The 72,089-nt window shown below is 38.4% G+C and overlaps 1 protein-coding gene and 1 long non-coding RNA gene across 2 annotated transcripts; both read right to left on the bottom strand.

Moving 5' to 3' along the window:
* Nucleotides 1-3,108: 3,108 nt before the first annotated feature.
* On the bottom strand, nucleotides 3,109-9,646 carry TDRD15 (tudor domain containing 15). The gene is given in 17 exon segments (XM_060027623.1): nucleotides 3,109-3,589; nucleotides 3,591-3,869; nucleotides 3,871-3,941; nucleotides 3,943-4,145; nucleotides 4,148-4,343; nucleotides 4,345-4,940; nucleotides 4,943-5,011; nucleotides 5,014-5,220; nucleotides 5,223-6,667; nucleotides 6,669-6,815; nucleotides 7,043-7,170; nucleotides 7,173-7,624; nucleotides 7,627-8,418; nucleotides 8,421-8,568; nucleotides 8,570-8,865; nucleotides 8,868-8,969; nucleotides 8,972-9,646. Coding segments are annotated over 17 exon segments (6,000 nt in total). The 5' UTR covers nucleotides 9,528-9,646; the 3' UTR covers nucleotides 3,109-3,276.
* An 18,566-nt stretch (nucleotides 9,647-28,212) lies between these two features.
* LOC132435092 (uncharacterized) lies at nucleotides 28,213-56,282 on the bottom strand. The gene is made up of 4 exons (XR_009521485.1): nucleotides 56,044-56,282; nucleotides 46,341-46,409; nucleotides 35,210-35,242; nucleotides 28,213-33,544 (listed from the first exon to the last, which is right to left on the bottom strand). It is a non-coding gene; the product is annotated as an uncharacterized lncRNA (long non-coding RNA).
* Between the last annotated feature and the right edge of the window lie 15,807 nt (nucleotides 56,283-72,089).

Below are 72,089 nucleotides of genomic sequence, written 5' to 3' on the forward strand. Positions count from 1 at the left end.
AAAAACAAATACCATACGCTAACACATATAAACGGAATCAAAAAAAAAAAGGTTCTGGTGAACCTAGGGGCAGGACAGGAATAAAGACGCAGACGTAGAGAATGGACTTGAGGACAGGGGAAGGGGAAGCTGGGACGAAGTGAGAGAGTGGCATGGACATATATACACTATCAAATGTAAAATAGATAGCTAGTGGGAAGCAGCCGCATAGCACAGGGAGATCAGCTCAGTGCTTTGTGACCACCTAGAGGGGTGGGATAGGGAGGATGGGAGGGAGACGCAAGAGGAAGGAGATATGGGGATGTATGTATATGTATAGCTGATTCACTTTGGTATAAAGCAGAAACACACCACTGTAAAAGCAATTATACTCCAATAAAGATGTTAAAAAAATTACCTTGAATGTTTAAATACTGATATGTTACAGTAGGCTGAATCTATGAGAAATTTAAGCCAATTTTCTAAATATAAGAGGCAGCAACTTCTATAACTAAAATAATGCTGCTAGGCCATTTCTAACACAACGTCTTTTACTCTGAATTAAGTTTAGCAGAGGATTACTGTGACTCATTATGTATAGTCTGGATTCCAAATACAGAAAGGGACAGTTTCTAAAAGTTTTCACACATAAAATCCAGAATTACTATTTTCACTCACGAAATAATTCAGGAAGTTATCCATAATACTTTCTAGAATAGTGGTTCTCAACCTTGGCTCTACACTAGAATCACCTGGGGAACTTTAAAATCCTAATGGCAAGGCCATAGCCTGACCAATTAAAACAATCTCTAAAAGTGAGACCCAGGCATCAGAGTTTTAAAAAACATCCTTTCTTAATGCCAATGCAAAGCCTAGGTTGAAAACCACTGCTGTTAGAGCCCCTCTGGTAACATTTTTAATAGGCGAGAGAGTTTCTCAAGCACAATATTTATTGATTATCTTCAAACAAGAACTACTAGAACCATTTTCCTCTAGACTCAGAGAGCCCGCAGGCAATAACAGCAGCAAACAGCAGTGGTTACTACTGCCCTTGGACAAGTAATACAGGTGGAAGGAGCTCGGATGGTACTCAAGACAAATAAATCAGTGTATGTTGTTTTCTTTTGTTTTGTTTTAAAACTATAATTATAGCAAACTTATCAGTCTATTCTTAGTCCGTAAAACCATATTTCTTTTATTTGTCTCACTGAAGTTATGATTTTTCCTTAAACGGGACCTCAAATTTTTTAAGAAGTATAATTTGTTTGATTCCCTGACTCCTTTTATAACTGCTACTTTCACACTTTAATTCACTTTTTGATTCACCGTGTGCTAAGGAATGCAGGAAGTGAGATAGAAATGGGGACCAAAAGTGGAATCTTAAAGAATCTGATAGGAAAAACAAAGAAGGCAGAAACATACACAGGTAAAGGAACAATAAAAGATATGTAAGTGCCAAAATATATGGACTGATCATCAAGAGTTTTATAGAAAAACTCTTCCTCAAATAAACTATTTTTTAAGTATAAATAATGAATAAAAGTAGACTTTGGAATTGGAGAAATCTGAGTTTAAATTTTCAGTTCCTTACTTACCAGCTTTATATGCACGGGAAATTTACTTAATTTCCCTGAGCCTTATCCATAAAATAGTGATAATAACTTTGGGGGAGAGGGGTACTGCTTCCCATTCCCGATCTTCCTTCCATGTCAAAGTATTCATGACTGAGGCACACTCCTAGCATAACAATTCTCTGGTCTCTTTCCTCCCTTATACACAAGGAGTAGAGGCAATCTGACTGGTCCATTTACAATGAGAAAGATCTATGTTGGATTAGCCTCTTCCTCCTCCCTCTCTCCCTTTATAGAGATAACTACCTCAAGCTGTAAGGTTTACATGGGTAAGCCCCCATATGGAGAAACACTCCTCTGTGGCTATGTGGTAAGTCTAGTTTACTGATTCAATATTGGTAAACCCATTTGCCCATGGATATAAGCCACATTCATCATTTTTTTTCTTTAATAAATGTGGTATGTTGCTCATCAATTGTCTTTCTCCTTGTCTCTCTGTAAAGTGGTTTTGAATTCAGGCAAAGAATCAGGATACTAGTTATTAGAGTCCATTTTAAACCTTAATATCAACCTACTTTATAGAATTGTGGTAAGCTTTAAATGAGCTAATACACATAAATCACCACACAGTACCTGGAACACAGTAAATAAGCACTCTACTATGATAAAAGAGTGATAAAAGAGTGATTCAAAAATAAGAAAAAAGGGCCAATTTTAAGGCATTGATCAATTCACTATAAAACATCTAATATGAATTCAAATGAAATCCTCTTTCTAAAATACATCAACAAAAACAAGACACCTCCATTCATTCACAGAATGTAACCGGCTATGATACTAGTTATAATATGGAATAATATACCAATTTACAGGCAGAACAAACATTCATTAAGCAGAGAACATTCTTTATAGCCTACAAAATCCTCACTAATCCATACAGAAAACGAAATACAATATGCATAAGCCAAATTGACAATACTCTAGCATGTAAAAATATTAAAATTTTAACAGTATTTTAGAATCAATTTGATGTCTAAAAATTTTCAGATGAAATGTGCTGGAGTCAGCTTATTCTGTAAGTTCAACTGCATTATCATTATGCTGAGAATCACACTCAAAAAACCTGAAGATATATTTAATCTAATAAGAAACATAATAGAAAACTGATTCTTCAAAATGAGCCCAGGAAGCTCTCTAACAGTAGCAAGATCAACCTGAGATCTATGGACCTTCAGGAGTTTTGTGAAATCCCTGAAATGTGTAAAATGTCATGCATGTCTGCACGCATATGTGGTTCAAACCCTCTACTTTCATTACATTATCAAGGGTTACCATTCAAAAAAGGTAAAAATAGCGAAGCATCATTTTATAATTCAAGTGATCACTTCTAGTTATCCATTTATTCAAATTTTTTAGTAAAATCTTGCAGGATATTTTCAACTTGAATAATTTTAGTAAATAACAAACTTCTAAAGAATCAAAAATCTACAAAAGTTACAGAAAATCTTTTTTTTTAAATGGCTACTTACCTTTCAAATGTTCTGATATATTTTTTTTTATTAACGTGCAATGCTTTTTCTGGTGTTCTCAAGTCCATTGTATTATTTTCCTGTACTCCACTTGGTAGTTTTTCAGAAATGTTTTCAATGCAATTGGTGTTATCATTCAAACCATTAGGTAGTTCCCAAAATGAAGCTGCTGCACATGTATCAAATGCAGTGGTACTTCAGGGATTATGTTTTCCACTACCAACCTTCTTCCTCAGTGTTAAATTTCTAGAATGTAATCTTTTACTAATATGGCTTCTCTTTAAGAGGTTCTTACAGACATCTTTCCTCTTTATAGTTTTCTGCCTTTTCAGCTTTTGCTTCTCAGTGCACATACAATTCATACTTTCTCTTTTGTAATAACTTTGATCTAACAATTGGCAAACAGGCTTACTCTTTGATTTATATTGGATTTTAGTAGATCCAGTAGCAGTAACTGCATTGAGATGATCTGAATCTTTAGAATAAATTGCAAGACCAGAGTCAACTAACATCTGCCAAAGTATTTTTCTCATGAATGATATCTACCTTCAGTTTTGTTTCAAAACTGTATTCCCTAAACTAAAAAACTAAGCCTGGTTTACTCAGGAAATCTTGAAAAAAACTTTTGGCTTCTTCATTCCAATGCTTCCCTTTAGCAGGTAAGATACCATATAAGATGCAAGGATAACTTAGCCTCAGCAAATTCAGAAGTTCCTCAGGAACAACTTTAAGATTTTTTATATCTGAATAAAGTATGTAAACAGAAAATCCATAGTCAATCAATACAAGAAGACTGATCAGAGACTTAAGAAATTTCTACCCTATTCCACTGATCTTCCAATTCATATTTGAACAAACAACTTAGAATCTGGAATTACGTGCTCTTGAGGCACTGTTTCTAAGTCTTCTGGTAGATCAGAAAGCAACATAAAGAGAGATTTCATTATGTCAAAGAAATCTTCTAACTGAACAAAGAAGTCTGATGGATCAGAAAGAGCAGTGGCAATACCAGAATATTGCCCACCATTTTGGAGTTCTGACCAAGTAAATGATCTTATTGTACATGTGATACAGGAGTCTTAGATTCGACGTTGAAAATAACTTCTGAAGATCTAAATTTGTTTTCTTCAACATGAACTGTATTTAAATTTAAATATTCCAAAAGTAACAGGCCATCTATCAAAATTTCTACTTCCCAGGCAGAGTCTAAATATTTCAGAAAAAGGATGTTTATTTCCAAATGAGCAACTAAGCACACAATGGACTCAAATAGCAATGTTCCTAAAATGTTCAAACCAAATTCATTTACAAGGCACAGCTTGTCTAGGAATATTTCTGCTTTCATTAATAAACACCTTGGTATTACATAAGGGCACTATTTCATACCTACCATGATCTACTAAAAAAACAAGCACTTTCTTATCAACACACTTTTTTCCTACTTTTGATTGATATCACTTCAAAGTTTTTTTAGATTTTACCAAGCATTCTAAGCCTTTTTCAATATTTTCCATTGATAAAAAAGAGGGTTTTTTTACTCCTTTAGTAATTAATACTGTTAAATCTGATAAAATCTTTTTATTTTTAGATAACTTCACATAAAATATCCCACATTTTGCAACATAAAGTATTTCAGCCTTTTCAAGCTGTCCAGGTTTTAACTCTTCAAAAGGAATATTAACCAGTTGTTGGTAGGATGGTTGAAGGATCATAGAACCTTCATACTCATTTGATGGTCCTTCCTTCCTTTCTTTATCAATAGGGCTCACCTTTTGAGAGACAACCTTAGGGATTTGCAATACTGTTTTCTGTAGTTTTGAACATGCTGTCCATTTCAGGAGTTCATTAATGACACATTTTCATCACAAATTATATTTACTTCCCATTTCTGTTCATGCTTTTTCAAATACTCACAAGAAACTGTTTCATTACTCTTGAATCAAAATAATCCACAGTTTTGCTGTACCATATTTCATCAGGCTCATTCTACTTTACTCCACTAAGGAAAGAATGAACTCCTAGCTGAGGAATAGTTAAGAATTCCTTCTTAATTTCATAAATTTTTGATGTGTTTACTACTCCAATGTTACCATAGTCAATAAATTCCACTTCAAAAGAATTTCCTAGTAAAATTTTCTTAAAATGGCATTGTCACCCGAGTATTCTGCAACTACAAGATCTCCCACCACAAGTTTGACTGATTTTCTCTCTTTCACTGTATTGGCTCTTCTTGCATTTAGAGCATCCGCTAGGCTCATGATTACATTTTCAGTCTTGGCAAGCTGAATATGGAAACTTGCTGGATTACTTATATTAGAAACATATTCTTTAACTTTGGCATTCAAGTAAATTTTGGGTTGAGGAAGGTCTTTAATCTGTGGTCTAGCATGATTATATGTGTTTTGTGAGGCTGCCTGATTTAATTCTCTGATAAAAGACTGTGATACAACCCTTACTGATTTCTGGTCCCCATCACTTTCATCAAGAATATGTGCAGACCCAGGGGCAATTTTTACACCTTTATTTTTAAATCCATCATTCAAAGACTTCTTCACCTTGTTTTTTGACACAAGTTCAACTTTATAACAAACTGATGGTTTCAAACGCCTGCCATATATACTTTTGGGATTCATTAACTGATCTATTTTGCTTTCAGAATATGTTATTAGACTAGTTTTACTTATTGTACTATGGTGATAATTGTTTTCTACTTTGCCTTTCAAGGAAACAGCAAGTTTCTCATTTGTTTTAGGACGCTTTTCCACACTTTGTGCTTGGTCACAATGTTTTTCTCCATAAGCATGAATCAACATTTTAATTTTCTGATTTATATGTTGATATCCATCATATAAGTCTACACCAAGCTGGCCATCTGGCTCCTTGGACAATATTATTGCCCTTAATGGTTTTCCCAAAAAATTATCTTCAAACCAGCTATTGATTTCTGCTGGAATATCTACATCTCTAAGATCTGACAAAAAACATTTAATAGCTTGCATAGGTGTAAACAGCAACTCTGATAACTCATCTGAAACATCCCTCAACATACTTTCTTCTACTAATTGCTTATTTCCAAAGTCCACAAAATATACCAGGAAGTCAGATAATGAACCTGTCGGCATCGCTAAAGCTCTATAAGGGAGACCATCCTCTACATACTTAGATATACACAATCTCATTTTACTAAAATCAGATTTGTGGCACTGACTGAGGTTACTAATCTCTGTGATTTTTGTTTCTGTCATCTCTAGGTCTTTATTATTTCTACTAAGTTGGCAATAAAACTTTTTGGGACTATATATGTGAGATATATATATTTCTTCCTCACTTCCAATTTTTATATTGAAGGAAGAATAACTGTAAAGACTAACTGAAGATGGAAATGGCTTTGATACTACTGTACTATACTGTGCAGAGCCATGATTAAGAAATTCTCTTGCACTAGCAAATGGAGATTGTAAATCCACCAAATTACATAAACAGTTTGGATATATAAGAACTAAGGCATAGATGACACAAGTCAATAACCCTCTAAATGAAGAAATAAAATTCCCAAGGTCTCTGCATGCTTCTCTCGTCCAATTGAATACAACTAATGGGTTCAACTAAATGGTTAAGACTGCATCTGAAGGCCTGACCTTCTAAAACAAGGAAACATGGTTTAAAAGCAGAAAAATCTTTAATTAAAACTCTTTCCTGGTAACCATAATCAACAAGTACCACATCAAATTCTTTTTTTTTTTTTTTTTTGCGGTATGCGGGCCTCTCACTGTTGTGGCCTCTCCCGTTGCGGAGCACAGGCTCCGGATGCGCAGGCTCAGCGGCCATGGCTCACGGGCCCAGCAACTCCGCGGCACGTGGGATCTTCCCAGACCGGGGCACGAACCCGTGTCCCCTGCATCGGCAGGCAGACTCCCAACCACTGCGCCACCCGGGAAGCCCCCAACATCAAATTCCTTTCTTGATACTTGAGTCAAAATAGCAGCTCTATACCACTTCCCATCTTTAGAATACTTAGCAACACAAGCAATCTGCCCAATCTGATAAAGATCAGAATGAACACTATAATGATCCTGAAGTTGTTCCAATAATTCAGTAATTTTAAGTCTTCTAACTTACATTGCAGCTGGCATGAGAAGTCACCTGGGCCATAATAGTAAGAACACTTAACTTCAAGGACTGTTCCTGGTTTAAATACATATTCTTTATAAGGCCATGGTGACTCACGTCTCACAGACAAGGTGAAAGGGTTTTTTAAATCTAGGAAGTTAACAGCTGGGGACTTTAACAAAGAAAAGTTACTTCCTTTTATCTTATCTGAACGGTACTTTTCAGGTTTAGGTCCTTCAAGAAGGGCAGATATAACTTTCTTAATATTTACTTTGTTTTTAGATTTTAAATTTAACACTGAATATTCACTTACAGATTTTGTACAACATTCTGGTTCTACTTCCCAATATTCTGCATATCCAGCTTGTAACGTAAGAGAGACAACATCAATATTTTCTGAGGCTTCAATATTCTGAATATTTACAGTATACTTCTTTGAAGCAAAATTGCTTTGTTCAAGACAATTTTTTAAAAATAATCAACTGCTACCTTCATCCATAAATCTTCAACGGGAAATATATATGCAAGTGAACAACACATGGCTAAGGCAGGCAACTCACAAAACTCTGGAAGCAAAATTTTTACATCAAAAAATGGTATGGAATCAGTATTTCCGTAATCCAAGAAATAAACATTAATTTTATAACCATTAATTTCAGTAATGACAGCTCTATAAAAACGTCTGTCCTTGCTGTATCTAGCACAACAAAATAATCCAGGTTCTGGAATTCTTAGAATCAGTTCATCATTTTCACACAAATCATAAAATTTGTTTATATTTTTCATTATATCTTGAAATTCATTTTGATGTTCATTAGTACATATCCAGAAATTTGATGGGTTTAATACATATGCTACAAAAGCTATGTAGATAGCTTCTATCTCCATTTCTACAGTTTTAATAGGAAAATCTACTTTCAAAGTGTCTTTTTTATTTAGAGAATCTATTGATCATTCAGTATTTGCAATAAAACTCTCAACTGCAAAGCCGTTTACATCTGAGGCACTAGTCTCCCTCAACATATTTGAGATTTTTGAATCAGACACTGGACAAAGTACTTGGATGCCTACGGTCTTTAGCAGACACTTAGAAGTAATTGTAGACTCTTGAGTTTGTAATGTTACATAATACAAATGCTCATCCTTACTGAACCAATCAAGGCGTGCATATACTATTTGTCCTAACAAGGCTTGTTTAAATACACTTAGCTGAAATTTTCTTGCATCTCTGGACTGTGTAAATATGTCAGAGAACACGGAAATGAAAATAATGGTACTAAAATAAAATCCTGTTTAAGTTTCTTTACGTGAATTGAGGGTATAGCCTCACTACTGCCATAATCCATAAACCAAATTTTCACTTGATTATTGGGCAAGAAGAATTGCTGAAGAATTGGGCAAGAAGAATTGCTGAAGAATTCCTCTATGCCACTGTCCATTTCTCCTTTTGGCAACACAAAGTACTCCAAAATTATCACATGTGGGACTACCTTCTTGACTGATAATATCATAATGCAAAGTCAAACACACTGTCAAGTTTTCTAACTCGGGAATCCATTTAATTAGTTGGCAATAAAATTTACTTGGGCTCACGGCAGATGATACTTTTACACTTTCAATGCTGCCTACTGACAAAGATGGTTGCAAATTATCCAGAACACGTTGAATATCAAGTAAGTATTATTACTTAATGATAATTCAGGTCTTTTATGTTGTAATGAATCTGGCATTTGTTTGGGGAATTCTTTTACCATTTCCACAATAAGACAAAATGAATCTCATCAGTAAGTCTCCCTAATTGTAATTCAAGAACCTGGGATATAATTTTTGGCACTTCAAGAAGAATCATCTGAAGAGGCAAAATAGCTCGTACACAACCTTTCACTTGTAGTCCTACCAATGACTTGAAGTAATTCAAAGCCTTAGGAGACCATTTTCCCCCAGTTGGTAATATGTTGGCAAAAATGCCAAACATTACCCATGGTGGTAGATCAAATAAGTTGCCACAGGCTGAAGCAACCTGCGTACTGTCAACTCTCAGTTCTTCTCCGCGATCTATGAGGAGCACAGTATACAGATCATTTTTCTTTTCCACAACTCTTCCTCTCTGCCATTCTCCTGATATTCTTTCTTCTACCAAACAAAATTCATCAATGTCCACATTATTTTTTACTTTTGGAATATGCTGTATTTCCCTCTGTAATATGTGGTAGTCAAACTCACATTCACTATTATTTCTGCCTTGAAATTTCACCAGAACGTCCTTGGGAAAACATTCTATATGTGATATTGTCAGATCCACATCTAAAAATGTTGGTAACAGAGATGTAGCATCCATTTTCTAAAAAGCAAATAATAAGTACCTATTAGCTTCTGGACAGACAGCTGTCAAAATTAAATGAAATTAGCCTTATATGTATATAAACACAAATCTTAAAAATAATTCTTTGCCTGCATTTACCAAACTGAACATGTTGGTAAAAGTTATATACACTGGACAAGATGAAGAGAAACAAAATGCATTTAACTGTTCACTGCCTTCCACACTTTCAAAAAATTCCATTGAAACAACCAAAAGAACATAAAAAATAGGGAGAATATATATAATCACTGGAAAACAGAAAAAAGCAATATTTTTCAGAGACTAACAAATTTCTACTAGATAATGGATTGATATGGTATAATAAAAGGAAGCCAAATAAAAACTACTGGAAAAACTCCTCCCCTCCTGTAAGAAAACTACTTTCCCTCATTCAGACCTCTTCCAACAACCCCTAATTAAAGGGGTGAGTGCTAGAAGCAAGGTTGGATGGTGAACCAACAGGGGACACACTGTTCACACTCCCCACTCTGTGTCAATTAGCAATATTTGGGACCCTATCAGCATCATTATACAACTCCAGGATTCTTCTCTGAGGGCAACTGGCTGAGTCCCGGACACCAGTAAGGAAAGACAGGCATGGAAAGACCCTGAGGCAGGTTAAGTACATCCAGGCCTTGTCACTGACATGGGTACCCACAAAAAGTATGGAGGGAGGGGGAGAGGAAAAGAAATCTTTAGCACAGAGGCAAAGCTCTCTACTATAACTATGGCTCCAGCTAATTTTCTCTAGATTGCTGGGATCCTAAAAACTGTAATGCAAATATTCAAGAAGTATAAAATAGTCCCCAAATTCAGGTAAGAACCAACACAGTCCAACTCCCTCTAGACTCTGAGTTAATAGTTGACAATTTCTTTCTATGAGGATGAGAGAGAGAAAGTACTAGAGCTAAACAAATGAGGGAACCACTTAAAAGAAACCAAGGAAATGCTCCCCTCAGGAATAAGTGTATTGAAGGAAACAGCAAAAAAAATTGTTTTTCAAAAGTCTGATTCCTGTTTTTAAAAAGCCCAAAAGAGAATAATGCATTTTTATATGACTAAGTAGTCATTAAGATGCAACAACCGAAATTAGGAAAAACTACACACACGTAAGATTCAAAACTGCAAAGGGGAAAGCCAACACAAAATAAAAATAAATAGACTACAAGAATATTTTGAGAGAATACCCAAAAACTCAGAAAAGGATAAAAAGATGGAAGAGAAGCATGAAGGACAGGAATATAAAACCTTATCAAAGTATAAATGTTGTTATCTCAGAGATAAAATAACAGAAGCCATTTCTGAGACTTAAGACCCAAGTCCACAAAGTGAAACAGGCCACTGGAAAGCTAGAGAAAAAGGTACGACTTAGGGTTTTCTGGGTACTGAGTATCATTTTTATTTCCTCCTAGATAATTAATTTGGTGTGATAATCAGCATGGTTTGATCTATACAGATTCCAGACAATACTCACTTGACCCTGGAGTCCTTAAGAATAAAAATCAATGAGCTATATACACTAAAGATTCAGATCAGAATAAGCCGCCATTATTTAAAGTCACAGGTCTCTACTCAATTCCCAGACTTTAGTCAGTTTATAGACCTACAATACCTTACATGAAGGGAAGACCAAGTACTGTTAAGAAAGGATCCTGTGCTTGAATGTACTTGAATATACCAAGAACATTCTTCCTGGCATTTACGCAAAGGGTCTTGTGACTATTCACCTGAGTAAACAGGAAAAAAGAAAAAAATACATAAGTCTTTCAGGAACAATACACTCTTTAGGTATAAAAAGCAAATGTTGCCAAAAGGACTCCTTTATTAAACGAATAGGGTATTTACCAAATAAGCCAAAGAAAGCCCAAAGGAATACGCGTGGTCAGGTTACTCAAACTACCAGAAGCCTGCTCCTCCACACTGCTATCCCTCCCTCAAACAATATAAATGGCCTCATGGGGAGTTTCACAGAGGAAGGCGGTAAAAAAATCTGAGCCTGATTTGCACATGCTCTGGAAATCTGGAAGTTAGTGGCATTAACTTCCAGAAACAGACTGCTGAAGCACTGCATTCCAGGAAATATTCACAGTTGACAGGACTACCAATACATCTATTTTGCCTGAAAAAGAAACTGCTTCAGTTAAGAACTTATGCATATTAGTAGGCAATAATTAATAATTTCTGCAGGATGATTAGTAATTCTGAAGGAGCAAGACTGGAGGATTTGTTAACAAAACAAGTCTAAAGAAGAGGCATGTGGATTAGCCTCTCAGAATTGGCACATGAAGAAAATCTGTAGGTCTCATGTGATGTACACCAAAGGGCTCACTATGGAAAAGATTCTTAATCAGGTAGACAGAATAACCTATTCTGTCAATGTCAGTCAGCTTTCTTCACCTGCCTCTCCAACGCTTGCTCAATAGAATTATGAAGAAGGTTCCCTGGGTCATGGATAAAGCTCCTCCCCTTGTGTATCTGAAGATCAAACTATAACAACTCAGAGAAAATTAGGGGAAAAAAATAAACAGGAAATTTAAAACCAAACCAATTATTTTATACAAGGGACAATTATTTAAAGATATAACTTAAATAAAGACGTTCTAGAGCCAAACTCTATTCAATATTATACTCCTTAAAATATTAACATATTCACAGAAAGTACTTACTCTGTGTACACAAGAGTAGGACATCAGAAAACTTGAGTTTTACTTAAGACTCAATTAATAGTATGAAATGTGGGGAACTGTTTTTGCTTAGAATCAGATTCTAAATCTGTAAAATGAGAGGGTTGAATTAATTTAGGGTTTTTCTAACCTTTTTATTTTTTTTTGCAATAGGAGAAATCCTTCTTAACCTAACCTAAGGTGCAAAAAGTTAACAGAAAACATAAAACATCTATAAATTAGATTCACAAGTGGTGTTCTAATAATTTCATAAATTTATACAATTTAATTACAAAGCCAGTAAATAGAATAATGAAACCATTCTGATGAACACAGTCCTATAGCAGCTCCATCATATAATCTGCCTTAATATTGTGTTAGATAACAGTATTGGGGAAAAAATCAGGCTCAGACATATATAATAGTTCTACAATTATACATGATCAGATACAGATAAGTTCAAATATAGTAGAGCCACAACTTAACAAATTAATCTGATGGCACTAACTAGTGCTCATCGCTGCTTTTAAGTTTAGTATATATTTAAATGTTTTATTTCTTCTTAAAAAAGCATACTATTTTTAAAAGTTAAATTCAAAATTCACAAACTCATGAATTAAATTTACGTCAAAAATCCACAGCATCACAGTTCCCCTAAGGTTTGCAAAAATACAATCTATAAACACTATTAAAATTGATATGGAAAGCCCTTCCTATACTAAAATTCCCTGATTCTATAGAATACATATTATAGATGATGTCACTCTTACTGTTTTGGGATTTGTTTTCTATGAATTCACATCTAATAAGTCTAGACCAGTGGGGGGGGGGGGTGTCCAAGAGAAATATAGTTGAGCCATATAAATAATTTAAAATTTTAAATTTGTAAATTTTCTAAAAGGAATTTGGATATCTTTCCTTATATTAAGAGCTCCTTATAATGCTTTACATTTTTTAAAAAGTTTCCAGTACATTAGTTTAACTGATCTTTTCAATAAGATTTTCATTTTTCAGATCAAAAAAGTGAAGATAAAGGAAATTTAGGAGTCTGAACTTATGTTTTCTGATTCAGTCCAGTTCTCCATGTACATTACTCCCACTGTTTCACACTGCTCTTTCAACTAACCCATGTAACCATGGACAAGAAATAAAAGGTGAAAGATTGAAATCCAAAACCAAAAATACAAACAAAAACAGGTAAAGCACCCTTATGGGAAAGAATGAGCTTATTCTTCCTTTTTCAAAATTTAAGATAATTCTGGTCAAACTCTGACTAGTATTGTGGCAAGGTTACCATGTTCCAAAAGAATGGCTCAAGTTAAGCATCTGTGCCGTGGTTTTCCTCCTCCTATCTCCTCCATACATTCTAAATGGTTTCTAGATTCAGGTCTTTGATATTCTATCCTGAATATCAATATTCAGGATATTGATGCAGGAGAAATAAAACAGCATAGAGAACTTTTCAAATTATGTATTTCAAAATCAGGGCTTCAATTTTTTTAAAAAAACATTCTTTATTGAAGTAGTTCCTTAACCAGGGACAACAGTGTCCCACAGGGAATATTTGACGATGTCTGGAGATATATTCCCTTGTCATAACTGGGCCTGGGTCAGGGCAGGCGTTCCCACAGGCATATAGTAGGTATATGCCAGAGATGTTGCTAAATATCCTACAATGCACAGAAGAACCTCCCACAAAAAAACAATTATCCACACCAAAGTGACAATATTGCAGAGGTTGAGAAAATGTTTAACCAAAAGCAAAAACAAATCCCAAACAGATAAAGAACTAATTTTTTAAAACCATCTAAGAGAATTAGTAGAAAATAATCTAATCTTACATTAAAGCTTTCTTCAAGAGATAAAACCTAGAGGCTACAAAAAAAATTAAAATTTTAGAAAATCACAGACAAAAAAATGAAGGTATAACAAAGTTGACATCAATTAAAAGTCAATATAATCTACCACATAAAAAAGATTTGCCCAGGCCAAATATCTTCAATCACCCTTGACTCCACTTCTTTGCATCCCACACACAATCCATCAGGAAATCCTATTAGGTTCATCTTCACAGCACAGAAAAATTCTGACACTTTCTTCCATCTCTGCTGCTACAACCTTGGCCCAAACTACCTTCCTGTCATCTGTAATACTGCATTCCTAACTTGTCTTCCTGCTTCTATCCTTAACTCTACCCTACCCCCATTCATGACTATTCTCAACATTGTAACCAGAATGATCTTTTTTTAAAATATAAGACCACAACATGCACTACTGGGCTCAAGAAATTCGGTAGCTCCTAAAAACTAAAACCATCACAATGGCTTATGAAGTCCTCTCCTTATGAGATCTAACGGCTATCACCACCACCAGGACCTCCCACGTTTTCTCTTACCTTATTGCTATTACACTCATCACACTGCAGCTACAGTATCTTGCCAATCCTTGAACTTCTTGCCTCTGGGTTCTGAGCCTCTTGTTCCCAAAGCACAGCTTGCTCCCTCACCTCCTTCAAGTTTTTGGTCAGAAACGTTTCCTTCCAGGTGAAGCATTCCCTGACCACTATTTAAAACAGCAAGCTTCCTCTAATTTAGTTGTCTCTAGCCACCCCCCAACTCCTCTTTCTCTAGCACCAAAAAAAGTTCCATTAAACCAGTGGTTCTCAAATATTTGGCCTCAGGACCCTTTTATACACCTAAAAGTTAACGAGGACCCTGTTATGGACTGAGGTTGTGTGTCCTCTCTCCCCAAATTCATATGTTGAAACTCTATCTCCCAATGTGAGGGGATAAGATGATGTTATGAGGATTGAGCCTTCCTGAATGTAATCAGTGTCCTTCACTAATTAGTGATTAGTGATAAGAATCACAAGAGCTTGCTTCTCTCTGCTCTCTGCTGTGTGAGCATACAATGAAAACACAGGCATCTATAAACTAGGAAGCAGGCTCTCACCAGACATCAGATCTGCTAGCTCCTTGATGTTGGACTTCCCAGCCTGCAGAACTGTGAGAAATAGGTTTCTCTTGTTCATAGGCCATTCAGTTTAAGGTATTTTGTTACAGCAACCCCAGCTAGGACATAACCCAAAGAGCATTTATCTGGCTTCTGTCAACATTCACCACATTAGAAATAACAGAAAATTTTAAAATATTTAGGAACTTGGGCTTCCCTGGTGGCGCAGTGTTTGAGCATCTGCCTGCTAGTGCAGGGGACACGGGTTTGAGCCCTGGTCTGGGAGGATCCCACCTGCCGCGGAGCAACTGGGCCCGTGAGCCACAACTACTGAGCCTGCGCGTTTGGAGCCTGTGCTCCACAACAAGAGCGGTCACGGCAGTGGGAGGCCCGCGCACCGCGATGAAGAGTGGCCCCCGCTTGCCACAACTAGAGAAAGCCCTTGCACAGAAACGAAGATCCAACACAGCCAAAAATAAAAATAAATAAATTAAAAGAAGGCTCAACATTTTAAAAATAAATAAATAAAATATTTAGGAACTCACTTTCAAATAACAATAAACCCATTAAATGTTAATATTTTCATGAAATATTTTTTTCAGAACCAAAAAAATTTAACGAGTAATATGGCTTTACAATTTTTGAAAATCTCAATGTCTGCTTAATAGAAAGTAGCTGTATTCTCACAGCTGCTTCTGCATTCAGTATGTTGCAATAGGTTGCTCTGGGTAAAGTATGTGAATAAAAGCTGGCCACACACAGATAATGTATTGGGTTGGCCAAAAAGTTTGTTCAGGTTTTCATCTTACAGGAAAACCCAAACAAACTTTTTGGCCAACTCAAAGAAGGGAGGAACGCTTTAACAGCTTTTTTATATAACTGAGGATAGTCTTTTTTTTGATTTTCACGAAAACTCTATAAGTGGTCATTTCTTAAAAATTATTTACAACATGAAATATTAAACCATATAAATAAACTTTTTGTACTGTTACCTTAAACTCCCTTAGTCTATCATGCATTTTGAATGGAATTTTTAAACATGAATGATTTTAAAAGATATTACATTGATTCATTTGAAAATACTGGTTCAGTTATACAGAACTTCCATATACTGACATAGCACATTACCCAACATCTTAAATCAAATTAATATCACCACCAACCTCATTAATAAAACTCAAATACTGGGAAGTCGTCAAAGCTTGCGGTGACAGGCACAAGTTTTCCACCTTTCCAATTCGGGCTTTAAAGCCTGAATTTTATCATTGACAAACACCATCAGCTGTTTCCTTAAAGTGTCAAGCTCACTCTACTCATTTTCAAGAAAATGTCTGCAAAATATCCAAATCTGAATGACCAGTTTGTTCCTGAAGTAAAAATGGAACCATACGACTGTACGCCACACAATGGAAACTAATCAGCAATAAAAAGGAACAAAGTATTGATACACAACACAACACAGATGGATCTCAAAAGTAATTATTCTGAGTGAAAGAAAGCTAAGGGAATATACACTGTATTCCATTTATGTAAAATTTCTAGAAAATGCAAACTAATCTATAGTGAGGGGGGCAGAAGAAACTCTTGGGGGTGATGGATATATTTATTATCTCGATTATAATAGTTTCAGGGGCATATACATTTGTCATATGTCAAATTGTACACTTCACGTGCAGTTTGTTGTACATCACTTATACTTCAGTAAAGCTGAACACAACCTAAAGTTTATTAATGATGGAAGAGTAAAATAAATTTTACTCACACACACAACCTAAAGTTTATTAACGGTGGAAGAGTAAAATAAATTACGGAGCATCTCATTCTTTGGGTTACTACTGAAAAGCGCTAAATTACATCTATTTTTATTGGCTCTGATGAACAGGTCTTAGGAATCCTGTTAAGTTGCGGGGGGTGGGGCCTGAGTAAGGTTCAGAAAATAAAAATTATATCCTACATATGTACAGGAATATGTGTCTCTCTGCAAACAGATGAAGGGATGAAGGATAAATCACGAGTTGGAATTGGCGAAACGGGAGGGGGGGGATGAACTTCACCTTCTGTTTAGCTGCTATACTGCAAAGGGCTGGCACGTTTTTCCCTAAATTCTAAAAGGTAGAAAGTTATTCTTCAATTGTATTAAAGTATTACATCAATCAAGTGACTCAGCAAAACTCAGTTTCTTCTGAAGAGCACCTCCACACTCTGACTTGATGCCTTTTGACCTCCACAGTAAAAGCCCCCGGGCAACACTATCAGCCATCACTGAGCCGACCCTGGGGGATACACCCTCTCTGAAAACGGCATTTTTCATGTCAACGATACCCGGCACCCACAGGGAGCCGACTAACAAACGCCGATATGAGGCAGGGAGGTCGCGGAGCTGACAGGATCCTACAACAGACCGAGGGCTGAGGGCCGGCCCCGCTCCTGAGGCCAAAGTCACGACGGCTCAAGGAACAAAGGGGTAGAGGGGCTGCAGACCGGACACCATAGAAAACAATACTGCCTACAGCAGGCTGACCATTAAAAAGTAAAGCACGGACTTACAGAGAGCGGCCAGCGCAGGTCACGCAGTTCTGTGCGCAGGTCACGCAGTTCTGTCCGCAGCACCCGGGAGACAACCACAGCCCAAGATGGCGGCACATTTAAAGCGTGTTCTCGGCCCTCGTTCGCCGCGGGGCGCATGCGCAGGGCGTGAAGGCCGCGGGCACAGCGGGAGGCTCGCAGCTGCGCCTAGTTCCTCCAGCCCGAAGACAATAGCTGCCCGGGTCCCGGGCAGGGCGGTTCCCAATCTGAGCTTCTAGCTCCAGGTGAGCATCGTCACAGCCTTGTCTCTCAGGGCCCGGCTAAGTCCTGGGTTAGAGCCTTGTGGAAGGTCTCTGGGCTGGGGGGGGGTGGGTAAAGGGTGTAGATTGTCGCGTGGATGTGGCACGGGGCGGGGCGGTCACCCCACTTCTCTGGTTGTGCGAAGACTGCAGAGCACGCAGACCTCCGCGGTGGCTGCGCAAGAAAGAAGCCCAGGAGCCCCCAGTGAATTTACGGACTGGTGAAAGTAAAGGCCATTTATTGAGCACCTGTGAATCAGGTATTTATGTATGTTATTGCGTTTAGTTCTATTTCTCTATTTTGTAGAAACTGGAATTGGATCTATGAAATAGATAGTAGTCATTTATGATGTTAACTTCCTGATCTCACAGGGTGTTTGGGGATTATGTAAGAAAAAGCCCTTGCTTGTAGAAAATAGATACTGAAGTACTGGGAGTGATTGGGTATGATGTCAGCAGTTTACTTTCAAATTTGGGGGGTTTGCGGGGGAGGGGTATGTTCTTTCTACTCTTGTATCTTTCCTGTATGTTTGAAGTTATTTCAAAAGAAAAAGAAAAATTAATTTAAAAAAATTACACTAACCTAAAAAGAGCTGTGTGCCACAGTCACTGTTTTTCTGTATTAGGTAGAAATTTATATTACAAATTAATTCACAGTTCCTTGAAAAAAAGAACAGCCACGAAGTCATCTAGGTGTGGGTGTTTTGGGGAAGACAGAAATCTGTGACTCCCATATAAATTCTTTCATGCCCACAGGTCTAGTGACGTTTTCTATTCCTCGAATGAATTTTGTCATCTTTTTTTCTCTATAAGTGTATCCATTTCCCCTAGGTTTTCAACTTTATTAATGTATGGTTTTAATAATACAAGCATATTATTTTAAAGTCTGTGCCTGACCATTTCCTCCTTTATTCTGTACTTTGTTCATTTATGTCTTCTCAGTTTTTTCTTGACAAATCTTATTAATTTTTTCGATTGGTTTTTCTTGTTCTAATTGTTGTTCTCTTTTGTATTTCTTTCCTTATTTGTATTCTTTCCTTTTTAAAAACATATTTTAGTTTATCCTACTAATTTTCAACTTCTTCTGTTGAGTGTTGACTGTCTTTATTTTTAACCTCTCCTTTCCTAAAAAGTGCAAGCTATGAATCTTCCTGTACTGCTTTAGATGTATCCTTTAGGTTTTTGTGGCATACTTTCATTATCATTCAGCTTTAAATTTTTCTAATTCCTATTGAGAGTTCTTTTGTAGTCTATGGGTCAAAGACAATTTTTCTTAATTTCCAGATATGTGGAAGCTTTTTGATATTCATCTATAACTTACTTGCATTAATTAACCACATTATGGTCAGAGAACTTGGTCTGTATAATATCAATCACTTAAAATGTCTTCAGATTTCCTTCATACCCTAGTATCTGATCATGTTGTAAACATTAGATCAAGTAGTTAATTGTGTTCAAGTGTTCTATATCCTTACTGATGTTCTTGTCAGCTGTATCAGGTAAAGAAAGTGATTTCTGTCAGCTTCTGTTAAGGCTGCCAATTTTCCCTTTCTATATTTAGAATCCATGTTTATAAAGCATGTAAAGGTTTAAAATTTCTTCCTGGTGATTTTCTCATTTTAACAATTTGTAATCACCTTTTTCAAGTCCAGAAAATTTTTGTCTTGAAGTCTGTTTTTCCTGATATTGATTTAGCCATGCCAACTTTCATTTAGTTGGTATTTGCCTTGGCTTATCTTTCTCTATGTTTCACCTAGGAACCTCTGTGTCCTTATGTTTTAAGTGTGTTTCTTGTAAACAACATGTAGCTCAGGGTTTGCTTGCTTTTTGTGTGTTTATTTGATGTTTATTTATGCAGCATTAGAAGCATTTTTTTTGGTTCATTGACATTGATTGTGCTTTCTGGTATTTTGTGCTTCATTTCTACTACTTTAAGCTTTTGTTGCGTTTTCTAGGTTTCTCCATTGATGCTTTCTTTGAAGTTGAATTTTCACTGAACGTGTCCTTCCCTGCCTCACCCCCACTCCCACGTGCCATTTTCTTCTCTACTACGTGGGAAGTTACTCACTCTGGTACTATCTTTTGGTGGTCACCCTACAATTTATAACACATTTAATTGAACAAATTCTGAAGTTAATAAATATCTTTACCCTCCTCATGAACAATATAAGGACCTTGGGACATTTTAACTTCAATTATCACCTTACCCTTTCTAACTTATATGATTTTTCCGGAGATCTGCTGGGAGGAGTTTCTGTGAACATCTGATACACCATCTGCTCCCTGTACTTAATTTACTCCTACTCACCCTTCATTTCTCAGCTTAAATGACACCTCCTCTGAGAAGACTTTCCTAGGCTCTGGGTGAGCAGTCATCAAACTGGATTACCATATACTTAGAAATGCCCAAAGATTTCCCAAGGGGGCACAGACATAATAGCTTTAAAGGAGTTAATTTCCAGAGCCTCACCTTTTATGTGCACCCTTTCCTAATATTGAGAACCAAGCCACCCACAAGCCGAAGTAGGTGATTGATTCTCCTTTTCTCCTTCCCTTTCACTATTGCCCTGTTCTCACTTTGTAAAATAAAAGTATGTCTCTAGTATCTGTATTTATTATTATGCTTTCCCCTGGAGTGTAAATTCCTCTCGAAGACCAAACAAATAGGCAGCAGTTCAAAATATTAGTTTAGCATCAGTGAAACTTCCCTGTGTGTCTTTCCCTATATTATTCATATTTCTCTGACAGGCAAAGCATTAAAAATGGAGTATTTTGGTGCATGTTGGTTTGTTAATAGACATAATGTGAGTCAAACCGGTAGGGTTGCCACATTTAGCAAGTAAAAATACAGAAACCCAGTTAAATTTGAATTTCAGATAACAAAAAAATGTTTGAATACAGGATGCCTCAGATATACTAAAACACTGAAAAATTATTAGTTTCTGAAATTCAAATGTAGCTGGGCATTCAGTGTTTTATCTGGCAACCCTAGCAAAGTTAAGAACAGATTTCTTTTTTTTTTCCCCCATTTCTGACGTTTTTAAAAAATACAGTGTTCCGAAGAGAAAGTTCTATTAGATCAAACCCCAAAATGTAGGTAAGGCATTTTAAAGCAGAAGTACTTCATTTCATCCAGGCTACAAACTCACAGCAAGGGTCCTTTCCTTATTTACCAATCTATCTTCGAATTAGAATTCAGAAATAAGATGATCATCATAGAGATGCTTAACTAAAACGTTGATTTGAAATGAAAGTCAGAATTGATCTGAGAGAAAACAAGGTAGATTTGGCTAAATGATTTGAAAATAGAACTCACTTTGGCAATTAGGTTACATGCAGAAACTTTTTAGAAATTGAATTCACCAAATCTTCAACTCCAGGATTTATTGCTACCAGTGTCTTTATGTTAAAAGTTGACTGATCTGTACGCTTAAGACAAGTATACTTTATGTTATACCTCAATGTAAAAAGAGAAAAACAAGCTTTGAAAAAAAATTGTGGAAATTAACTATTTTTTCTGAGTATATCTGCTAAGTCAGTCACATCTAAGTGAAAGAATAACACATGTAATTTGATCATTTTTGATAAGGCCTTTTAATGAAACTTCCCAGAGGCTAAGAAAGATGATTCAAGCCAAGTAGTCTCTAATTTTAGCACTTAAAAAAAAAAAATGAAGATTGAAGAATCTAGTCAAGTCCTCAATCAATCATTCAGTCATTAGAGACATGGGCGCATTAATGGTATGACAGCAAAAAAGTTGAAGAACCACTGAACTACTAAATTATATTTTCTCACAGCAACCTGGACTTTTTCCCTTACTAACTATAATCTGTAAATACATATTTATTTGTATGACTACTGATGTCTGTTTCTCCTACAACATCAAGTCTCATAGAAATAATACTGAATGTATTGTGTTTCCTCAGTGAATCTTTAAGTGAAAGGTTGAATGAACAAATACATTACTGTGCAGGTGGTATTTGCAGTCCTGGGAGTAGATGAGATTACCTGGAACACGTAAGCAGAGCAGAAAATGGAACTCTAGAAAACAGCAGTGGATTAACAGCTCCTATTAGGGCCACAACTGTGTCATTTGTTGTTGCACCTCTTTCCCTTTTCCTTTCCTCTTTTGTCCTTAATAGGGAGCACAGTGTTTTGGACATAGGAAGCATACAAAAGTAAAAATAACCCAGCTTCACTAAACCAGTCTAAGATCCAGAGTACATAGCTACTATTAAGAGTGTTCTTTTCAGTGAAACAATTACTCTAGAAGACTGTGAACTGGGCAAGTCTCTTAAATTTTTGTGCCTCATTGCCTTCACCATCTTGTAGGAAAAGCAGATATAAAATCTATAAAATATAGTCGTTTCCATCACCCCCTTCATGGAAGCTTCACGTGATCCCTCCTCAGAACACGCCATTTGAACATTAATTTTCTTTTGTTATCATTAAGTTTAGTAAATCATCTCTGAGTATATCATGCATGTCATGCCATGTGCTATACTGTGGGTAAGAATATTTTTCCCCTAGTTTTTCCCATATCCTCCTGTATCCTAAAGTCAGGTCCATTTTTTCTGTGTTTCTGCTACCCACTTTCTAGAACTTCAGCGTTAAATAAATTAACTCTTGACAACTTGTTCAGATAGTCTCCTTTCAGGTTAACTGGGTTTTCTGTCATGCTGGTTTCTTAGGTGCCACCAGGAGGCAGCACAAACTTGTTTGTGATCTCACTCTCGGTGCCTGTACAGCTGCAGTCATTCTGTCGCTTCCTAAGGTAAGATATCTTTTCTACTTAAGATGCAATTAAACCTGACCTCTTTTTTTTTCAAATACACAGTGTTAGTGAGCAGGTACTGTCATATACTTGTGGTAGAAGTGTTAACTGGAGCAATTCAAAAACTACATATCCAAAGCTTTAAAAGTGTTTATATCCTTTGCCCTGGCATTCCCCTTTCCCAGAACCACTCTCCCACCCCTAGTCATGTCTCTTAAAAAAATTATTGTGGCTATGAGCAAAAATCTAGCTGCAGGGACATTCCATACGGCTTTGCTTATAATAATGTGAACTAGAAACAACGTAAAGGTTCAACAGTAAGGAGTTCAGATCATACAGCGGATTACTTTGTGGCTGTTAAACACGATATTGTTGAAATGTTTTCCCAAAATGGTATATGTATCACAAGCTACGTTACACTAGACAATTTTAAGTACTAAATAGAAGAGCACCATTTGCTCCCATTTCCTTATATCTGCTCTCAGGTCCCAGAAACACGATCCTGGTTCAGCGTGGCATCCTCCTGGGCAACTAGAAGGCTAAGACTTCCCACATAAGCCCACATTCTTCTTCTCCCCAACCTCCTTCGGAGCTCCCTGTCCTCTTCCTTCTCCAAAACCCAGGCTTCATCCTGCCATCACAGCCCTAGCTTCCTTTCCTTTCCACCCGGCCCTTTGCCATTTGCCAGCACAGCTCTCCTTCATTCTGGCATCCAGCTCCATCCTCATAGCCTTCAAGTCCCTTTTCATCATATTTCCTGAAAACTCCAATTCTTTTTCTCCTCCTAAACTCCAGGAGGTGACACTGAATTAAGACTTTAAGGATGAGGAGGAGTTGGCCAGGCGGAGACAGAGGACATGGTGGCATGTCAGGATAATATAGACCAAGGCAAAGAAGAGAAAAATAACATGAAATGCACAGAGAACTCAAATCAGTGATATGTGGTGGTAAATTGAGAAGCGTGTTCAGAGACACAGCCTAAGGGCAGCAGGGACGTGATTACAGAGGACAGAGCATGATGTTTTGTTTGTTTGTTTGTTTTAACATCTTTATTGGGGTAAAAAATTGCTTTACAATGGTGTGTTAGTTTCTGCTTTATAAAAAAGTGAATCAGTTATACATATACATATGTTCCCATATCTCTTCCCTCTTGCGTCTCCCTCCCTCCCTCCCATCCTCCCTATCCCACCCCTCCAGGCGGTCACAAAGCACCGAGCTGATCTCCCTGTGCTATGCGGCTGCTTCCCACTAGCTATCTACCTTACGTTTGGTAGTGTATATATGTCCATGCCTCTCTCTCACTTTGTCACAGCTCACCCTTCCCCCTCCCCATATCCTCAAGTCCGTTCTCTAGTAGGTCTGTGTCTTTATTCCTGTCTTACCCCTACGTTCTTCATGACATTTTTTTTTCTTAAATTCCATATATATGTGTTAGCATACGGTATTTGTCTTTCTCTTTCTGACTTACTTCACTCTGTAGGACAGACTCTAGGTCTATCCACCTCATTACAAATAGCTCAATTTCGTTTCTTTTTATGGCTGAGTAATATTCCATTGTATATATGTGCCACATCTTGAGCTAAGATGACATTACTGTATATGTAGCAAACTCACTTCTAAGGCACCATCAATTTTAAGACACACTATTGATTTCATTGATTTTCTGAGGGTGGGTAGGTACCAAAAGGGTTAAAATGCAAAATGACTCTGCAGATCTTACAACTGAATGGAGGAGTTTATTTCCCTTCCCTTTAAATTTGGGCTGGCCTTATGGTTTGATTTGCTTTAGCCAACAGAATTTGTGATCAGAAGAATGAGAAGGAAACGAATCTCTTCTAATTAAGCAATTAGCATAAATTTAAATAATTGCTGATGCTATATCTGTGAAGTAATTGAAGATTCCTCAAAATAAAAGTGGAAACTAAACAAATTTAATGATTATGTAGATTAGAACTGTTGGCAGTGTAAACATAAAAGAAGAGGGGCATAGGTAAGAATGAAATTAAAATCTATTAAAGGAATTATCTTTTTTAATTTTAATTTTTTTTACTTTTTTATACATTTTTAAAGATTACTTTCCATTTACAGTTATTACGTAATATTGGCTCAGTTCCCCATGTTGTACAGTACGTGGTTGAGCCTGTCTTACACCCAATAGTTAGTACCTCCCACTCTCACCCCTATATTATCCCTCTCCCCACCCCCCCACACAGGTAACCACTAGTTTGTTCTCTATATCTGTGAGTCTACTTTTGTAATATTCACTAGTTTGTTGTATTTTTTTAGAATCCACATGTGGTATCATTCAGTATTTGTCTTTCTGTCTGACTTATTTCGCTTAGCATAATGCTCTCCAAAGTCCATCCATGTGGCTACAAATAGCAAAATTTCATTCTTTTTTATGTCTGAGTAGTATTCCATTATATACATTACATCTTCTTTATCGGTTACTCTGTTGATGGACACTTCAGTTGCTTCCATACCTTGGTAATTGTAAACAGTGCTGCTGTGAACATTGGGGTGCATGTATCTTTTCGAATTACTAGTGTTTTTGTTTTTTTCAGATATACACCTAAGAATGGAATTGCTGGGTCATATGGTAGTTCTAATTTTAGTTTTTGGAAAAATCTCCCTATTGTTTTTTACAGTGGCTGCACTAATTTACATCCCTACCAATAGTATAAGAGGGTTTCCTTTCCTCCATTGTCTCACCAACATTTGTTATTGGTGTTCTTTTTGATGATAGCCATTCTGACAGGTCTGAGGAGATAAAGATGCTCAACTAGTGATGCTGAGCATCTTTTCATGTGCTTGTTGGCCATCTCCACTTCCTCTTTGGAAAAATGTCTGTTCAGTTCTTCTACCCATTTTTTGGTTGGGTGGCTTGGTTTGTTTTTTGGTGTTTTTTTTTTTTGATTTTGAGTTGTATGAGCTATTTATATATGTTGGATATTAACCCCTTATTAGTCACATCATTTGCAAATATCTTCTCCCATTCAGTAGGTTGTCTTTTTGTTTTGTTGATGGTTTCCTTAGCTGTGCAAAAACTTTTAAGTTTAATTAGGCCCATTTGTTTATTTTTGCTTTTATTTCCTTTGCTTTAGGAGACAGATCCAAAAAAGTATTGCTGTGATTTTTATCAGAGTGTTCTATGTTTCCCTCTGGGAGTTTTATAGTATCCAGTCTTACATTTAGGTCTTTAATCCATTTTGAGTGTATTTTTGTATATGATGTTAGAGAATGTTCTAATTTCACTCTTTTACAAGTAGCTGTCCAGTTTTCGCAGCACCACATATTCAAAAGACCGTCTTTTCTCCATTGTATATTCTTGCCTCCTTTGTTGTAGATTAATTGACCATAAGTGTGTGGGTTTATTTCTGGGATTTCTGTTCTGTTCCATTGACCTATGTGTCTGTGCCAGTACCACACTGTTTTGTAGCTTTGTAGTATTGTCTGAAGTCTGTAGATTACCTGGGGTAGTATGATCATTTTAATAATATTAATTCTTCCAGTCCAAGAGCACAGTGCATCTTTGCATCTGTTTGTGTCATCTTCAGTTTCATCAGTGTCTTACAGTTTTCCAAGTATAGGTCTTTTACCTCCTCAAGCAGGTTTAGTCCTAGGTATTTTATTCTTTTTGATGCGATGGTAAATGGGATTATGTCCTTAATTTCTCATTCATTTTTAGTGTATAGAAATGCAACAGATTTCTGTATATTAATTTTATATCCTGCAACTTTACCAATTTCATTGATAGCTGTAGTAGTTTTCTGGTAGCATCTTTAGGATTTTCTATGTATAGTATCATGTCATCTGCAAATAAAATAAAAGATAAATTCCTGTCTTTGAAAAAATGAATATTATTAGCCAACCTCTTGCAGGACTGATCAAGAAAAAAAAAGGAAAGGCAAATATAAAATATTATGGGGAAAAGAGACCTGAACTACAAATAAGGTTGAATGAATGTACTTCTGTCCAGTAGTGAAAATGAATGAACTGAATCTACATATACCTAAAAATCTTGAAAACATAACTTTGAATTAGAATAAGTTTCAAAAGGATATGTACAAAATTGTACATTTGTGTAAATGTTAAACTATCTGTATTCTTTTTGCATGCATACATAGAAAAGAATCTGTAATTTAAATTTTATTTTTTAATTAAAATTTTTATTTTTAATCCTTATTTAGAATTAGAATTCTCATAAGAATTAGAATGCTAATTTATCAACTTTAAGACACTAGTTTTCCCTGGGAGAAAAGAAGCCTAAAGGAATTGGGTGGGGGGTGGGGGATGGGTGCAAAGGGGATTTTAGCTATATCTTTAGTGTTTTATTTCATTTGTGTCCCAGAGAAAATGACAGAGATGGAACTGAAGGCAAAAAAAGAAAAATATTATTATCTTTTAGGTGTTATGGTGAGTACCTGTAGGTGCCTGTTATATTATTTTCTATACTTTTGATATGTTTGAAATGTTTTATAATTTAAAATTATTTTGAGGTTGGATTAAGTCAGTCATGCTCTAAACATCACCCAACAAAGTGTGCTGTATTGTGATCATATTCCTGAATAATCTCACACATGATGTAGCTACCAGATTTACAGACAACAGTCAATACCTATTAGTTCTATCACACAACTTCCTCAAAGGTATTAGACCGAGGATCATGTCAGTGGTTTCTTAGTTACAGTTGTTAACTGATTCCTTGGAGGATGCCAGAGTTAACACTAGTGATCCACTAGATGATTGCAACGTTTTACTAAATAGCTGCTCCTGAATTCAATGTCATGGTTAAATTATTGCCAAGGGTGAGTGCGTGCCCTATGATACTGGCCTTGCAAATGAAGTCAGAGAAATGTCAGTGCTTTGAAAGGAGGATTCAATGTGATAGGAATCCAGCCAGTAATTAATTACACCATGTCCTTCCCCTATGTTAACACTGATCACTTTGAATCATCATTGCTGGTCTGTATGCTTGGCTGGCCATGGGCACGCAATAAATTCTTGACTGACTGATTAGTCTCCAGGAAATGAAATTCTGTGAATAAAGGGATTGCACCTACTTAGCCCCAGTTCCTAATATGGTGGACCTAGCATGAGGTAGCGCCAGCTAATATTTATTGAATGAGTGAACATGCTGCTACTTCCATGAAAATTTCCCAGATCTCTCAGGATCTCTTCCTCTCAAATTTGTACCCTCTCAAAATAATTTAACATCTTTTTTTTTTTTTTTACAGATACTTGTGTTTATGTCGCATTTTCCACTACTACCTTTTACGTTTCTTAAGATCAGGGACTGTTCCCTTTTTGTAATTTATTACAGAGTGATGACAAATGGAAAGGAAAAAGATGCCTTAAAGCTAAAATTAATACATTTTTACACTTTTCTAAGTTCAGAAGAATTATATTGACCTTAAAGTATGCAACTTTAAAGCACTTAAAATGAATTTTACTTCCATGTATTTAGTTGGTAGCAAAGGAATGGATAATAATATGCTGTGCCTTACTACCTACAGGGCTGGCATGCTTGTTTGCTCAGCTGTTTCTCATCAAACACCAGTGACCATAGAGAGCTGCCAAATATTTTCTAGGTCATTTGTTCTGTTTGTAAATAGAAAGTGTACAGTAATTAACAAGAGGTAATCATTTGCAAACTGGATTTATGCAGAATGAAAGAATTTTTTTTTAAAGAGGAGGGACATTAATGCAGGTCTTGAGTGCTTAATGACCCCATTAATTGAGAAATAGGTAATTGGAGAAATTAAACAGAAGAGGTAACAGCCTTGGAGCCATTACTCTATTCTGGACGTACTGCTAATGTTTACCAGGTGATTTTCCTCTGAATTAAAAGCGGAGAGTCAGTCTGCTTTCACACAATAGTTCTTAATCTTGCCAACCATAAGAATCTCTTCGAAAGCTATTGAACAACGCAGGTTCCTCGATTCTCTTCAGCCTTCCTTAACCAGAATCTTAGGGATGGGACTCAGGCGTAGAATTTTTACAAAGCTGACCAGGTGATTCTTTTGATTTTTTGATAAAAAGCTAGCCAGGTTTGGACATCATTGCTTTAGAACAGGGTTTCTCAACCTTGGAACTTTTGATGTTCTGGGGTAGCTAATCACTGTGGAGACTGCCCTGCACATCACAGAATGTTCAGCAGCATCCCTGCCTCTACCCACTAGATACAGTAGCACCTTCCCTTCCCCAAGTTGAAAAAAACAAAATGTCTCCAGACATTGCCAGATTTCTTGAGGGGAGTGGAGGGAGGCGGCGGGGGCGGGGGGGTTGGGAGGGTGGAGGGTGGTATTAAATCACCACCATTTGAGAACCTGTGCTTTACAGCAATCCTGTTGATAGAACTTTATGCAGTGAGGGAAATGCCCAATACAGTAGCCATGAGTCCCATGCGGCTCTCGAACCCTTGCAGTGTGGCTAGTACAACTGAGGACCTAAATTTTAAATGTTATGTTATTTTAATTAACTTAATTGCAAAATCCAGTTTAACTAATAACATGTAACTAATGGCCATCATACTTGACAGCACAACTTTATAAGATCCAGATCTGACTCTAGACAGTGAAATCTACACAATTCCTCCTGAAGTACTTCTGAGACATGTCATGTAGAAATAATTTACAAGAATAGAAAATCTACCTACCTTCCTGTCTGAATCAGAAAAAATCTTGGGATGGTAGAACTACTGGAAAGTTTACTTGCAGTTTTGCTTTCTGTGTTGCCTAGGAAATATTTTTTGTTACTACCTTTGATACCCAGATTATCAGACTTAGAGCAGTCTGGCTGAAGATAGCCCCTTTCAGTTCCAACCTTGATCTCCTTTTATTGCCAGTCCTTAACATTGTCTTAGGAAAAATTCCCATTTTTGTCTGGTTTTCTCAATTCCTAACAGGTTAAACATAGAGTTACCATATGACCCAGCAATTCTACTCCTAGATATATACCCAAGAGAGGTGAAAACATACGTCCATGCAAACACTTGAACGTGAATGTTCATAGCTGCATTTTTTCCAGTTTTATTGAGATATAATTAACATACTGCATTATATAAGTTTAAGGTACACAGCATAATGGTTTGACTTATATTGTGAAATGATTACCACAATAATTTAGGTAACATCCATCATCTCATATAGATACCAAAAAAAAAAAGATAAAGAGAAAAAAAATTGTTTTCCTTGTGATGAGAACTCTTAGGATTTACTCTCTTAACTTTTATACATACCATGTAGCAGTGTTAACTATAGTCATGTTGTACATTACATCCCTAGTACTTACTTATCTTATAACTGGAAGTTTGTACCTTTTGACTCCCTTTATCCAATCCACACACCCCCCACCTCTGGTAACCACAAATCTGATCTCTTTTTCTATGAGTTTGCTTGTTTGTTTGTTTTAGATTCTACATATAAGTTAGATTGTATGGTATTTGTCTGCCTTATTTCACTTAGCATGATGCCCTCAAGGTCCATCCATGTTGTCACATTGGTAGGATTTCCTCCTTTTTTATGGCTAAATGATATTCCACTGTATGTATAAATGCCACATCTTCTTCATCTAGTCATCTGTTGATAGACACTTAGATTGTTTCCATGTCTTAGCTATTGTAAATAATGAGGCATAATCTCATTATTCATAATAGCCAAAAAGTAGAAATAATCCAAATGTCAACGACTGATGAATCAATAAAACAAAGAGTGGTGTATTCATACGATGGAATATTTTTTGGCAATAACAAACAATGAAGCCCTGTTAGATGCCACAACAGGAGGAACCTTGAAAACATTATGATAAATGAAAGAAGCCAGTCATGAAATACCATATATTATATGATTCTATTTATATGAAATGTCTATAATAGGCAAATCTATAGAGACAGACAGTAGATTAGTGGTTGCTTAGGCCTGGGAGGGAAATGGGGACATTGGATGGTGATGGCTAATGGATAACAGGATTTCTTTTTGGTGTGATGAAAATATTCTAAAATTAGATTGTGGTGATGGGTGTACAATTATGTGACTGTTCTAAAAACTGTTGAATTGTATGCTTTAATTGGGTGAATTGTATGGTATGCGAGTTATGTCTCAACAGAGCTGTTAAAAACTCTGTCCATTTAACTACATTAGCAGATCTAATGAGAAAAATCTGCATGTTCTATCAATTGGTGCATATTTATATTAGAACTGGAAGTGGCTTTGGATAACGTTACCGTCTTATTCCAAAATAGTCTCTCCACTGGCTACCACCACTCTCATTTCCAAGGTAATTAACGTGACCCTGCATTGTGTCCAAACTCAGGGTAAAATCCTTAAGTATGGCCCTTACTGAACAACAAATCATTCCACTCTTAGAGACCCACCATAAGACAGAGAGTGCATCCGGAGGACACCCGTGGTGTAACCCCAGCCTGCAACTGAAAGGGCCCAGCCTTTGTCATTCCTGAGCTGGTTTGGCCTCTCTAGTCCAGAGGAATAATGGACACATGAATATTGCCAGTGAGAAAAGAGAAAAGGATACGAAGTTTCCAATATGCGTCTAATTTTGTCACGATTCAGGCTGGTCAGACCCTGTCCTGGATGTAAAGCCAGGAATGATAAACAGCTTTGTCAGACAGCTAGAAGACAACGTTCACTTTTAGGGCCTTGAGCTCTCCAGGCAGCCCAGATAGAGCCCATTCTCCAATTTTCAGCTCACCTGACTCAGATGACTTTACAGGAAATAGAAACGTTTCTAGGTATTTAGTTATATAGAGAGACCTGATACTGAAAATAACTCCTAGGCTTATGCTGCTTGGGCACGGACTATTCAGGAGACCTCCTGGAAGTATGCAGAAGACGGGGAAGGGAAAATAGCAAATATCAAGTGAGATGAAGTCTTGCATAATGTAAACTAAAAAAAATTTTGTCTAAGGCAATTATGCTTTTATTTTCCAGAATAAATTAGGTCACATGAAGTTAAATAGTTTGTCTAAGTGGTTAGGTAGAGATTTGTTAAAAATCATGTAAAGAGAAATAGGCACTCAGATTGGAAGACATGAAAGAACAGGATTTTTTTTTTTGGGGGGGGGGTACACGGGCCTCTCACTGCTGTGGCCTCTCCCGTTGCGGAGCACAGGCTCTGGACGCGCAGGCTCAGCGGCCATGGCTCATGGGCCCAGCCGCTCCGCGGCATGTGGGATCCTCCTGGACCGGGGCACGAACCCGTGTCCCCTGCATCGGCAGGCAGACTCTCAACCACTGCGCCACCAGGGAAGCCCCAGAACAAGATTTTTAAAGAAAAGCACGTAGGGAGGAATATTAATTCAGTAACTCAGTTGACAAGGCTGTGGACCATAGGTTAAAAAGCAGTAGCACTGGCCTATGTCTAAACATTGACACATTTCTGACCTTTCTTGCGTTCACCAAGGATGCAGATGAATAAATACATACAGCTTTTATGAGAAGAGCTAAGTCCTCTGGCACGGTTCTGGGGAGAGTCTGATTTACTTGGAGGACAAGTGTCATCTTCAAGACAAGACGTATCAAATGTACTCTGAATTTCTTATAACTAGACAGAGTGACAGCCTTCCCTGGCCCTTACCATCTGTCTGGATGAGGTGTCCTTCTTCTGTGTTCTGACAGCACCCTGGACCTACCCTTACTATTACACTTGAATTATTTTCTAAGCTTTTTATTTTTTTTATCTGCTTTCCCCACTAGCCAAGGAACTTCTCAGAAACTAAAACATTGTTGGCCATTGTGTGGTTTTCAGTTTTCGAGAGCCTCTTATCAGAATTACTAAGGCAGGCATACTTTCCCATCTCTGGTAGCGTTTCAATTTCAGGAGTTCTGTAAGGCAGCTGGCTCCTTCCCAGATTTGGTGATTCAAAGGTTAACACCATACCAGGACTCTGCCGTAAGACCTTGGGGTAAGTCAGATTGTTGTACAATACTGAGTTTCACTAATGGCTGGGCTCCGAGATGGATGCCTTTCACAGAATTGCTCACTAGAGTGGGTTTAGTGTCATTGCATTGGCTTCAAGTCACATGTTTTTCAGATGGCATTGTCACATGGCCTTTGGACATTAGAAATGCGCTCCCCCCAGTTGGGCACCCACATGAGCTTTATCTGTTATTTCAGCCATGTTTATGTGAGACGCTTAAGAAACAAATTACTCAGTGACAACCATAGGACCTGAAAGAATTCAAGCACCTCCCTATTGCCTCTCTTCATGGGAGGGGTGGGTGGGGGCAGGGTAATATAGCCATTGAAAATTCTGATTTTCCTCCCAGATATGGGATCAGAAATTTTATTTTCTTCCTTGTATGTTTCAGACCATCAAACCTAATCCCAGATCTTGTCTTCTTTTGTTTGTTTGAACTCATTCTCTTTCTCTGAATGGAAATCTCACCAAATCTTTGGGTGATGATATTTTCATTTACACCACTTAAGTAAAAGTTACAATAGACACAGTTTCTCTTTTCTGGGCTGCCTCTGTCAGTGCAGACACTATGTACGTTTGAATAAAGAACAGTAAATAAAGTCCGTGAGTGCCCCTAAGCAGCATCAGCCTGTGTGAGCCAGTCTTTTATCTCCAGAGTTATAGGAGCTCCTTTTGCCTCTGCTGCTGAGGCTCCTAGGGTAAGAGACCAGCAGACAGACATGCAGCATTCTGTATTTCAGGAAATACACATAGATGGACTTTGGAGTGAAGAAATGGTATTTGTGGAAACCTTTGCCCAGAGTTGTACATCTGTGTGCCACGTGGCAGGGATTTCTCTGACTCTGGAACAGAGAACAAAGAGCATTTTAGTTAGTCACGCTGACGAAAACACCAAAGAAGCAGAACTCACAGGTGTGTGAGTAACAATAATGTACTGCCGGTCCCCACTCCTCCTGGAGGACCACCTGTCGTGTCTTCAGCTCCTCAAGTAGAGATTTCTTGAAGCATTCCAGCTCCAAATCTGTTTTTTTTTTTTTCTTTATATCTATTTTTGGATGAGTTGGGTCTTCGTTGCTGCACCCGGGCTTTCCCTAGTTGCAGCGAGTGGGGGTCTACTCTTCGTTGCGGTGCGCAGGCTTCTCATCGCACTGGCTTCTCTCATTGCGGAGCACGGGCTCTAGACACGCGGGCTTCAGTAGTTGTGGCACACGGGTTCAGTAGTTGTGGCTCACGGGCTCTAGAGCACAGGCTCAGAAGTTGTGGTGCACTGGCTCAGTTGCTCCGCAGCATGTGGGATCTTCCCGGACCAGGGCTTGAACCCGTGTCCCCTGCATTGGCAGGCGGATTCTTACCCACTGCGCCACCAGGGAAGTCCCAAATCTGGGGTTTTAAAACAGTAAAACTATTATAATATCAAAACCATCACCCAGGCCCTAGTGATCCATTTTTAATGATGACGAGCTTAGCGCTTTCATGGAATCATAAAACCTCAAGGAAGCCAAAAACCTGGAAGTCAGTGTTTCCCACCTCGGTGGGGCTGAGGGGGTGCCTAAGATCCAGTGTCACAAAGCCTCTCGGAGGCCCAACAAGCCCCACGACACCTGGAGGGCGTCTTTAAAACACATGACTTATAAATATAATAAATTTTCTTGGTAGAAAGATTTTAAATTATATAAAATCATTAAGACATTTTCATAATCCCACAACAGCACATTTTGTTCACCCTGCTCTTTTGTGATTAAAGATATAATTGACACGTTAAATCTTACAGAATAAAACAGAGAAGTGTGGATTTCTACTTTTGATGTTTAAATCCTGGATTTTGCCACTTATTTCATAAAACATCAAAGCATGCTTGGACAGGGACCTTCTTCAAGATAGGCCGTATATTACAATAGGCTGTAAAAAATTGCAAAATCAAGCCAGCTCCATGAGAGTGTGCACAGCATGACATTCTCTGAAGATCCTGGCGAGGCCGAGAAAATCCTGCACTCCTAATTGCCTAAATCCTACTTTCGTCACTTGCTGGGCACAGTCCGTAATCAGTGGAAGGATTCTGGAGGTGTGTGATATTACCCCTGAGTTCTTATCACAGACGCTAAAATTCAGACAATTAAATTTGAGAGAAAGCAATCTCGAGGAGTTGAAAACAGAGTGATTGAGGTTTGTGGATTAGTGCTGATCTTGGACTGATTAGAGCTGCCAACAGAAGCCTCCAGCTGCCCTGAAGAGGTAAAGAGGCAGATCTTTGGAGGGCAGTTTCTAATCTTATGTGAAGTGATCTGGGCTTAGAAGGGAGTTCTGCCGAGAATGAGGATCAGCTAAGCGCTAAGCTAAGTTCTCTTGGCCTTAACTCCATGTATTTATTGAGACGCCTGCTTTGGAGGGATCTTTAGTTGTTCTGTAAACTCCGCAGACCCAGTGGACCATCTGAAGGCAGGTCTACTTGCAAATAAGCACCCCCTGGGTATGAGATAAATGGGTATATACCCTTGCCTTTTTTTTACCTTGCTTTTCATTGCATTCTTCAATTTCCAGCTCTGAAATGTAACAGAGAAAAAAAAAAATCAGCACCTGTCCTGGCTTCAGTTTTGTTATCTGAACAATTACAGGGTTGGTTGGATGGGCTCATCACTGAGTACCCTCCCCGGTTCTGCATTCTCTGGTCTGTGGTTCTAAAAACTAAATGTCCTAGGCAGGAACAGTGTGATCTCTACTCGGGTCAACAGTGCTGGCCTTTTGAAAAAGCTGGGCTGTTTACTAAAGCAGTGCTTCAGTGACTGCCCCTCTAAACCCAGTTCTTCGCTTCTCAAATAAAGTGTAGGAAGTGGGGCTTCCCTGGTGGCACAGTGGTTGAGAATCTGCCTGCCGATGCAGGGGACACGGGTTTGAGCCCTGGTCTGGGAAGATGCCACATGCTGCGGAGCAACTAGGCCCGTGAGCCACAACTACTGAGCCTGCCCGTCTGGAGCCTGTGCTCCACAACAAGGGAGGCCACGATAGTGAGAGGCCCGTGCACCGCGATGAAGAGTGGCCCCCGCTTGCCGCAACTAGAGAAAGCCCTTGCACAGAAACGAAGACCCAACACAGCAAAAATAAATAAATAAATAAATTAAATAAATAAAGTGTAGGAAGTAAGGGCCACCAGCAAGGGGGCTTCAAAGAATAGGAAAGGAAAGAAAGAGGATGTGGGTGAGAGGCAGTACTTTTGCTTTTTAAAAAAATAATAATTTCTTATTTTTATCTTTTTGAGTTTCAAATACACATTACTTATTAACTGATTACCACTTTTGTTTGCATATGGTGCATTACCTTAATTTTTTAGGAAGCATTTTGTTAAATGACTTCCACAATAGTTTTTCCTTAATTTCAACATTCTCCTGAAAGGGTCTTTAAAGTACTTGGAATGCATGCTACCTTTCAGAAAGCTTCATTACTTAGCTCTCTAACAACGGTGAGGTGGGAAGTTTTGATTCTTTCTTTTGAATAAAGAGGAAACTAAAACGCATAGATATTAAGCACATCAGGGAAGCAGAATTAGTCTTGCTTATAGGGTCATTAAAAGGTGTACAATTTACAATTCTGTCGGAGAGGGAAGGGAGTTTCAACCGTGAGTACAATCACATGGATGTCTAAATACCCTACAGACTGCTGCTCTAAGGCAGATCGATGACTGCGGCAGCATCTAGACAAATACCCAGATAATTTTATTTTCCCCACTAGGTATCTTTCTTCTAGGCTAACTGTCTTCAGCCAGCTACCTTGTCCCTTCTTTATGCTTCAGCACTGACGACCCATAAAGGTTGAAAATTGAAGCTGTCCCCTTGCATCTCAGGCCAAAATTGCAACTCCTTCAGATCTCCCCGGAGAGAGCAAAGTGAAATCAAATCAACAGTGTTATAGAAAGCTAACTGCCCAGGATGTAGCTCAGGACCCCAGGTGAGTTAGGTCATCTCTGCCCTCTCCCCCGAGGCCTTGGTTAACTCTGAGCGTATGAAATGGAACTGAGTGAGGCCTTCTCCAGAGATCAGAGATGAGGGGGGTCAAGAAAAAAAGACCCATTCCCAAAAACCGGAGAACAACTTTCTTGAGTAGTACAAATCCATTCAGTAGAATCTTTGTTAGTAGAATCAGAGAATGGAAGAAACTCTGTGAAGTCATCCAGTTTGTCCCCTGCTTTCAAATAATTAACAAGCATTCATCGAATTACTCCCTGCACCCTCAGGCATCTACCGGGATGGAATCCAACCCATAGCACTTTTCAAGATGGGAATTATCTCAAAGTATCCTTTGGTAATCTTTGCCAATGTCTCACCAGCGTCAGCCACCCAGTTAATATCTAACCTAAATCACTCCTGCTACTTATTTAAGCCTTTTTTTTTTTTTTTGGATACCTTAGGAGATGTGAGAAAACAGCAAGTATCCTTTCCTGGAAACTTCTCAATGCTGTGATTCAGAGTGAACAGAGCATGCAAGGGAGAATCTCAAAGAACGTAGACTGTTTAATTTTCCCAATAAGAAAAGAGTCAGGAGTAAAGTTATGTATTTGACTTTTCCATTTATTAGCTCTGTGGTCTTGGACAAGTAATGTAACACCCTTAAGCTTCAATTTCTTCTTTCGTAATAAAAATATAACACTTAAACCGAAGATTATTATAATGGTTTAAAGGAGTAATATATGCAAAAAAAAATTTGTCAACTGTGAAGTGTAATACAGATACAGTAAAATTTTTCATTGTTATGAGGATTAAGTCAGAAGAATAATGGTAAAATAAGTGTTGGGAGGATGTTGAGAAATTGGAACCCTCGTTCATTGCTCATTGGAATGTAAAACAGTGCAGTACTGTGGAAAGTGGTAGAGTGGTTCCTCAAAACACACACACACACACACACACACACACACACACACACACACACAGAAATACTATATGATCCTACTACTACTACTACTGGGTATATACCCCCAAAATTTGAGAAGGATTCAAACAGGTATTTTTATACAAGCATTCATAGCAGCACTATTCACAATAGCCAAAATGAAGAAACAACCCAAATGTCCATCCATGGATGAATGAACAGGCAAAATGTGGTATATACATACAATGGAATATCATTCAGTCTAAAAAAGAAATGAAGTTCTGACACACACTACAACATGGAAGAACCTTGACAACGTGATGCTAAGTGAAATAAGCCAGACACAAAAGAACAAAGATTGTATGATCAATTCCAGTTATATAAGGATAGTCAGACTCATAGAAACAGAAAGTCAAATGGTTATTGCCAGGGGTTAGGGAGGAGGGGAGAAGAGGAAGTTATGGTTTAATGGGTACAGAGTTTCAGTTTGGGATGATGAACAATTTCTGGAGATGGATGGTGGTGATAGTTGCACAGTAGTGTGAGTGTGCTTAATGCCACAGAGCTGTACACTTAAAAATGGTTAAAATGGTGAAGTTTATGTCATGTATATTTTATCACAATGTAAAAAAGAAGATAATGGTCACTACATGGTCCCCACTTGGCAAAGGATATGGAGGATATGAATACAAAAGAAAACGTATGGAAGTTACCATTTTGTTAGAAAAACTGGACAATACATAAAACAGTCCAGACTAATAGGCACCACTCTGTGATTCGAAGCTTCTCAAGAGGTGCAAGGAGGCAGTAGTGAGCACACTGGATCAGAGTGACTAGAGAAGGCTGGCTCCGTGGATATGTGGACCTCGACTGGACATAGGCCTTTGAATGAGTACAGTCAAAACTTTATTTCCAGGCTTAGGAAGCATCTTCCCAGCAACTAGCCCTCTTGTCTGCACCTCAGGAAGCAGCCATTTTCCTCCCATTCCAATTTGAACGCCAGGAATCCGGTGCAATAACTGATTCGTTGGCATTTTTTTTTTTTTTCCCGGTACGCGGGCCTCTCACTGTTGTGGCCTCTCCCGTTGCAGAGCACAGGCTCCGGACGCGCAGGCTCAGCGGCCATGGCTCACGGGCCCAGCTGCTCCGCATCATGTGGGATCTTCCCAGACCGGGGCACGAACCCGTGTCACCTGCATCAGCAGGTGGACTCTCAACTACTGCGCCACCAGGGAAGCCCTCGCTGGCATTTTATATTGTGTAGCACCTTCATTCCAAGAGACTGCCCAGAGAACTAGAGACAGGCATTCAGCATTATTTTTTTTAATTGAATGATAGTTGATTTACAATATTGTGTTAGTTTCAGGTGTACAGCAAAGTGATTCAAAGTTATGTTTTTTTTCAGGTTATTTTCCATTATAGGTTATTATAAGATATTGAATATAGTTCCCTGTGCTATATAGCAAATCCTTATTGCTTATCTGTTTTATGTATAGCAGTTTCTATCTGTTAATTCCCTACTCCTAAGTTGTCCATCACTCATCCCTTTCCCCTTTGATAACCATAAGTTTTCTATGTCTGTAAGTCTGTTTATTTTGTATGTAGATTCACTTTTGTATTAATTTTTAGAGTCCACATATAAGCAATATATATGTATATGTCTTTCTGTGACTTACTTATTATGATAATCTCTAAGCCCATCCATGTTGCTGCAAATGGCAATATTTCATTCCTTTTATGGCTGAGTAATATTCCATTGTATATGTATATATCATATCGTCTTAAAACAATCATCTGTTGATGGGCACTTATGTTGTTTCCATGTCTTGGCTATTGTAAATAGTACTGCTATGAACGTTGGGGTACATGTATCTTTTCGAAGTAGAGTTTTCATCTTTTCCAGATATATGCCCAGGAGTGGGATTGCTGGATCACGCGGTAGCTCTATTTTTAGTTTTTTAAGGAAGCTCCATACTGTTCTCCGTAGTAGCTGTACCATCTTATAGTTCCTCCAACAGTGTAGGAGGGTTTCCTTTTCTCCACACCTTCTCCAGAATTTATTATTTGTAGACTTTTTGATGATGGCCGTTCTGACCAGTGTAAGGTGATACCTCATTGTGGTTTTGATTTGCATTTCTCTAATAATTAGTGATGTTGGGCATCTTTTCATGTGGCTGTTGGCCATCTGTATGTCTTCTTTGGAGAAATGTCTATTTAGGACTTATATGCCCACTTTTTGATTGGGTTGTTTGTTTTTTGATATTGAGTTATATGAGCTGTTTGTATGTTTTGTATATTAACCCCTCATTGGTTGCATTGTTTGCAAGCATTTTCTCCCATTCCGTAGAATGTATTTTCATTTTGTCGGTAGTTTCCTTTGCTGTGAGAAAGCTCGTAAGTTTGCTTAGGTCCCACTTGTTTGTTTTTGCTTTTGTTTCTTTTGCCTTGAGAGACTGATCTAAGAAAATATTGGTATGATTTATGTCCGAGAATGTTTTGCCTATATGTTTTCTTCTAGGAGTTTTATGATGTAATGTCTTATATTTAGGTCTTTAAACCATTTTGAGTTTATTTTTGTGTATGGTGTGAGGGAGTGTTCTAATTTCATTGATTTACATGTAGCTTTCCAGCTTTCTCAGCACCACTTGTTGAAGAGACTGTCTTTTCTCTATTGTACATTCTTGCTGCCTTTGTTGAAGATTAACTGACCTTAGGTGTGTGGGTTTATTTCTGGGCTCTCTGTTCTGTTGCATTGATCTATATGTCTGTTTTTGTGCCAGTACCATGCTGTTTTGATTACTATAGCTTTTAATGTTGTCTGAAGTGCAGATAGGCATTCTTAAATGCCTATTTGAAACTGGAAACTGAGAGGCATGTCATAGAGTAACCAAAAGGCTGAGTATTGATTGATACATTATCTGGGTTAAGCTAAGGGAATCAGGAGTTAATCATTAATGTCATCAGATACCTACAGTTTAATGCCAGTACAGAGGTACTACGTTGTTGCTCTAAGTACAGTCTTTGCAGTCTACCAGAAAAAAAAATTTTGCTCTGGTTTGGTGATAGCAGAAAGAGGTGATTGTAGTGGATTTTACAGAGAATGGGGGCATCAGGCTGAGTAATGTAATGGAAAGAGCAAGACTTTGGTGTCAGACAGACCTGGATTCAGATCCCAGTTCTGCCACTTAGCACCTTGTGAATTTGAAAAGTTATTTCACTTTTCTTAGTTTCTCATATGGAGCATAATAATACCTACATCACTAGGTTTAAGATAAGATTATGGCAATTTTTATAATGTCCCTTAAACATAAAGGGCACTCTAATAATGAGAAGAAAATCAGAAAAGTTTTCAGTAGAGATACCTGTGATTGCTTCTAGATTATAATAAAAATAGCTAACTTTCACGGTACTAATATTTTCCCCAGGAATATTCTAATAACTTTACATTTTGAACTCTTAACCCTCAGGAAAATCCTATCAGGTAGGTAGCATAGTTATCCTCACTTTACATTTGAGGAAGCTGGAGCACAGAGAGGTTAAGATACTTGCCAAATGTCACAAAGCCAATAAAAGTTGGCACCGAAGTCCATGTTCTGAACTGTGATGATATAGACCAGAGGTGATATTAGATAGCCTCCTAATGAATGAATTCACTGTGCATAAAAATATGTAACTTTGGTTTTAATAATAAGATGATTAGGAAAAAAGAAAATAACATGCATCTTTAAATCTCTGTAGCACATCATATAATGGTTATTTTATGGTCATATTAAGTTTCTTTTCAGCAGCTAATTCCAAAGATACAGATAATCAAGAAACATAAATCACCATGTCATATTAATAAGATATGTCTTTCTCACATATAGACACTAAAACATTTAAAGACAGAAGTGTGCCAGTTTTTATTGCTTAAGTTCTCATATTTGTGATAATTTTAGAATTCAAAAGTTTTAATATAGATAAGTTCAATGTGTACATTTTTCCAATTAGTATTAAAAAAAAGAAATAGATCATCTCTAAGGATTCAGGTTCCTTTTTATTCACAGTAAGACTAAAATTCTAAAAGATTTACATGGGTAAAATTGTACATCAAGAATACCAAACATATTGTAGAGGAATGTGGGCTTGCCTTGGTTGCTTACTCACTTACTTGATATAAGTTAGAAAAATTATGGCCCAGAAAACTCCAGAAAAATGGAAAGATGTTTCCCAGAAAAATGGAAAGATGTTTCACTTTTAAGTAATTGAGTAGACCAGTAACCGTAGAGGAAGTTAGAACTATAGTAAAAAACGTATTTCTCAAAAGGACACTAGGCCCCAATGACTCATGATACATAAGTTGTTCAAAACCAAAGAAAAAGCTGAAAAGCTTGTCAATTTGTATCTGGTATAAACTCAGTGCCAAAAGTGGACAAAGATAGGGCTTCCCTGGTGGCGCAGTGGTTGAGAGTCCGCCTGCCAATGCAGGGGACACGGGTTCGTACCCCGGTCCGGGGGGCGGCTAGGCCCATGAGCCATGGCCACTGAGCCTGCACGTCCGGAGCCTGTGCTCCGCAACGAGAGAGGCCACAACAGTGAGAGGACTGCATACCACAAAAAAAAAAGTGGACAAAGATAGGAGAAAAAAAGAAAACTATAAGCCAATCAAGAATTTGGAGAGTTTTAATGTATCAATTGTAATTTATTACATTTTGAGATTTAAGGATAAGATTTCTATGATACCCTTGATAGATGTCAAAAATGTTTTAGTAAAATTTAACACCCATTCCTGATTAAAACAAGAAAGTCTCTTGGTAAAATAGGAATGGAAGGCAACTTCCCTAACTGGACACGGCATATGTAGTAGAAACCTAAATCTCCTTAGTTTGGGCAAATACCAAAGAAGCTTATTTCTCACTTATGTAATAGTCCAAGGTGAGTGTTTCTGGTTAGCAAGCCCTACACACAGTCTTTCAGGTACTCAGGATCCTTGCATCTCGTGGCCCCATCTCCTAGAACCTCATCCTCTATATCCAGCCTTGAAAAGGAGGATGGAGGAGTACACGTGTGAGTTTCTCCTGGGCCTGGCATATGTACTGTTCACATTACCCTGGGGAGAACTTAGTCCCATGGCTGTACCCAAGTGTGAGGGAGGCAGAGAAATGGATTCTAGCTGTGCACTCAAAGGGAAAACTAGAGTGTGGTTTCTGTGGACAGTTAGTGCTCTCTGCCCCAGTCAGCTTCTCTGGCTACCTGTATCTACATACCCTTCTTCACACTCATCTCTTCCCCAAGAGAGATGACCCCAAATCTTATGCAGTTACTGCATTCATCTCAAAGTTTAAGAACTCTGACTGCTGCGCAGTCCAGTCCATCAAATACTTCAAATCAATTATGTAGTTCTTTATGGTTTGGTGACCTATGAACTAAAAAATGTTAACTGCTCCTGCACACCCACACACCAGCACAAGTTAGTGGAGCAGAAAAGGACAACAGCAATAAAAAGTTCCACTTGGAAAGGGGAGAATAGGATACAAACCAAATCTCAGACCAAACACAAAATTAAAATCCTGTTGGATCTGTATCTAAACATGAAATATCTAATCACAAAAGACTGAACTATGAAATATTAAAAGGTGCTGTGTAGTAAAAATAGGTTTTAATTATGGATTAGGAAGACCTCTTGAGCATAACACAACATCCAGAAATCTTAAAGTAAAAAATGGACAGATTTGACCTCATAAAAATGTAAAATTTCTGTATCTCAGAAGGTACCTTAAACAAAATTAAAAGGTTTATGTAACAAATATTTATAACATAGCTAAAAGTTGCTTAATTTCTCTAATAATCAATAAGAAAAAGGCAAACAACCCAAAGTAAAAATGGAGGCTTTTGCCTTCCAGATGGGAAACTAATTGCACACAGCAATGTTCTCTCCTTCCCTAATCCCATCTATCCTTCTACTCTAAGCCTTGGATTTCTTTTTTGAGTATGGGAATATATACCTTGTTCTGTAAATTCAAAGAGAAAATTTTGGCTAATGAAAATTATGAGAAATTCCTGAGAGTAAAAGAACAAAGGATAAGTTTGAAGAGGGTAATCGCAGCCTGGAATTTGTGCTGGATCCCTTTGGAAAGTACTACCACAGAACATGGGAGAATCACCAGGAATTCCTCCTGCCTACAGGTGGAAGAAGCCAGGAGTAGAAAAGAGTGCTTCAATGCAAATGACAGGAAAATGAGTTGGGGTACCCACAGTGTGTCGTGTGCATCCCACCCTCCTCTCCATCCATTCGGATCTGTCTTTGGACAGGAGCCATGCTGAAGGAGAGGCAGGGCTTGACAATGCCCAGAGATAATGACTGAGCCCAGAATACCAGCCTCTAAGATATTCCATCCAGAATACATCCCACCTTTTCCCCATTCTCACTGAAAACAGTGGGGAGCACAAACCTCAGTAGCTATTTCTCCACCTCCCCCAAGGCTGCCTGAAAGACTACAAGTATAAAGGATCCAGCAGGGGATCCAAACTACAAAGATGAGCCCACAGTCAAAACTCACCAACATCTGGCATGCAGCCACCGTGAAAAATAGGTAACAACCCAACAGAATTACAACTATGCAAAAGTTAATAGAGCGATAAGAAAAGGACTTTAAAACAAGTGTGATTAGTGTCTTCAAATATAGGATGATGTCGCAATAATGAATCAGGAACTGTCTGTTATAAAACAAACCAAAGACAAACCTTGGAAGTAAAAAATATAATTATTGAAAGTAAAAATGCAGTAGATAGAAGAATAGGCATAGCTAAAAAAGAAATTAGATATCTGGAAGACAGCCTTGGGATGAAGTACAAGGCGAGAAAAAGATAAAAACTTAAGACGTGGAAGAAAGTTCTGGAGGTCGTAGGATCTCCCCAATAGAGAATAATGAGAATAGAAGAGAGGTAAAATCTGAAGAAATAATAGGATGGAATTTCTTACAGTTGAAGAAACGTATAAATCCTCAGATTGCAATGGTCCACCAACTACAGAGTAGGATAAACACACAACAAAAATAAAAGGCAATGTACAAAAGTAATCAAAGTTCAGAACTTTCATTAGTCAATATAGTCAATATGCTAAAAGCTGTAAGGATAAAGACAAACTGCTGCAGCCTCCAGAGAGGTTGAGAAGAAGACGGTTCAAAGTAATTCTAATCAGATTTGGCATTAGATGTGTCATCAACAATATTGGATGAAAAAAGACATTGGATGATATTTTTAGTTTGGTAAAGGAAAAGAAGTTCAAATCTAAATTTCTGTGTTCAGCCATGATATCATTGAACTGTGAGAATGAAATAAGCTTCTTTCAAATAGCCAAGAATTCAAATTTTAACAACCCAGCAGATTCTCTCTGAAAGCTGAAAGAACTACTAGAGAATACACCCCCCAAAAGAGTCAATCCGGAACTTAACAATGAACTGCAATAGTTAGCAAAAAAAGTAATAAAGCCATTCTATAGATATGATTATAAAATTATTTTTAAAAAACAATACTGTGCCAAGATTTCAGATTATGTCAACATGGGATGTGGGAATATGGAGGCAAGGGTGCTGATGAAGAATTTAGGAAAATAAAAGCATTCTAAGATTCATCAAAAGGAACCAGTGGGTAGTGACTAACTTCAGACACTATTAGAATAATATAAATCTAACCACTTATGATAAAAGTTTAAGTGTAACTACTAGAAAGATAAAAATAGAATATGTATGATTTTCAAACTAGTAAATGAAAATAGGAACAAAGAAAATTCCACTAATCCATGAAAAGGCTGGGAAGAAGAAACGCAAGCATGAGAAAAAGGATGGTAAATTGAAAACACAAAATAAGGCGGCAGGAATAGGTCTAAGTGTATCAAATGTAACAGTAAATATGAATTGCATATGTTTGTTTCATAAAAGGTAAAATAGTTTGGATTTTTAAGAATCCAGCTATGTGCAGGTTACTAGAGAAAGCCAAAACTGTGATAACTCAAAGTTTGAAAACATATCCCTAGCAAGTACTAACAGAAAGGTGGCAAAGCACCATCAATGCCAGACAAGATAGAATTGAAAGTCAAAAACATTAAAAGTTTCATAAAGGACATTTCACATGGTTAAATAATTCACCAAGAAGCAATAATAATCATAAACTTAAATGCCCCTAACATCATTTGGAAATACAAGAAAAACTGATAAAATCACAGATGGAAATTAGAAAATCCACATCATAGAGGTATGTTAAAGTATCCCACTCTGATGGACTATGAATAAAAATATAGAATATTTAAATAATGTAATTAATAAGTTCATGCTAATATATATGAATAGAATTCACATCCAATAGAGAATATGCAACTTGTTCATTTACTCAGTTAACATTTGCAAAAATTGGTCCTATAGAATGTCACAAAGAAATTACAGTTAGGGGAAAAAATGAAATATAGAGATATATAGACCACTTAACCAACCCCAGTATATTAAAATGTTTTTAATTTTTTAAAAAGTTAATCCAGGCATCTAGATATTTTGTCACTTCTAAATAATTTATTGGTTAAAGAGAATGTCAAAATTGTAGTTTAAAATTATTTATAAATTCATGAAAATGAAAGCACTCCATATCAGAACTTACATGTTTTTTCATGGCTTCAAAAGTATTACACACTAACCTAAGAAGCTAGGAAATAAACAACCCAAACAAGCCCATAGGAAGAAGAAATAAAAATAATTAAAGCAGAAACGGATGAAATAGCAAATAGTTAAGTCCACTTCCTCTTCCTCCTACCTCATTTCTCCTGTCTCCTGTAGCAGAATTCTTCAAAATACTTGCATATTCTCACTGTCTCCAGTCGTTCTCCATTTAAAAAAAAAAAAAAAAAGAAGAAGAAAAAAAAAAGAAACCTAATCAGGCTACTATCTTCAGCACTTCACCAAAACATATCTTGTAAAGACCACCATGTGTATATTTCAACTTTAATTTTATTTGAACCATCAGTGGATTGATCATGTAACTTATTTTACAGTCTTGGACACTTAGTAAAAGAGAGTAAGAGAGTGTTGTTAATTATTACAGCTGAAAATAGGCATAAATTGGGTCATGTGGTCACCCCACCAATCAGCAACATTTAGCCATAGATCAGTGCCTGGCATAGAGTGCATAATACATATATATTGGATGGATGGAGTTTATCAGCCCCACAGAATTTCCCAATTTTTTATTTTTGTTGTTAACTGAATAAAATAAAACCTTTGGCAAGATTGACCAAGGAACAAAAAGAGATCACAAAACAACATGAGGAATGAATGAAAGGTCATAGACACAAATATGTGAAAGATAAAAGAAAATTATGAGAATACTATAACAACTTTGTAGTAATCCACCTGAAAACATAGATGAAATGGATACATTTCCTACAATACAAATGATTAAAGTTGACCTAAGATGGAGTAGAAAATCTGAATAAATGAATCAATGTTAAAAAGAAAATTGGGGCTTCCCTGGTTGTGCAGTGGTTAAGAATCTGCCTGCCAATGCAGGGAACACTGGTTCGAGCCCTGGTCCGGGAAGATCCCACATGCTGCAGAGCAACTAAGCCTGTGCGCCACAACTACTGAGCCTGTACTCTAGAGCCCGCAAGCCACAACTACTGAGCCCACATGCCACAGCTACTGAAGCCTGCGTGCCTAGAACCTGTGCTCCACAACAAGAGAAACCACCGCAATGAGAAGCCCGCGCACCGCAGTGAAGAGTAGCCCCTGCTTGCCGCAAATAGAGAAAGCCCACGCGCAGCAACGAAGACCCAATGCAGCCAAAAATATAAATAATTTTTTTTTTAAGTTGGAAAAAGCATTTCTCAGCTGTGCTGTGGAGAAATAAGAAAGTAGTCTGGATACCTGCTTGGGCTTGTATAACAGGGCAGGAAGAAACCACTTAGGGGAAAGTGGATTTCAGGGCTGAAAGTCAGAGTTCTGTGCTCCAGCAACCCCATCTGTGTCCAGATGTGCAAACTCATTTTTTGAAGGAAACTGATAGATTTCATTGTAGATGCATTACTTTTCACCATAGTTCCATTCCTACTCAGAACTACTGAGTCTTCTCCTACTTTGTGGGAAGATTGGACAAAATTATGAAAGAAACCAAGGAGTTAAGCTACAAGTTAGAAAAAAATATATCCTCCCTCCAGCTAGCTACATATTGCAGGGTCCAGGCAAGCACGTAGCCTTATGGCCTAGATTTTTTTTTTTGCCCATCATATGAGGATACCATTAGCCCGTTTATCTTGTAGATTTGTTTTTGAGGGTGAAAAGAGAATGAACATCTGGTAATGAATAAAGAGGGACGTAAGTGGGAGATTTAGCATTATTTTGAAGGGTATGTGTGGAACAAAAATGAAAAAACATGAAGACACTTCAGTTATGATGCGTTTACAACACTTTTCCATCTCCAGGCCAGCAACTCACTTGTGTCCCGCCATCCTAAATATGCCCTGAGCATGTCTTCTTGTACTTAGGTCCTACACAGAGTGAGTGTAGTAGCATCTCCAGCAATTTGTTCAACGTATGCTCAATAAAGTATTCTGAAATCAAAGGAAAAGGTTAAGGATAACCTTTAATCATAAAGAAAATACTGAGCTCTGTTCATTATTCTCTGAGGAAGATGTCCTCATTTTAGAAAGATTTTCTTTAAAACGACAAAGTGAATAAAAATGTTGGTGTTGAAAAGAATGACTATAGAGAAAGCAGCTCTCTAGGGTAACACCATTGAGAAGAGTCTAGGAGAGTTTAGAATTTGATATATATTTTCATAAAACTTGGCAATGACTGATTTTATTCCAGTATTTCAAATGGTTTTGGAAAAAGAAATAATAAAGTAATTAAGATTGTAAAAAAGTTAATTTTAGTGATAAATCCCCAACATAAAAGCAATGTGCTGTACAAAAAGTTTTTGAAATAAAAGAAGGTGGAGAGAAGGTAATTCTAATGAAATTTTATCTCTAGGGGCATATATCATCAAACCCCTGCAGCATAAATGCTATTTTATCATATTCTTATGTCTTACTCATTTGTGTGTATTAAGAGTATTTTATTCTAAGATTACATATTTGGCTGAATAAACTTCTTGGTGTCTGTAGATGTTATGTTTTAGTGGAATATTTGTATATAAATGTTTTCAACAAATTACCACATCAGTGACAATTTCTGGAACATGAAGAGCTGAATTAGTAAATTCATTTGAAGAGAAGAAAAATATTTCATTGCTCTTGAGCTCCTAAGTGTTGAATTTTACTTTTTCTGAGGTGATAAAAAAATGTATTTCTAATAGTGAAAACATATGAACATATGAAAGAATAAAGACTAGTTTATACTGAGTTAGAGAAGATGAGGCTTGGAAGGTAATTTGAAGCCATATGGTTTAGGGTCTTGAAAAGTTTGGCTTGGGTGGGACCTCAGAGATTATCTGGTGTTTAATTAACCTGTTAATCTTATTTTCAGAGAAATTAGGTCCCAAGAATCCCTCCAATTTCTTTTTTTTTTTTTTCTTATTTATTTTATTTTTGACTGCATTGGGTCTTCATTGCTGTGCATGGGCTTTTCTCTAGTTGCGGAGAGCGGGGACTACTCTTCATTGTGCGCGGACTTCTCGTTGCAGTGGCTTCTCTTGTTGCGGAGCATGGTCTCTAGGCGCATAGGCTTCAGTAGTTGTGGCATGTGGGCTTCAGTAGTTGTGGCATGTGGGTTCAGTAGTTGTGGCTCATGGACTCTAGAGCGCGGGCTCCGTAGTTGTGGTACACAGGCTCAGTTGCTTCGCGGCATGTGGGATCTTCCTGGACCAGGGCTCAAACCCGTGTCCTCTGCATTGGCAGGCGGATTCTTAACCACTGCACCACCAGGAAAGCCCTCAAATTTCTTTTTTTTAATTAAAGTAATTAATCGTCAATGTTTTGTTAGATTCAGGTATATAGCAAAGTGATTCAGTTGTGTGTGTGTGCGGGGGTGTGTGTATTCTTTTTCAAGTTATTTTCCATTATAGGTTACTACTGATACATGATACTGAATATAGTTCCCTGTTCTATGCAGTAGGTCCTTGTTGTTTTTCTATTTTGTATACAGTAGTGTGTATCTATTAATCCCAAACTCCTAATTTATTCCTCCTCCCCCCTTTCCCCTTTGGTAACAAGGAGTTTTCTATGTCTGTGAGTCTATTTCTGTTTTATAAATAAGTTCATTTGTATAATTTTTAGATTCCATATAAAAGTGATATCATATGATGTTTATCTTTCTCTGTCTTATTTCACTTGGTATGATAATCTCTAGGTCCATCCATGTTGTTGCAGATGGCATTATTTCATTCTTTTTTATGGCTGAGTAATATTCCATTGTGTGTGTGTGTGTGTATAGCACATCTTTATCCATTCATCTGTTGACGGACATTTAGGTTGTTTCCATGTCTTGGCTATCGTACATAGTGCTGCTATGATGGTGGCCATTATGACCGATGTGAGGTGCTACCTCATTGTAGTTTTGATCTGCATTTCTCTAATAATTAGTGGTGTTGACTTTTATAATAATTTATAATAATTAGTGGTATTGACTTTTGCATGGTATTTTTATTTTTTTTCTGTGTTTTGAGGCCCCTATTTTGTGGGGCTCTAAGTACGCTAAGTTTCTAACCCAGTAGGCAGACTTCAGTCAAAATTTACAGTGTATTAGGGACACATGACTAAATTCCAAAGCAATTTTCAGCTCCCCTGATCTCACCTATGAGCTCAGAACCCCCTTAGAATAAGGTAGACAATAAAACAGGGTAAAACTAGAGTCTTCCTCTCTTCAGCTGTCTCCTAAATGTTGTTTTTCATATCTTTGCTTTCCAAGGCACCGTTACCCGTCTGTACCAGTACCCAGCAACCTTCTGTTTCCCCAAGAATCTTCATGTAGAGTGTATATGTTGATAAGGAAGCATCAAAGCCAATATTTTACCAGTTTTAGAAGCTATCCCCATTTTCAACCATTAGCTCAAAAAAGGAAGTAATGAGATCAAGACCTAGTAAGACAGAGCTATCAAGGATTTTAAAGGCTTGGTGGTTGTTTATCAAGGTTGGTAGGTATATGGGGATTGTTAATGAGAGAATAAATTGATACAGCATCCTTGGAGTAGGGGGCAATTTCATAACATCTACCATCACTTAGTAGCTGTGTGATGCTGAGTTTTCTTTTCCTCCCTGGAAAAGTGGAGATACTAATGCCTACCTCCTAGTTTTGTTTCAAAGAGTAAATGTGACACAATGCCTAGCATATAGTTAGTACTTAATAAATATTACCTCCTGTTTTAATCATCTTGGGCTGCCATAAAAAAAATACCATAGACTGGGTGGTTTAAACAAATTTATTTCTCACAGTTCTGGAGCCTGGAAAGCCCCAGATAAAGGTGCCAGCAAGGTAGCTTCATTATAAAGCCTCTTCTCCTGGCTTGTAGGCAGCCAGCATCTCACTGTGTGCTCACATGACCTCTTCTTTGTGTGTCCAGGGGAAGGAGGTGCTCTTTGGTATCTCTTCTTATAAGGTCACTAATCCCATCATGGGGGCCCCACCCTCCTGACCTCATCTAAGGCTAATTACCTTTAAAAAGCCTCACCTCCAAATACCATTGAATTGGGGTGTTAGGGCTCCAACTTATGAATTTGGAGAGACACAGACATTCAGTCCACAGACCCTCCACATACCTAGGCACAATTTTGAGGAAGGAAAATATACTTAACTCAGACTGTGGTTTCTGTTGAAACAGATATTAAGAAATCTATTCCAGGATTTCATGCTTAAGCTGAAATTTCATTTTTAACTTGGAGAACATATTTCAGGGTTTTCTTTTTAAGCCCTGAGGCAGAAGCAGGATCATCCTACCAAGTACAGAGCAGGTTTTCTATTCCTTTTCAAGGTATGGAAAGGAACCCTTTCCTCACTGATTTATTTCAGAGACAGTAAAGAGTTCAGGAAGGGGAAGGGGTGATGGGGACACAAAGCCAAGTGAGCTTTGGCCACAGAATAGTTCCTGCAGTGCATAACTAAATATGTCTTGGCTTTCTTGGCAAACTATCCAGGAGGTGGAAATACACCACGATTCTTTTACACATCTGCCTTCATTCTGGTCTGAATTCAGTCACCTTTGGTAATCATGAGAATTTTCTATTAGAATGACTTTCTTTAATACCCAAATTCTAACTCTAAACCTTGTTATGATGAGCAAAAGAAGCCAGATACAAAAGAATACCAACTGTGTTTCCATTAAAATGAAGTTCTAAAATAGACAAAGTAATCTATGATGATAGAAATCAGCACTGTGTTGCATCAGGTAGGGCAGGAATTGAGTGGGAAGGGTCACCAGGGAACTTTCTAGAGTAATGGAAATATTCTATAGCCTGATAAAGGTGAGGGCTTATGCATTTGTCAAAACTCACCAAACTGTGCATTTAAGGTCTGTTCATTTCACTGTAAATAACACCTGTTATAAAAATGACTGTATGCATTTATACTATTTCATATCAAAAGAAACAAAATTATGAAAAATATGTGTGTTTTTCCTTGGAAAGATCTGTCAGAAATCTAGATTCATGTCTATATATAGTCATAAGTAGCAAGCACAGGAGTATGAATAGGATAGAAGCCATATGCTCCTCAGGAATTCTTCCTAGATTTCTGTAGCCATCCTTAAAGCAGCAGTTCTCACTGGGAAGAGAAGAACAGTGGGAAATAACACCTCCTGATGGTTGTATCGGAACAACCAGGCTGAGTTTTCTAATACAGATATGGGCTGCCTCCCTGCTTCATCCCAAATATCCCCTCAGGATGCTTCCCCACCTTAAGAACCATCCCAGAATGAGCCACTATGATTTCGGAGAGCGTTGTAACCCTCGTGTATGTTCAGTGCAAGCTCTTGATTCCCTAAGGTAAGATGGGTTTACCAACCTCTGCCTCACTTTATTACTGTCATCTACCAACTTCCCAGATACTCCCCTTCGTTAACTGGCAAATACAGGACCTGGATCTTTCTTTCTACCCCAGTTACTGTCATAATTCTGGGTGACACCAAGGTCATGTAGATGAGCCATCCAGAAATGTACACTCGGACTTTCTTAATTCCAGTGGCTTTCACATCCACTCGACTTTAGCCAAGTCACATCTAGAATCTTATCATCACCTGGAACTGCACCACATCCAAAATTCTGCTCTGCACTATCCCTCTATGAGTCTTAACGTCTTATCCTTTTACTTCTCCTGTGCCTTCACTCCCACTGTACCTACTTTCAACTTCAGAGAGACCTCCAGTTCTTTGACCCCATAATTTTTTTCCCAGTCTGTGAGGACTCTCTAAGGCTTCCTTGCCAACGTAAACTGTTATTGATTGGTTGTCTTAGTTATTTTTTTTTACCAGTATCTTTGATGTGTTTTTGTTAGCATACCTTCACCACAACAGCACCTGGACAGTAAATCTCCAGCCCAAGATCAGTACAACATTACTGCTTACTATTATCTTTATTCTTGTACACACATGACTAGAGAAATCTTACAAATCAACCTGACAGCCATTTTTGTAATTTAGCCTCAGTTGGTCCCTTAACGCCTATTAACCCTTTCATCTGCCCTTGGTCAGACTGCTCTCCAAACTCCTGAACAGTTGTCCCAGACCTTTGCCATTCTCCCTCAGATCATTCCCCCAGGAGATCACCTGAGCACCTATGTCATGGAGAAATTGAAATCATCAAGCATACTCTCTATCAGTGTCTTGCTTTTTTTCAGCAGTTTTAATGTAAATTCTAGCTGATATTCTCATTCATATCATATCTCAAAGTCTAAGAAAACAAGATCAACCTTAAGTCCACCCCCTTCTGACTTCTTTGACACTCTCTGTGTCAGTCATCTCCTTCTTTTTCCAAATAAACTCTTCCCACTTGCTCCTTCTCTTCAGCCAGTAAACATGCTCATATCAGGCCCATAATAAATACAAGCCCTCAGGACTGCATGACTCATTCTAACTACTGTTTATCGTCACCATCTTATTAAGAGTGTGCTTTCTTAGTATAACAGTGGTTCTAATTGATAAGTCTTACAGTTATGTTTAATCCCAGTTTCACTGGACTGTAGAGAAATTATAATTGATCATCCTAAAAGAAATACTCCAACATCATAAGAACTAATGAACAAGGTCAGCAAGGTTTGCAGGATATGAAGTCAACATGCAAAAGTCAATTATCTTAATACCCTAGCAATGAACAATCCAAAAATGAAACTTAGAAAAAACAATTCCAATTATAATAGCATTAAAAGAATAAAATATTCAGGAATAAATGTAACAAAAGTGTAATATTTGTACACCTAAAATCATTGAGAGAAGGAAGACCTACATAAATGGAAAGACATCCCATATTTAAGAACCAGAAGACAATACTGTTAAGATAGCAAAACTTTCCAAATTGATCTAAAGATTCAGTGCAATTTATTTCAAAATCCCAGGGGGGTTCTTTGCACAAAATGACAAGCTAATTCTAAAATTCATATGGAAATGCAAGAGAGCTGGAATAACCAAAACAATCTTGAAAAAGAATAATGGATTTGGAGGACTCACACTTCCCAATTTGAAAACTTACTACAAAGCTACTGTAATCAAGACAGTGTCATATGGGCATAAAAGTAGACATATGGATCGATTGAGAACAGAATTGAAAGTCCAGAAATAAACTCCCACGTTTATGGTCAAAGGATTTGTGACGAGGATGCCAAAAGATTCAATGAGGAAAGAATAGTCTTTTCAACAAATGATGCTGGTATAACAGCATATCCAAATGTAAAAAACGAAGTTGGATCTTTAGGTTTCAGCCCTACACGTAAAACACTCACAATCTTACCCAAAAAAAGTGGGGGAAAGAACCCTAACAATCAGTGACTTTTCTTGGACTCATGAAGCTGAGGTAGCAGGGCAAACAACCACCCCAAAATCTGGACAGACAGTAGAGTCAGAGAGTCACTGAGGTCTGCTTACCTGGAGCGGAAATCACTGGAGCCCTACATTGATAGGAACAGTTTTGCGATAATTTTGACAAATTGCTGGAGCTGAGTGTGGACTAGTATGAGAGTGAGAGAGTCCTGGAGTCTGTGACCTTAGGGGTCACTCACGCTTTCATGGGCTTTACCTCCAGGAAACCCACCAGGTCCTCACAGTGAAGAACCAAGAAAGATAACCTCAGGGCTCTGACAGGTGGTGGAGAAGTTTTCTTCTTTTGAAATAAATCTAGAGTGTTTTCCATAACAAAGCCCTACTCTCCAGGGGAAAGATTTTTCCAGAGCCTTATTTAGCTTGGGAGAAGTACACCGCCCTGCCTCCAGCCCCTAACAGGGTGGGGGTCTATGAAACACTTGTGAAGGTCGCATACCAGGGACCCAAGCACACTAAAACACTGAGATTTAACTATAAAACTATAGAATGCTTTCCGCCCAGACACCTCACCACCACACAAACAGGGCTCTAATATAGCAGTGGATTACAGCTGAAACGGCTGCAAAATACAGACTCTACCTAAGGAGGACTCATTAGGGTATCCCCTGGACAGGAGGGGAGACAGAAACAAAGGCACTAGAGAGATTTGAAGCCTCTGGCACCTACAGCTACAGCAAACATTAAACACAGCCCACCTCATAGTAGGCCTGCTTGGCTTCATTTATTTTAGTCATTCATAAATGTACTAACTTACATAAACTCTTTTACTGGACTTCTGATTGGTTATATAACCAAAAATGACTAACCTCTCTAATACTTTTCATATTATATAAATGTTAGTATTATTGTATCATTTTATTTCTGCCTATTTTATTGCTCCAATTTCAATTGAAGTCTTTTAAGGACAAAGACCGTGTTTTACTTTTCTGTACCTTCCATGAATAGCTTACCTCAGCGATGCGTAAGTGAGTGAGTGAATGAAAGAATGAATGAACCAGCTTAAGACTGTCATTATATTGACAAGGGAGCCCTTGAAGGAGGTACGGCATTTCTGACTGTTATTGTTCTGATAGAACTTTCTTGGTCCTGGACATCCTCCTCCAGAGAAAGAGTGTGTACAGTGGAGAATGGTTTAGAGTCAGGAAGTCTGGTTTCTAGTCCTGAATATACCGCTAGGTAGCTGTGTGGCCTTGAAGAGCTCGGTGCTCTGGGCTTTTTACATTTCTGTAAAATAAACATTCCTTTCAGATCTATCATTCCAAGATTCTTAAAACCACTGGCCCTTATTAAAATGAGGAAAAAACCTACCAAAATAAATTGAGAATTTAGCAAATGAATATTTCTTTTTTTATATCCTATTAATACCTAGGACTTAATGAATGCCTGCTATATTCAGGTGCTGTTTTAAGTGCATCACCTGTATTAACTTATTTATTCCTATGAAATAAAACTACTTCACTTCACTTTCACATATGAGGTATAGAAAGGTTGTGTAACTTACATAGCTTGTGGCAGAACCAATTTCAGATCGAAGCAGTCTGGCTCCCATAGCTGTGCTCTTGATCTTAATGTTTCTCCCAGGCACCAGGTTAGTACCAGCCTTCCCTTCTGCCCTCAGAACCACTGGCTTCTTCTGTGGTCATATACTTCATTTGAAAGATTAAACTCTAAACTTAATGCAAAGTGATAATTCAGAAAGATGTTGTGAGAGAACAGAATTCCCAGGAGAGCAAAGAGATATTTGCTAATGACTTCATTTGGGACAAGGGATTTTGTTTTATTTGATATTACGGATCCTGTATTGAGAAATCAATGTGTGGATAAGCTTTTGACCTGACTTTTGAACAGAATATCGTTCTTTCCCCCGAACGTTATCAATCATGAGGTTGAAAGGTGAGTCTTGTCATTGCAACATCACCTATTTTTCTCCTACTGAGAGGGTTCCACTTGATTTAATATTAGGAAAGGTTTCTTTCGCATGAACTGGATTTAGGAAGCCACCCTGACGCTGCTTTCTCCCGCTCCTTAGCTCACGAGTATATCAGCTATAAGAAACATATTGAGATGGTTAGACAGCCTTTTAAAGCTGGATCAGGAAGAATAAGTAAACAAGGGAACTTTCCATCATATGAAATGTGTACTTTGAGTCCAACAAAGTATACAGAGTAGCAAGTAAGATAAAGATGATTCTAGAACTAACAAAGATGTGATCAACATTCAGTGCTGCTGGGCCTTCTTCCTGCAATTCCAGCCACGTTTTCCTCACATTCTTTTTTCCCATTCCTACCTTCCCTTTTCTCCTCTCAACTCTTTTCTCCCCCATCCTTTCCTTTCCAGATACCCCCAGGACTGTTATTCTCACATTTCCTGCTCCTAGGACATTGAGGAAACGAGTTTTATATGAGAACATGTAAAAAATCCTGAATATCCACCTGTGTATAGCAGATGTTCACACTTTGATTTTTTCATCCATATTCATTCATTCATTCAACAGACGATTATTTAGTGAATGTTCAGTCTTAACAGTTCTTATGCCTCCCCCTACACATATGTATATAACTTAGGACAGATGTTATGTTTGTGTTTCCCTGAGGACATTGGATTTTAGCTGGAAAGCCCCAAAGTAGCAGAAAATTGGGGCATATTCTTGATAGTTTACCATTTATCATGGGTTCGGGGTCTGGTAGAAGCTAGGCCTACAAATTACAGCCTGAGGAAAACCAGCTGTTTGGGAAAACCAGCAGAAACAAAGACTTTCCTATCTGGTGCTTTTATTGGCCTTTCTGGAATTTTCTCTTTGAACTCTGGGGAAAGCTCAAGCACAGGTAGGAAACAAAGTGTCCCTCTCTCATCCCCTCCTACCTGTTCACTGAGAAAAAGCCCTACAAGCTTGGGAAACTTTTCCGGTGCAACCCATTGGCACATAGAGTATCATAGATATGATACTACCCATGAAATATAATCATACCTTTTACAAGGTATGATTATAAAGCATTATAAAAGGTTTTGGCACAAAAATGCCCAGAATACAGTGTCAAAACCAGAACATGACTTTTGACCAACCTGTTTACCATTGAGCACCTCTGGGGCAGCCAGCATGGTGTTAGGTACATTCCTGGTCCTTTGGGCACTTCCAAGTTGGGGAGGCTAGACAGGCACAAATCAGATCGTGAATACAGCATGATAAAGCGGAAATAGCCCTCGATTTGGAATCTTAAGACTGGCTGTGGCTCTAAATTCCACCGCTTGTTAGCTGTGAAACACAGTGAAACCTATTTAAGAAATGTTTGTCAATTATGTATGAATAGAAAATATTTTTATGGTTTTTAGTGAAGAGTGCAAAGCAGAACAGGGTTCTTTGTCAGGTTTAATATAATCCCATGAGGTAGCCAGTGGTTTGCAAACAACAAGTTGGCACCCATTGGTGGATCATGAAATCTGTTTAATGGGTAGTGACCAGTTTTCTTCTTTTTTTCTTTTTTTTTTTTTTTAATGAAATAGAACAGAATAGAACAAATCAGAGTATATCACATGTAGTAAGGGTAAGTTTCGGGTAACTTTTGTCTCGTGTGTGTGTGCGTGTACTGTGTTAGAATGGGAAGGTAATTTCTTACTATAGGTCACTTTCAGAAAGTTTGAGAAGGAGACTGCATGCCCTCTCCACTCGAATGTTTATAAAATTATTTGGACTCAGCCTTGTTTCTTCTTTAATAATTCAGTAGTTAGATTCTTAACTCACTCAAGCCAGTATTTCTTTTTTTTCCCCCTAAAGCTTGTCTGTTTTTTATTTTAAATGTTAATATTCCATTGTATTTTATTTTATTTTTTTTAACATCTTTATTGGAGTATAATTATACTCCAATAAAGCCAGTATTTCTTGATTTCTACACCTGCTCAGCCCCATGGGGCAGTGCCTACAGACATCTTACTCTCCAGGACCTAATCAGGAAAGGAGAATGACCAAAAGTAACTAGAGAATATTGAGAATATTCAAATGTCACACCAGGTAATAATTACTCTTCAGTAACGGAATGTCACAGGATGGGGGTGGAACTGAGATTTTCGGTAAGATTTCTGGTAAGTCCACTTAGAGCAAACCCTAGAGACAAGGACTTACAGGGGGGGCACCATGCAAATAGGGTCGACATCTTGTCCAGTCTCCTGTGCCCATGAGCTCCTGCCTGCCTGGCGGACGCCAGGTACCAGCTCTCAACAAGCAAAGCCTGGCTTTCTCTCCCCTTGCATCATCTTCCCTCTGCCCTAACCCTGGCCAGTCACTATGCACAGCAACTATAGGCCAGGAAAGGCAAGAGACAGGCAGCAGAACAACCTGTAATCTGAGACTTGCCACATTTGTATTCTTGAGCTATTGCGCTTGAAGTGAACCTTTGCCACCAGGGCGTTCTCACAGAAACTTGATCTCTGCACTGATGAGCTATCAGTGATACATCCTGCCCTGCACGACTTGGTGTGGTTCCACTATTAAGGCACCGTCAAGGCACAGCAGGCCACTGGGACAATGCCAAAGCCTCAGGATCAGGAGTTAAAGTCATGTCGCAGGTCACATGTACTTTAGGAAGGTTATAGCCTCGAAATACCCCTGGAAGCACAGATTGAGCCCACAGCTTTGGGACTTCCTTCTCTGTCTCCTGTCTGTCTGTCTCCCTCTCTCTCTCTTTCTCTCTGTCTCTGTCTCTCTCTCTCTCTCTCTCTCTCTCTGTCTCACACACACACAGACACACACACACACACACACACACACACACACGCGGCAACACCCTGAGGAAAACCCGATTCTAAGGCTGGAGCATGGACTACATTTGAAGCCATTTGCTGCATTCTTTCCATAGCACACATTTTCCCTGTCAAGACAATTGGTTCTGGACCTGTGACTCAGTGCACTCATTGTGTGGCTCCCTCCAGGATTTCTTGATGACACAGGAGCAGTTGACTGTCCTATTTATTGAAGGATAGTGTTATTCTAGCATCTAATATCATGGGCCAAAGAACCAAAAACCCAGGTCATCCTAACAGCAGTGACCACACACTCATGACTTGCCCAGTGTGTTCAGGTTGGGGTTGCTACTGCCGGCATGTGGGTGTCCCCGACACCCAGCACTCACCGTGCTGCCCAGCCTTCTTGAAATCCTCTCTCCTGAACGCCCAGTGGCTGCAGTGGGCCGGGAGTGGGGAGGCAGGGTGGGACTAGACCTCTGGAGATGCTGGCACTAGTGCACTGAGTTTCTCGGAGGTTTCCTACCGGTACTCTGGAGCTCCCTGGGGCTGAGAACGCCAACTCCACCCCCTGGTAAATTGTTCATTCCCAAAGACTCTGAAATCCTACTCCAGGCTGGTCACTGTGCTGGGAAGTTTAAAGATATAGAGACGGATGAAGTATGAACATGGTTAGTTGTCGCATTAAGCAGCTTAACTAAGGAGTTGTTGGGGGCCATGGATGGATTCCAGGGGCTTCACAATGTCTTGAAGTTCTGTGCAAAACTTGCTGGTCATTTGTAGATATTTATAGGAAGAGGATGCTCGCTCTTGTTAGATCATCAAAGGGCAGGGTTCTGTGGCCCCCAAATTTTTAAGAACGATCAGTTTTCTCAAGTATAATTTTTAGATATTCTTATATTAAGAAGAGTAGTTCCATAACCCTGGATGAAAAGGAGAGAAAAGGCCTTTTGAGTAACAGAAGCTGACTTCTATCTGATTTACTGCCCCAGCATTTACTTAGTAAGTGGTCAGGGTCTTACTGCCTCAGTGGGAATGTGGACCCTTAGAAGATCAGTCAGAAGCGCTTTGACCAAATCTAAAGGCTGACCCTCAACTCCTTAAAATGTAGTGTCGTATGTCACTAATCCCTATACCATTTGTGCAAGCATTTGTTTCTGTCCTACTGTAGCAGCATGTTCAAAAGCAAGTAAATTGAAGAGAGTCGATTTGTTATGCAACACAGCCAATCCCACTGCTTCCGTCATCAGTGTGAAGGGTATAGATTGCCCCATGGTGGATTCTGTCCCTCTGATTGCTGCTGGTGAAAATATGGAGAGAATAGACTGTGTTGACTCTGTTGTATCCAGCTAGGCCATGAAGTTTCTTATTGAGTTGGCTTCTTGCAATTCAGAGTCCCATCTGCTAATTGTTATTGACCACATTGTGTATATACAGTCTAATTTTTAAAATTTTGAATCTAAGCAAATCTAAAATTTATTCTTTGAAATGGGGATTTCTCTTCTCTTCTCTTGTGGGAGAGGCATTCCTGTCTTTATTGCTGAATATCTGAGAAAAAAGTTTACCTGATGTCCTGTAAATGACTAAATAACTTTTACACAATTGTGTAATCTAAATCAAGGTGTTTTTATCAGAAGATTAACTGTGGCCTAATTTCACAGCCTGTAGCTTTCCTGAGTTCAAAGAAGGTTAATCCCATACCTAAACTGGAATTGCTTCTTTCTCTTTGTATGAAGATACCTAATTATTTAAGTATTACATTTCTTACAGATAATTAATATCAGCAAAATTAATTCATTCACTTTTAAAAGCAGTGGTCTGAGAACAAGTGAAAAATTCAGGCTGTAGAATATGTAAGTTATCCTCTATTCATTCTTTAGTCTGTTGATAAATCAATAACTGTTTCTATCATAACTGAGTCATTACTGATGGAATAATGAAAAGTAGGAAAGTTAACAGTTAACTATACCATGTGACTTTAGTTATGTAATGTTGATTTTAGAGAGTTGCATAAAATAAGCTCTAGTTGGCTGCTGAAATAATAGAAAATAATATCAAGCAGCTTTATGACCAGTGGAAATCTAACATGACAATTTTAAAATATCCATTTAGTTTATGATGCTGTATTTCAAATATACATTTAAATGGTAATGGGAAAGATGATTAAAGTTGGCCCAGTGACATTTTTCAGATAGCTGAGAAATGAGAAATATATTCTTCCCTTCACAGCTTTATGTTTCATTGGTATGAATTGATAGGTCCTTTTGCTGAAGAAGTGAGCCAGTGGTCCATGTACCAGAGCATTTATATTTTCAATTCTAAACCACTTCATTTTTCTAAACCCCAAAGAATTTTACTAGAGTGGAAGTTATATCTCATTACATACAAATCATACAAAAAGAATTAAAAAGTAGGCTCTGTTCTTTTGCTCAGAGTAGAACAGTGTTTTATAAAGTATAGAGCTAGAAGGAATTTCACATGACACAAAGGAGGAATATTTTCTCACTCTGACCAGATAGTAGAAATTGCTAAAAACCATCTATTGCACTAAGACAATGTGAGTTGAGTTTTTTTCCTTGTTTATTCACTAAATGTTTTGAGGTTTGTGAACTTTTGCAAATGATTGTGCAATAGAAATTATCTTTCTTAATCTTTTAAAATGCATGCCAGGTAAAAAGGAAACTTCTTGAAATACCAATGTCCTGTTCAAATCCAACTGTGCATCTAGGAAGCATTCCTATTAACAGTGTGCTTTAATTCAAACAATGATCTTTCCATGAACAATGGAAACTTCATTGGAGGTTTAAAAGTCTTATTTGTCACACTGTGTAGGAAACTGAGGCTTGAGAAGGGAACAAGTTGTTCATGATAGATAAGAACTAATAGGTTATGAATCTCCATTAATCAAGACATATGATTAAATATGTGCCACCAAAGGTGATGAAAATGCCCACACTTAAGATACAGAAGGCGAAAAATATGTGTTCAACTAATTCATTCATTCAACAAACATGTCGTGTATGAAAGGTTTGTGGGATATCCAAGTGGAGATGTTTTGACGTGCTGGGCATTGAGATGACAAAAATGAAAACACAGGACCTCTGCCCTTAAAATGCTCAGAGTAATGAAGAGATGGGCGGACAAATGTTCAATTACAGTACAATCAGATATTACTATAATGGGAATATATACAAAGCACACAGATAGCATTAAGAGCAGCAACTAAATTTGTTGGGGACATCAGGGAAGGCTACAGAGAGGACTTTAAGTTTGTTTGTCAAACTAATGGGAGGAGAACATTCCAAGCAGAGAGAATGGCATCTTCAAGGACTCAGAGAAATGAAAGACCATGAAATATTCAGGGAACTACATGTTGAATTGTGTGGCTGTAACTAGGGTGCAAGAAGGCTATTGCAGTAGTACAGGCAAGACATTTCCAGATCAGTGGCAGCAGAGAATGGCAGGAGAAACAAGTGATGGAGGTATTTAGAAAGTAGACTTGACTAGGTTTTGTGAAGAGGGAGGAGGCTCTAATGACTCCTAGGGTTCTGCTTTGCACACACGGAGGACACCGTTTACTAAAATAGGGAATGTACATGGTGAAGAGACTTAGATTCAAGGATGGGTGAGGTAGTGTATTCATTTTTGAATATGTTGTATTTGAGATGCCTGCAGGACATCCAATTGGATGGCAATTGTATATGTTGGTGAGGATCCCAAATAAGAAAACTGGGCTGAAAATACAAATGAGAGGCCATCAGCATATAGATAGAGGTTGAAGCCACAGGATAGGTGAGATAGAGAGTAATAAGAACAGAGCCCGAGAGAAGACAGACACTTAAAGAACAGATAAAGCAATAGTTGGGTAAAGTAGGTTGCAAAGATTATACGCAGGATAGGAGGAGAACTAGCAGATTGTAATGACATGAAACTCATCAGGAGAGTAGGACTTCAAGAAAGGGGCAACACGTATCAGTATGGAAAGCTGAAGTTAAGTCAAGCAGAATAATGATTGAGATGCTGACACTGGATGTGTTAAATAAGTTTTGGCACCCTTAATAAAGCAGTTTTCATGGGTTTTAGTGGTGGAGAGGGTCTCCACCAGATTGCGTTGAGCTGAGACGTGAATTGGAAGTGAGAAAATGGAGGCAATGTGTATGTGAACTGCATTTTGGAAAAGCTGTGGGAAAATCAAGGAGGAATAGAGGGTGGTAGTTAGTGATTCAGTATCAAAAACATTTTTTAAGATAGTCGGGTGTTGACAAGTTTTATATATGCAAACAACAGAGCATGTTTTATATGCAGTTTTAATCATTATAGATATGCATTCTTGGTTAATTCTCAGAATAATTCTGAGATGTTAACAATAATATTTAACATTTATTGAGTGCTTCCTATGTTCCAGTGTAGGATATGGACACTTTACATGTATTACCTCATTTAATCCTCAAAACGACTCTTATGAGGTAACTGGTATTATCACCCCCATTTTGCAGATGAGAAAATTGAAGGACAGAGAAGTAATGTATAGCTCCAGGCATACAGTTACAAAACAGCAAAGTCAAAATTGAACCAAAAGTCTAATCCCAGAGTCTGTGAAGTAATAAGATAGTTCTTATCACCCTTTTAAAGATGAGAATACTGAGTCTAAGAGGTTAAACAGTTTGCCTACTGTTAGGTCAATCGATGAGTTTCAAAGCAGGATGGGCACAGGATGCCTGATTCCAAAGCTGGGAACAACCATGTTGCTGATGGAGCAGAGTCTGGAGATAAGAGAGAGAGGGCACAACACGTGGAATAATTCTGACCCAGCACAGCCAAATAAATATTTAAAAGAAAAAAAAAAAGGAAAAAAAGAAAAAAGAACCTCTAAAAGCAGAAGAAGATAACAACACAGGTGAAGCAATTAGTCTGTTACCTGCAACATGTGAACAAATCCAGGAATGTACAAATCACAGGATTGGAAGGAAACTCTTTGAGGCCAACCCTGCTGCTCTCTTAATACACCACAAGCAAAGCCAGACAGGCAAATGTATTGCTTGCCCAGGGAAGAAGGTCAAACACTTCTCTGCAGGCTCTCAAGGCACCAGTATAATATTTACTCCAGCATCCTCTTGGACATTTGTCTCAGGGAAATGAAAACTTATGTTCCCGCAAAAACCCATACACAGTACTTATAGCAGTTTTTTTCTTAATAACCCAAAACCTGGAAACCACCCAGATGTCCTGTGAAGGGTGAGTGGTTAAACATACTCTGATAAATCTTCACCATGGAATACTATGCAGCCATAAAAGGGAAAATTATTGATACACACAATTTCTATAGATCTGTAGCTAATTATGAGGGGTGAAAAAAGAAACAATCTCAAAAGTGTGTATACTGTCTAATTCCATTTATATAACATTCTTGAAATGACAAAATTATAGAAATGGAGAACAGATTAGTGGTTGCCAAGGGTTAAGGAGGGGGGGACTGAGCTGGAAGTAGTTGCAGTGATTAAAGGGTGCAAAGGAGTCTGTGAGGGAACAGATTTTTGTCTTGCCTGCGGGGAGCGCTCACACAAATCTACATATGTAATAAAATTGCACAGAACTATCTGCGCACACACCACACACAAATGTGTGCAAAACTGGTGACAGCTGTACATCAGCAGGTTGTACCAGTGTCATTTTCCTGGTTGTGATATTGTGCTGTAGTTTTAAAAAACGTTCCTATTGGGGGAATCCAGGTGAAGGCTATACAAGACCTCTCTGTATTATTTCTTACAACTGCATGTGAATATGCAATTATCTCAAAACTTGTTTAAAGCTACATAAGTAAAAGCCTTAGAGATTGCTACGTAGGCTGTCTCTTTTTTTACTTGGATCACCCCAGAATAGATCCCGGGGAGAAACTGTGTGGTACACTAAAATAGGAATATAAAGTTATTTGGACTTTCTTAAAACTGAGACAAATACATGTTGATCCATGTTTGTTGAATAAATGCAGGATGAATGAATAAAGACAGGACAAGTTTCTTTTTTCATTTCCTGCCAACTTTTTAATAATGTTGATTTCTAAATCAGTGACTCACCCATACTCTAGACTCAAAGTTCTCTAATCGCCTCAGCTCCAGTGACTTTCACCTATATTCCAGCAACCCACATCCATGGTCACACTCCAAACGGTCTCTCCCTCCAGAACCCCAGAATGATTCTCCTTCTGAAATCTTTTTTTTTTTTTTTTTCCTATACGCGGGCCTCTCACTGCTGTGGCCTCTCCCGTTGCGGAGCACAGGCTCCGGACGGGCAGGCCCAGTGGCCATGGCTCACGGGCCCAGCCGCTCCGCGGCATGTGGGATCCTCCCGGACCGGGGGACGAACCCGCGTCCCCTGCATCGGCAGGCGGATTCTCAACCACTGCACCACCAGGGAAGCCCCTTCTGAAATCTTAAAACTCAGAAAGCCAACATCTGACCCTAACTTCCAGTAAGCTCTCTTTTTACCCCCATCAAGATCTTCAGTCCCTTCACCCCTTTCTAATCTGTCCGTGCTCCACTATCTTTATGCCCTCTCATCTCTAGATTCCAGCTCACAGTGAATCCCTCCAAAGACTACCCTACCCCCCTTGGTTACCTGATTTTTTTGTTCTTCTTCACATCCCTCAGTCAATCCCAAATCCTGGCTTACTCTGGCTGTCCAGTATCTGTGTTTCAAGGCTGTGTATCTCTGCTGGAGAAAATTCCCACTGAGTTCTCAGGGTCATTTCAAACATTATTTCCAACTTCCATTAGACACGCAACTCTCCTTGAGAGAGAGTTTATCATCCTATTCTCAGTTTCTTTTCCCCACTGAGATACCCATTTTCAACCTTTACCACATCCCCTTCCCCCTCATTTCCCAACTCTTTTGGGAAAATACTCTGCAGTTATTCTTTTTATACCATCGACTTTCTCCTTCGTAACCTCAAAGCATATCTATGTTTCCATCTTGCCAAAATAAATTCTTCTCTGTGCTCTTCTCTTCAGATCACCCTTTTTTCCCTATAACCAAACTTTTCAAAAGAGTCTCCTCCTTTTTCTCTCCCATTTACTTCCCAACTTGCTGTGATCTTGCTTTAGGCCTCACACTTTTTCCAAAAAACAAGATTTCAAATAATTTCCTAATTTCCACAACCAATGGGCATCTTCCATCCTTTGGTCCCATTGGACCTCTCTTTGAAGCCTTGGACCCTTCTTAACATCCTTACTTCTCTTAACTTCTGTGAGGCCACTTGTCATAACATGGAAGATGAGGAGCTTTCTAGGGCCTCAGTCCCGGGATAATGGGGGTTGGGGGGGGGGCATTGAGGAGCCAGGAGTAGGCAGTGCCGGGACTTGAGGGGCTGACAGGGATCTAGAGCCAGTCTCCAGAAAGGTCAGGATCGTAATTCACAATGTTAAGTGGTGGTTGTCTGACAAACAGATTTTATGCCAAGAATGCTGCTTATTTTAGGTCAAACCACATGAAATTTTCAGTGTTCAGTTATTTGTGACCTACAAAAATGGCGTGTCATACATGGTTCAAGCTAATAGTTAGATGCTAGTGTTTTAATGGGTGCTAGTATTTTATTTCCAGAGAAATTCCATCCTGGTTGAAGCAACAGAGAGGGCAACAGAAGAGGGACTGGCAAGGGCTAGGCAGGACATCCGCTGTGTAGTTTCCAGTAAGTGGAAGTCCAGTGCAAACCGTGGTTCTGGCACACATAACTGTAACAATATATAAAGCTAATATTTGTATCATACTGCTGCCTACTTTTGTCAGATGCTGTTTACCTATATTAATACATTTAATCCTTATAACAACAGCAACCTTATAAGGTAGGGCTGTGGTTATCACCATTTTCATAGTAAGGAAACCAAAGCATAAGAAACTCAAGTGACTTGTTTAAGGTCGTACAACTGATAAAATGCCAGAGTATGGCTCAGACTGGGCAAACTAGCCTTGAATGCCACATGCTTAACCACTGTGCCGCACTGCTGCTCTGACACAGAGGTGTAGCTTAGGGCATGGGCTCCAGGGGCACAGTGGAACCGGGACAGCAAGACCCACTTCTAACTTGATCGACCAGTGGGGATGAGGTGCCTCCTGGGCAGGTCACCTGAGCGCTGGGCCAGATGCAGCAGAGCCTGCACCTGAGCCTGCAGTGCCCACATTTACCTGCGTAGGGTGTGAGCAGGCAGGGGCAGGCACCACTGCTCTCTTCTGTGTCTCTTCTTACTCCTCTGAGCTCTTTTTTCTCTGTTTCTTTTTCCCTGTTCATTCTTTAAATGTTCTTGTTTCTGCTGGATCCATATCTATATGTAAAATCCCTCACTGAATCTTCTCTGTTTTATAGGGAGTCTAGAACCTTTAGCCTATCTTACAAAAGCCTTGGCAGTCAACAAATACATGTCAAAAAGCATATATGTAGGTTGAAATGAGTCCCTGTAATGGACATTTTTAAAATGATGTAGTAGTGTGGGTTTGAAAAGGTAGTGACTTTCAAAAAATAATTAACATAAAATTACAGAGGATGAGAGCAGAGGGAATAAATAACCATAGAATAAGATTATTTAGTTAAACTCCTGTGATTTGGGGATGAGGTAAGAAGAAGATCCTTAGAGACTCAGAGACTTGGGCAAGGTCTGAAAGTCCGTTTCTCTTTTCTTTTTTTCTTCATGGAGGTATCCTGGAGAGTCACAGCCTTAAGCAGCTTGGGAACAACCCATTAGTGGACAGTTAGAGGCATTTTATCCTCTAGTGTTAACCTTTCATGAAACTAAAATTTAGGAGAATATCTCTCTACGTAACAAATCACAAAATTATGAATCCCAATTCTGAATTCTTCAACATAAGAATATCCCTTATCAGACTTCAGTGAGAGGGTTTACTTTCCACCCCTGATTGGAGACCAGAGACCTGGGCAGCCCATCCACTCCCACCCTGTTCAGAAGATTCTAAGGCAACTCAACTTTCAGCCTAACCATGGATATTTTAATTGTGTTACAAACTTTATAATGATACTTACGATGATATTTTTACAAATTGTGTGGGAAAAGAATTACTTGTTTTTCATAAACGTTAAAGCTAGATGAAGGAACTGCCTACCCAACAATAATTTGAGAGTTTCTAGATTTCTGAGAATCTCCACTAAAAGTGTAAAGATACCAAATAAGAAGCTGAAACTCATTTTACAAAATGAGAAGTTAAGTGTTGCTACTTCAAATGCAAAGATAAATCCCACCTAATAAAGAAAATACCATGGACATATTTAGTAAAACATAAATATCACAAAAAAGTCAGTTGGCCATTCAGCTGGCATCCTAAGGAACTTATTGCAAAATTCCTCAAAGGTTTGGATCGTTCATCATAGCACTTTATCTCCCGTAACCATCTCGTGTAACCGCAGCTGCTGCACCTCGTCTAGGACAATAATATTTGGTCTTATAGTCTGGCTGTTCTCGTAGGTCTTACTTCCTCTATAAGAGTGTAAACTAGCAGAAAAACTTTTTATTCATCTTGGGAAAATATCTGAAATAGACGTTACGTGTGCACATCAGTAGATCACAGACATTTGGGAGAAGAAAGGGAACTGAATGTGAAAGGATATATTGACAGACCGATGACATTAACTGATATTTATGGACTATTTACCATGCACAAGAACTGTGCCCAGTACCTTATCGGTATTAACTCATTTAATAATCGTAAAACCTTATCAGGTAGGAACAGTCTATTATGTATTATGATCCCTTTTTTACAGATAAGGAAACAGAGGCACAAGAGATTAAATAACATGCCCCCAATCACATAACCCATAAGTGACAGAGCTGTAGTGTAAGCCCAGACCTCTGGCTTCAGAATGTGTGCTCTTAACCATTCTGCTAATGCACTTCCTAAAAAGAAGAGATACATGAGCAAAGGAAGCATCGGGTCCCCAGCTCTGAAAAAAATGGTAGGTTTCTGGGTCTGCTGGAATCAGCTTGTTCTACAAGAAGAAGTTGCTCAGTAGATCTTCCAGCCTGGAAGCCCAGCTTCCTTGTTGTTGGTTATCTAGAACAGAGTCTGGCTAACAGGATGAATGAATTGAACACATAAAGATCTTTATAAAGGGAAGTTACAAATATTTCAGCATGTCATCATGAGCCCATACAAACTGATTTCATACATGACGTAAATACCCAGTTTTCTTAACTAGATCCATATCTTCTTTCTTTCACCACCCAGTATAGGATTGAGAGTGCTGAAAAATAATCAATAAATGCTCTTTTGCTGATTAGTTGATTTACTGACTGACTGATAGGAGGAAGCCTTATTCTTTTTGTTTTTAGTCCCAGCTTCATTTATAGTCAGGTGCTTCAACACCCCACTCTCAGCAGCTCATAGAACCAATAAACAAAATCAGCAAGAATATAGAAGAACTCATCAACCAACAGGATCTAATTAACATTTATAGAAAACTACAGCCAACCCAGTAGAATACACATTTTTTCAAATGATCATTGAAACATTCACCGATACAGACCATATTCTGGGACATAAACAAGCCTCAACAAATTTAAAATAATTGAAATCATACAGAGTACATTCTCCGACCGTAAGGAAATCAAATTTCCTTTGGGTTCAGTCAAGCTACTCAACTAAATAATATAATGTCATTTTTGCCTTATTTTTGTCATGTTAACCAAATACGCTATTACTGTGCCTTTCTTCACAGGCTGGTTGATGTTAATGGTGTCACTTTAAAAATCTCATAAATATTTCTTCCAGCATTTTTTTTGAGAAGCCTGGTATTTCATGTAAATGAGTCTTCTCTGATTTGTAGATTTTTGCACCTATTTTTTCCTTGCAAGAGACGCTTTTATTTCTCCGTTCTCCACCCAAAGCATTCACAGTATTAAAGCATTAATCTGCCCTACATAATCAGACCAAGGTCGCTGGCTGCACTGCTCCTGAGCTAAGGGGATTGCTGGCCCACAGGTACAAGGGACTCCATAGTTCTCTGGGAGTCTGTCTTTAATCCCCTAGAGATGAGTTTATTCTGCTAGGAGAAAAATAGCCCCTAAAGAACGGAAGTCAACAAGCTCTGTTACTCTCCTCCTGAGTTATTTTGCTGCTGTTGATAGGCTGTCTATACTTCCCAGACCAATTGCTTTCTGGATTTGTCCTACCCTTGGAATTACCACAGGATTTCCTGGCTGCCCAAAGGTATGTTCTAGAGGCATTGTTATCCAGCGATATCCTTCTACTGCAGTAATCACATGGCCAAAAGCCATCTCAGGACTCTGAGGAAGCCACTAACTCAGTGAGGCAGTTCCAAGACCATGTGGACCATAGTCCCTAGTCGGCTACTCAGCTAACAGGGTCTTCTTGAAGCTTTCCAGAGTCCTTCTCAGGAGTCACAAGGGGAGTCCATATCACTGTCAATTGTAAGGAAATCATGTACTTCTGTTTACAGAACCCATTCAGACTATTATGGACTCAAGTGTATCCCCCCAAAATTCATATGTTGCTATGAACAAAATTGTGTTCACCCCAAATTCGTATGTTGAAGCCTTAATCCCCATTGTGATAGTATTTGGAAATAGGGCTTTTGGAGGTAATTAGGTTTAGACAAGGTCATGAAGGTAGTAGGGCCTTCATGATGGGATTAGTTCCCTTATAAGAAGAGACACCAAAGAGCTACCCCGTTCTCTCTTTCGCTCTCGCTCTCGCTCTCGTTGTTTTTCTCTTTCTGTCTCCCCCACTATCTCCTACTCCCACTTCCCTGCCATGTGAGGACACAGGGAGTAGGTACCCGTCTGCAATCCAGGAAGAAAGCTCTCACCAGAACCTGACTGCGTGGGCACTCTGATCTCAGACTTCCAGCTTCCAGACTGTGAGAAAATTAATTTCTATTGTTTAAGCCCCTCAGTCTATGGTATTTTGCTACAGCAATCTGAGCAGACTAAAGCATACTTTGAAGTCCTAACTTCCAGTATCTCAGAACATGACTGTATTTGGAGATAGGGCTCTTCAAGGGGTTATTAAGTAAAATGAGACCATTAGGGTGAACCCTAATCCACTAGGACTAGTGTCCTTATAAATAAGAAGAGGAAATTAGGACACAGACAGGCACAGAGGGAAAACCATGTGAAGACACGGGGAAGAGGAGGTGGCTGTCCACAAGCCAAGGAGAGAAGCCTCAAAAGAAACCAACCTTGCCAGCACCTTGGTCTTGGACTTCTAGTCTCCAGAGTTGTGAGAAAATTAATTTCTGTTGTTTTAAGTCACCCAGTCTGTGGTACTTTGTTATGGTAGCTCGGGCAAACTAATACACAGGCTATATTGGGAGTCATTACAGCATATTCACTTATATGCCAGCATCTCAGTCCATAAAGTAACTCAAAATATAAATCAATTCAGAGATAATGAGGTACTAAAATGGTGGCAATGATAAAGCACACATGAAAGAGGAGGAAGAATAGGACAGACAACCTTAATAGAGAAAATGGAGATTAGGGCTGAGGTTTGGTGACCAGGGCAGGAGAGAGAGTTCACTGAGGGAGTGAGAGCAGGAGTGAGAAGGAGCAAAGTAAGGGAGAGAGTGGGAGGGGAAGGAGGTCCCGTAAGGCAGTGCTTCCTCTGCCTCCATGGGAGGATTTTAGGGAGGGGGGTATTAGGGGGTGAAAGCAGGGCAGCTGCTGCTCTGCCCTAAAGGTGGTGGTGTGGTCATCCACGGGATGGCCTTGGAAGCTGCTTGCGTTATCTGACTCTTCCACCCATGTACCTCCCTCCTTTGAGGAAGGTTCTAGCTTCTGTGAGCAGTAAGGG

This window comes from Delphinus delphis, chromosome 12 (genome assembly GCF_949987515.2).
Source record: "Delphinus delphis chromosome 12, mDelDel1.2, whole genome shotgun sequence".
In the NCBI taxonomy this organism is placed as follows: Eukaryota; Metazoa; Chordata; class Mammalia; order Artiodactyla; family Delphinidae; genus Delphinus; species Delphinus delphis.